This window comes from Oncorhynchus gorbuscha, linkage group LG09, assembly GCF_021184085.1.
Source record: "Oncorhynchus gorbuscha isolate QuinsamMale2020 ecotype Even-year linkage group LG09, OgorEven_v1.0, whole genome shotgun sequence".
In the NCBI taxonomy this organism is placed as follows: Eukaryota; Metazoa; Chordata; class Actinopteri; order Salmoniformes; family Salmonidae; genus Oncorhynchus; species Oncorhynchus gorbuscha.
Window position 1 is genome coordinate 64,248,644 of NC_060181.1, and position 72,089 is coordinate 64,320,732.

Here is a 72,089-nt window from a genome sequence, read left to right on the forward strand (position 1 = left end):
AATCTCCCACATTCCTCAGGTACCATGTCTCTTCTCCTTCATACAAATCCCCTCCTTCTACACCTTCCATTCATCTTCTCTCTCTCTCTCTCTCTCAATTCAATTCAATGTGCTTTATGGGCATGGGAAACATATGTTAACATTTCCAAAGCAAGTGAGGTAGATAATATACAAAAGTGAAATAAACAATATCTCTCTCTCTTTTTTCTCTCTCTCTCTCTCTCTCTCTCTCTCTCTCTCTCTCTCTCTCTCTCTCTCTCTCTCTTTTTCTCTTTCTCTCTCTCTCTCTCTCTCTCTTTTTCTCTTTCTCTCTTTCTCTCTTTCTCTTTTTCTCTTTTTCTCTTTCTCTTTCTCTTTCTCTTTCTCTTTCTCTTTCTCTTTCTCTTTCTCTCTCTTTCTCTTCTTTTATCCTGAAGTTAAATAATCCTTATCTTGAGGCTGGGCCCTCTGCAGTCCTCACCATTACAAGACACCTGATCCTTGGTGAGGAGGTTGTAATTTTGGCAAATTACAGTTTTTTAGATCTTAACTCCAAGTGGAATCCAGTCATGCTTGAAATGCTGTACATGGAACCAATTATCTTTTTACGACAATTGAATTCCATGAATAGGAGGCAATGTCAGGAGGGGAAAAGGAGTGATTAGGAACTATAACTTTACTTGATTTATGCAGTAAAAATGTGTTCACAAGACATAACTTATTTCAATCAACTCAATTCTGGGTGTTTGTTATTGAGCGTCTCGTTCATGTTAAGCTATTTCCTGTACTAAGACCCAAAAATGATAATGACAAAATTGACAGCTTAATTTGATCAGTGATAGGCTTACATTATGAAAGAAGTGTCTCAATGACATTTGATGTAGGCTACAGCCCCTCCTATACATGTCTATTTTCTACATTATTCAAACTGTACACTAAACTGTGAAGAGGAATGTGAGGTCTCTTGGTTATGAATTTACTTTCAACATGATCTCATGAATTCACTGCTATCATGCAAACGCACTAGCGTAACATGTTTAGCATGTGACACATTGTGGTTCCTTAACAGAGCCTAATTCAGTTTACGTGCTGGAAATAGTTTTATTCTCAACTCCAATAAATATCTCTCAAAGGTCATGTATGTCACATTCAGAATAGTTTGTTTTTAACTGCAATGAGAAACAAAAACATACATTCATTAATATTAATTAATTAACTACTTATGTAATATTTGTCCCTTATAAAAGGTGAATAAGCAGTTGGGGTTAAAAGACCATTTCAATAGCTTTAAGATCTGAACCCCAACCATATCTTATTAACAACTCTCTCTCTCTCTCTCTCTCTCCTCTCTCTCTCTCTCTCTCTCTCTCTCTCTCTCTCTCTCTCTCTCTCTCTCTCTCTCTCTCTCTCTCTCTCTCTCTCTCTCTCTCTCTCTCTCTACACTTCAAATAACATAACTTTCATACACGAGCAGTTTCGTTCTTCTGACTCTTACATCCACACAACACAAATCAAACTCAACATCCAGACTTAAAATACAACTGCGGCATAATTCTTCTAATGTGTATCTTTAGGCAGATAATTTTTATGTGTCATTGATTGATTGATGTGTTTATTTATTTACCAAGAGCAAGCACACTCCCCCTTAGTTTCTGCAAAATATAGTGTTATAGTATCAGTGAGGTGTGCAAGATTTGTACAAGAGATACAGAGAGATAATACACATGCAGGACTACATTTTGGTACTGTAGTTTACTTATATAATGTCATTCAACAGTTAACATACATACAACACACACGAAATACGTATACATACTGTGTAATAAGTAATGCATGAATGTTTTGTTTGTTTGCACCCCTAGTAATTAAAGTGTGACCAGTGGAGGGCGTTGATCTGCAAAATAATGAGTCATCAAACGTTTTAAGCTATTCATTATTAAAATAAAGAATATGAACTCAAATTAACGCTATGTAGCCTTATCATTGGAACCATTTCAGAACAGACTCCAGCTCTGACGGTGCCTAGAAAAATATGGAATATTGATTACCTGTCTCTAGTTTTAAGGATGAATATTTTTTGCATTCAAAGGACAACTGCATTATTATTTCTAATCAAATAGAGGAATAAGGGAAAGGCTAAGTGAAAGTGTGGTGTCTGTCTGTGTTTCTAATTTGAATGTGAACCTACTATCGAGATGCGCAGCCTATTGGGACTGTCCCAGTCGGTATTGAACACGCCTCCCGCCACCCGTCGTCAACTAATGTATTCCATTTCTAAGACGTCAAAGAGTCACAGAGCCAATACACCGACCCACCGACGTGCAATAATCCGCAAAGGCAACACACGGAGGAGTGTACATTTGTTTTAGAGCCGTGGACTATTCAAAAGCTGGGACCTTGGGTGAAGTTTGACTGCTACAGGAGGAATTCCTAGTAAGTGGTGTTTTGTTTATTTAGTAACTACAAATACTCAATGGGATCAATAAGCGAGAATAGTGTGGCTGTGCGGTGACATGAGTAAACAGAGCCCCCCAAGAAAGAAATGGATACATTATTTATTATTTGAGAAAGAAAATGAATATAACAATAATGGAAAATAATAGAAAAGCCAAGTGCAATAGACTATGAAACTGTATCCAGTACACACTGTTTTTGTGTTGTATTTAAGCTCTTCTTGCAGACCCACTTTGACCCCCATTCTCCTGTGTCAAGACCATAACATGATGACCAGAATAGAGAAAAATATTATCCATGCATGAATAATACTTAATTTATGGATGGAGGAAATGTATCCTGTCATTTGAGTAAAATATAAATGTGACAAATTCTATTTGACTAACATGAAATATATTTGAAAGGCTGTTTTTGTTTGTTTGACATTAATAAATGATACTCCCAGAACAACAAAGGACTGTCTGATTGTCCACAATATAGTTGCTAGGCTACAGATTAGTTACGTTATTATTACACAATTATTACCTAGTTTCTATTGAAACCAATAACATTTTGCACATTTTATGTTACTAAATCAAGAGGTTGGTCTATGCAAGGAATGGAAACTATGAGCTCCATTTGGACCACACCTCTGCCAGATTGTGCTAAATGCCATGCAGGTTTAATTTTAACACATTTGGACTGTATTACAGACCAGGGTCCAGATCCACTGTGGAAAAGGAACTCAGTATTGCAATGGATGTGAATGTAGACTAGCAGGTGCATTGAGGCTCCCATACCCTTGTCTTGTCCATGTACAGTGTTTTCCCTACCCCCGGACAGACGCATCTATGGAAGCCAGAGGTTTGAGGTTGGCTGTAACTGCCTCAGTAGTGGAGAGGTGGGGGCATTGTTCACGGGGGGCTTGCTGCTGTTGCTATGTGGATTTTAGTGCATCTGTTTGGGAGTGGTCTCTCTCATTGCTCCATATCCTGTAGAGCAGAGGTTGCTGGGGGGCAAAGACTTGCCCTAGTCTCCTGCACCTCTCCCTCCTGCTAGGCTGCTCCTCTCTGTGATAGCTCTGTCAGTTTGGCTTAGATCACCTTGCTGTGCTCTACCCCTTCATATTCCATGTATGGGCGCCACTAAAATCTGGTGGTCAGAGAAAATAACTGGTGATGACCAGAGGTTCCACCCTACTGTTACATAGACATAGTTATCACTCTGTTTTGATCCTTATGCAACAAGGCATTCACCGTGTTTTCTGCCACCTCTGTGTGTCAACTATACTGAACACAAATATAAACGCAACGTGCAACAATTTAAGAGATTTTACTGTGTTACAGTTCATAGAAGGAAATCAGTCAACTGAAATAAATTAGGTCCTAATCTATGGATTTCACATGACTGGGCATAGGCCCACCCACTTGGAGCCAGGTCCACCCACTGGGGAACCAGGGCCAGCCAATCAGAATGGGTTTTTCCTTTTATTACAGACACAAATGTTTGTGTCCAGTATATTAGCTAACGACACAGATAGAAGGACAAACTGTAAAAGCTATCCTTACCAATCTGTGCCATAGCACATCATCACTGACGACCTTTATTATGAACTGATGCACATGCTGTATGTGATCAAAATAAAGGAGGAAACTGATATTTGATCTGAAATAAGGGAAGAGTTGGTTAAATTTAAGCATTTTGCTATAAGCATTTCGCTACACTAACAATAACATCTGCTAACCATGTGTATGTGACCAGTAACTTTGTGTTTTATTTTTTATTTGATTTGGTGTGAAGCTCCATCTGTAGTCTGGCTCATTGATAATCGTGCGGCGTGTGAGTTGGGGCAATGCATGCTTTTGTAAGGAGGACATCAGCATAACAATAGAGCATGAGAAATTAGTTTTTGAGGTGAAAGAATTTAGTCTTCCCATAAACTGTGTGTTTCTGTGGGCTGCTCTGCTCTGCAGCACGAGGCTGATGCCTGATGCCCACGCGTGGCAAGAACAGGCATGGGGTCCCCTGGGCCCCATTTCAGGGAGATTGTATGTATGGGCCTTGCTCTCAACAGAAATCACTTGCTGGAGCTGAGGAACACTCGCCGGATTGAGATTAATATTCATTTTTAAATCGTGACTGAGAAACACAAATGTATTGAAAGAGCATAATAACTTGATAGATTTTTGGTGTGTGTACTTTTCAGGAATGCAGTGCAGGATTCAGTGCACTACTTACTGTGATGTGAGATGTTGGGATCAATACATTTAGCAAGACTTATAGGATCAAAATGTTCCAGATTGATTTGTTTAACAGTCCATCTATCACACAGGACATCTACATTTTGGGTCAGTTTAATGCACTCTCTCCTACAGCTTATATATGCACCATCATTCAAATGTATATTAACATTGCACTACCTCTGTGTCATTGATGGATAGATCTACAACCCGATCGACCCTGTTGTGTGATGGATTAGTGAGGTATCCCCTGACTAGGTTGATGTGGCTCTACCTGCAGGGGACATAGTGGTGTGGGGATGGAGATGGGGGTATGGGGAGATACACGGGTATAATTTGAGATGTGGGTAATAACAAGGATGTGGAGACAGAGGATGCAGGTATATGGGTCATTATCCTCGGTAGGTGCAGACAGAGTTTGGGGGTTGTTCCCTGGATGATACAGGTATGGTGGAGGTGAATGGTAATGGGCTGCTATGGGAACCCTCACTCAGTCATGTACTGCTCCAGCCAGCCCTACTGCTGAGCCTCCCCGCTAGGTTGATGTATGGCTTGTGTAACGTGCCTTTGGTCCTTGGTCCGTCCCGTTTTGCATGCGAACACATGACAAATAAGGCCTGTCAAGGTGCGCTCAACTGTGTTGGTCTTGCCAGAATGCGCTGTTGGCTGTTTTCTCAGTGGTAAATTATCTCTCCCTACCATTTACAGTATCTGAGTTGCCTGTAGTAATTTACCCTCAGTGGCAAAATGCTGTTGGGAAAAAAAAACAGGTGAAGAATGGTAATAACACACACACACACACACACACACACACACACACACACACACACACACACACACACACACACACACACACACACACACACACACACACACACACACACACACACACACACACACACACACACACACACACACACACACACACACACACACACACACACACACACACAGGGAGTCATTGTGGAACATGCCACCCCTGTTTCCCGGTGTAGACCTGGATGCCAGTCCAGAGCATGTAGATAAAGAAAGAGCTTTTTGTGAGAAAATGTTTCCTGTGATTTTTACTGACAGACATGTGGCCTTTGATATTTGTATTTCACTTCATGAAGAGAACTCCTTGGTCACACATCCTTTTTGGGGTTAATGTCCACATTTTATATAAGGGTCAATCTCTATCTCTTCCTGTTTTAGACTACTTTGTTTTTCTCTCTCCTCTCTCTCTCTCTCCCTCTCTGTCCCACTGTTAAAGACATTAAACGGAAATACTCCACATTTTCATAAGGAGACGTAGGAACTTCTCAGCTGCCCTCGCAAATCACTATTGCACGCTTGTCATCGCCGTGATGTTCAAGTGGGTCACAGCATAGCAGAGGTCAGTGGTGGACTAGTTCTGAGCTATGATAGGGATGTTTAAACCAGTATTAACCCTTCAGCCAGCCTTTGCACAGCAGAGAGTGACTTTCTGTCTCCAGTATCTCAGAGACTGGGCCTGTAGCGGGGTACTCTCTCCACTCTCTAGTCAGGGTGTCACTGAGGAGTAGCTGTCAATAGGATCAGGGACAGGGATGGATCAGTGACAGGGTCAGAGATGAGAAGGCTTGCTCCATAGCTAGGCCAGGCCCGGGTTAGTTTTCCTCCAGGGCACCCGTCGTAGCCAGATCATTCACAAATGAGTTTAATAGTGTTCAAAGGGGCTTTTTTCTTATTGTGCCAATTCCAAATGATGTATTTTTGAAATTTAACTAGGCATTCTTATTTAGAATGACGGCCTACACCGGCCAAACCCAGACAACGCTCGGCCAATCGTGCGCCGACCTATGGGACTCCCAATCGCATGTCTGTAGTGACAACTCTAGCACTGAGATGCAGTGCCTTAGACCTTTGCACCACTCGGGAGCCCCTTATGTATACTGTAATGTTAATTTCAAGTACATAACATTTGAGTATTGTCTTTTCAAGGACAATACTTGTAGCCTGGAAATGTGTTAAACAAAGGTTACTGTAGGTTATGTGGTTCCCCCTTGCTACCGTATATCCCCGTCTCTGACATACTGCTAATGCTGCTCTCTGTGAATTATTCAGCAAAGTTTGTGGAAGCTTAAACGCATGGATGACTTTTACTACCAGACCTTTATGTTCGGTGACTGCACCACTGAGTTGTCTAAGTCAGAAACCCTTATAACCTAGAGTAGTGGTTCCCAAACTTTTATAGTCTCTGGGGCGGCAGTGATTAGAGCTTTGGGCCTGTAACCGAAAGGTTGCTGGATCGAATCCCCGAGCTGACTAGGTAAAAATCTGTCGTTCTGCCCCTGAACAAGGCAGTTAACCCAATGTTCCCCCGGTAGGCTGTAGGAAACTACTGGAATGATTTTCCATGGCTGCAAAGGGGTGTGGCCTTGCAGAATTCAGTTCAGTTTCAGATTGATTTGGATTCTAATCACCCCTTGGTACCTTTCCCAATGGTTTAGTGATCAGATGTATTCGACTTGTCCACGCTGCCTCCTTCTAGCCTCCCTCATACCCATGTGTGCCTGGAAGAAGCTTGCATCCTGGGGTGAACCTGCTGTCTCTTTTTTGTCCTGTTATATTGGGGTTAAGTGCTTGATTACCATAATCTGCTGCAACTGTGAGTGACACATCCTACATTTTCAATTGATGTACATTTTCTGTGTTTGGATTTCATGCTGTTCATTTTCTAATCAAAGACTGTAGATAGAAAAAGTACAATTAAATTGCAGTGAAATATGAAGAAGAAGCACTCATGGCTGAGATTTCAAGGACTAAAAATAAGGATGAAAGCAAAGAGGGAGAATAGCATTTCTACAGGCGGAGAAGAGAACAGGGCGAAATGTTTCATTTGGGGAACACTTTGAACTAAATGTTTTCCCCAAGGAAATCTGAGACTCTAATGTAGCCTACAAAATAAATCAGAGCTTCTTGAGGAAAGCAGAAAAATCCACTGTCACATTCACCTTCTTTGATTCACACATTGTGACATATATACTGTAGTCCCTCCCATGTTATGGGGCTATGGTAGTCTGGTTACCAGTCTTTTGAGCGAATATTTCACTTCCTGTCATTTGCCAAAGAATTAGGATGAAATCCTCTGATCTCCTCGAGCTCATTAATGATAGGCCAGTCTCTAGTAAATGAGGAGTGGTATGTAATAGCTGAACAGAGACAGCATCTAGGCTAGGGCTATGGTTGGTTAACCTCTATTTTAGTATGCAGGCAACGTCGTCACCCTGCTCAACACTTTGAATGGATCGAGAGCGTAAAGGGGCACGGTTTTACTATCTACAACCAGAGATACACTTACCACGTCCCTTGAGATCATGTCTTTTGATGATCTTTCTTTGAAGTTCAGCACTTTTAGTCCAGGAATGTGATTGGATAGTGTCTTATGCATAATTCATGCTTTGTAGTAGTAACATCCATTTTTATTTCTTCTGCAGCGTAACTGTAAAAATGTTTCTGCCACACAAAGGGCAGTAAAATCAAATAATTACGATTATCATTCATTTCCTTTCTATAAACAATTGACTGTATTATATTCTGTTTAATACATTCCTAAGCCTACATATACTTCAATAATCACAGTTATGTATCTCTGGAGTAAAATACTAATTCCCTTCCATGACCTCAGTATTGCCAATAACCAAAGGTCCGATTTTAGGGGATTTCAATCTCTTAAACTTAAGCCCATCTTCAATTGACTGCTTGAAGCTGTTTTTCCTGACTGTGAATCGATCAGTCCAATTTTCCTCAGGTGACATGGTCGTTGTCTTCAAAACGAAGCGGCCAGTCATTCTGACTTTGAAGTCAGGTCTTTACAGAGCAGAGCATTTAAAGCTTTATGCACCGTGTCTAATTGTGTGGTTTCTTTTGACAGACTTTGGTGTTTGGAAGAAAGGACAAAAATGTGGTCCTAAACCACTCATATTTCCTCAGGGAAATGACTTCTCTGTAAGATAAGACTGGTCAGATCAGCGATGTAAGGTCTCCTGTAACTATGTACACGGTCACTTTCAACAGCTTGCTGGGGAGTAAATCAGAGAACCGGAGACTTGTTGAGTTCTGGTTGGGAAGGTTCAGCCATCCTGTCTTTTATTGACCGTTGACTGGTGGTTTATGCTGGTCCTGTCTTCTATCCAGTCTTCCTATCAGACCCAGTCTTACCATTGTTGGTCTCTAAAGTTCAATCAAGCTCAAACGTAGACAATCAAAACCAACTTCTCATAGTTGAACTCATTCTTAAATGGAGTGCTGTACATTTCTTCATTCTCCTGGGGTACCTAATTCAACCTTTAAAGTCAGCAGTCCATGCCCTCCCTGTGTATGTGGTGTGAAAAATCTTGAGCCAGGGTGGTTTGTGCCATCCCTAGTGCCTCTATTAAGACAAAATGAAGAAAAAAGAAAACAGTCACCTCCAAAATCCCAATTAGCTTCCATGTTGCCTTTCAACTGGACCCACGGCTTCATGTCACCCTCAAGTACAAGGGGATCAGATCCACCCCTGCAGCCCCTCTCTCTGAGTCTGACCCCTCTGCAGCTGTCACAGGGTACATTATCCCCCCGTCACCCCCTCTGATCCCAGTCATACCTCAGTCACAGTCACCCCTCCTCTCCTCGTGGGCCCGGTCCCATATCAAAAACTTCACACATCTTAGCCACCCTTCAAAGAGATTTGGTGTACTGCGCCCTCTGTTTCTCATGCAGGGGCTTTAGCCCCTTCACAGGCCAGCCAAACAATGTGGGAGAGCTGGTATGTCCCAGAGGAGGGGGGCGACGGGCTGACTGCGCCTCTCCTAAGCCCCCTGCTAAAGCATTATGTGTAGAATAGGAGCATTTGTACATCACATCACACTGGGACGCAAACATGGATGCCTGTCTCACTGGCTGATCGATAGGCAAGGCCCATGTACATGTAAACTGTGGTAAGAGAGGGGGAGTTGAGAGAGAGAGAGAAAAAAGGTCTCATTGTGATCCTTAAAGTGGTACAGTGAAAGTCAAGTGGTCCAGTTTGTACAGTAGATGGAGAACTCCATTGTGAGTTGTATTGACCTCCCAGGGAGCTTTTCCTGTTTGCTTGGTAGCCACCCTACATTGTGTGGTTTACGGTACACAAACAACATGTACAACGTGAGGTGTTATGACGGCGTCTGTTTCAATGTTGGCATTCCTATAAACTTTTGTTTAATTCTGCTCATATTTGCTTTGAAATGAAAGGCTATTTTGGTGATCACTATATGATCTTTTATTTATTGTATTCATATTAATAGGCTATGTGTATGTCGTAGACATAATTCAATACTAAAGCACACCCACATGTATTTTTATTTGGACTCAACACAAGCCATGTTTTGCTGTGAATAAATGCAGGCAACAATATTAATTAAAAGCTTTGTTTGAAAAAAAAAAAACTACAGCTACAGGCCTGAAACCACAGAATGTTGGGAGAAAGGTAATTATTCTGAAATGTGGACAATTACACTGTAATTATGACAATTGCTCGCTTGGTATTTGTTACATGATGTCATGACAGGGTTTGAGTTAATGTGATTTATGTAGGCCTAAATATTTAAATGCATTCGTTTTAATGGGATAAAGTTTAAAGGAAATGAAGCTATAATCACATTGCACTTGGACCAATCCCTTGCAGTAAGACTATAACTTTGGGACACATTTGAATGTTCCCTGCTCCTTTAAATAGAGTGGTGTCCTATATCTAAAGTAAATGACTAGCCTACTCACTAGAAATTGAATGGCACATAGTGGCAAATACAGCCACACAAATAAACACGGACGATAATGACTGTAACTGTTGAGGCATACAGTCCATTGAGTCTTCATTTGATCCAGCTTCTCCTTCCTGCTGTTATATTGTTACAGTCCCAGACTATTTCAAACTACTCTGCAAATCTGCGCTATCCCGTCGTTTATGTCTATCATAAGTGTACCTGCAGTCTGAGGTAGTGTAAAACAAATATATATAAAAAAACGAATTGACTGACATCGGTTTAATTATTTGAATTCCATTTCGTATGTTTTTCTTCTGTCAACTCAATGCACACATTGCACAGTTTCTCTAAAGACAAATCAGATCCAGCCTGAGCTGTGTGATGTAGTAGGGAGTTTTAGTTTCTAACAGGCCAATATTCCACATAGTTTAGTGCATAAAGCGTGGTAATTAACTACAATGACCATAATCCATTGCGCATCTACTTGTCCAGTCTTGTGTTTCTTTTACGCCTGCTACTGAAAAGACAGAAGAATGTGTGATCGTGAAGGGATATAGAGAGGAGCTGTTGCTTCGCAATGTATCTCGACCTGAAAATACATGATCTAAGTGATTGATAGTTGGTGTTCAGCAGTCATAAAAGTATGCCTTAATAATAATAATAATAATAATATATATGCCATTTAGCAGACGCTTTTATCCAAAGCGACATACAGTCATGTGTGCATACATTCTACGTATGGGTGGTCCCGGGAATCGAACCCACTACCCTGGCGTTACAAGCGCCATGCTCTACCAACTGAGCTACAGTGATTTTGTCAGACGGCATAAGCAGCACCTCTATAGAGACGAGATGATGACATGGAATGAAGTAATACAATCCTCAAATGAAGCAAATGTAATAGACATAACGTCTGAAATATTTTATTAAAATAAAATAATGTGAATAAATTATGGTTAATAAGTGATAAGCAGTAATGGGCAGTCACTACCATCATGTGACTTTTATTAATTGTTTTATTCTGTTTTGCTACAACATTCAACCCAAATAATCAAAACTGAAATCGAAAACTGATTATTGTTTAGTAATCGAACCAAACCAACCTCAAAATGGACTAATAGCCAGATCCCGTGTCATGTTAAGGCCAAGGCAAAGTACAATACATGTTTTATCTACACAGGCAACATTCCACTGCTTTATTATTGTACAGTGGGCGCCCTTTTATTCCTGACCATGGCATTTTCTGTCAGTAGCCAGCAGCCTGTTCCCCCCGTGAGTACCAGCTACATGGTTAATCCTCTGGATCTTTGTATGCGCCAAACCTTCGAGATTGGGGATTAAAAAATTATACAGCTGACTTGGAGCACTTCAAAAGAAAACTGCTGGATTAGGGTTGTGCTGGTCGCATGTAGGATTTCAATTAGCCAGCCAGTGATTCTGATCCGATTTGACTCCGACTCCCAAGTCCCAGTCAAAGTCCCAAATGATACCCTATTCTCTACATAGTGCACTACTTTTGACCCGTGCACTGTGGGCCCTGGTCAAAAGTAGTTCACTATATAGGGAATAGGGTGCCATTTAAGATGTAACCCCAGGTTTTGTGGGATAGACTACCAGAGGCCAGGGGCATCGTTGGCTGCTGCCATATGGCAAATAACAAGAGCGGACAGTGCATGTTGATGAAGCATTGTCTCGTTTTGTTTTGGCACTTTTGAATCAATGGGAGGCTTGGGCTTTGTCTCGACTGCGGTTGTCAGCCCTGCATTTAATCAGCTTGACTTTGTTTCTCTGAATCGTCCTGAAAGAATGGCATAATTGGATTTGTTAAGGGACAAAAGGTATGCATACTGTATAGATTTGTCAAGCTTTTTTTCAGTTGTGCAGGCAAGTTCCGACAAACCTCTCCTATTGTAGCATACTGTAGCTTTCTATTTTATATTTAAGCAATAAGGCCAGAGGGGGTGTGGTATATGTCCAATAAACTACGGCTAAGGGCTGTTCATAATCAGGCAAATGCGGAGTGCCTGGACACAGCCCTTAGCAGTGTTATATTGGTCCTTTATCACAAATCCCTGAGGTGCTTTATTGCTATTATAAACTGTTTACCAATGTAATTAGATCAGTAAAAAAAACTGTTTTGTCATACACGTGATATACCACGGCTGTCAGCCAATCAGCATTCAGGGCTCGAACCACCCAGTTTATAATAGCTAGTATAATATTTTATACCACTCTGCTACCCAGGTACAACGCTGTTGAAATGTGCACAACTGTTAAAGGCCTGCAGCACAGAAAGCAAAGCTTGCACCAAGAACCTCAATATGATTATATATATATTTATATATATATATATATATATATATATATATATATATATATATAACTGTTTTTACATTAGTTACATTACCAGCTAAAAATATTGTAGTCATATTACTGGTACTTTTGAAAAACGAAATGATTACTTATTGGATTACTTTTAAATTCAGAAAGGATGTTTTTTTTAAATTAATACATTATGACATCTTTAGTTTTTTTCAATGACATTCAATTCAGTGTTGAAAAAAAGGTGCAAGTGTACATTAGTTCCACCTGAGTCTGACCACAAGTCAGTGACCACTATGATGACACACCAAATGTGTTTAATGAATCAGTTTTGTCTTCTTCTAATGCCTCTTAAGGGAATGTAATCCAAAAGTAATATAATAATAATAATATATGCCATTTAGCAGACGCTTTTATCCAAAGCGACTTACAGTCATGTGTGCATACATTCTACGTATGGGTGGTCCCGGGGATCGAACCCACTACCCTGGCGTTACAAGCGCCATGCTCTACCAACTGAGCTACAGAAGGACCAAAAGTAACTGGAAGTTATTAACGTTATTGAGTTTGGGTAATCCAAAAATTACATTACTGACTACAATTTTGGACAGTAACTAGTAACTGTAACGGGTAACATTTAGATAATAACCTATCCAACCCTGCACACCACTCTCCCCTCCCTACCTCTCTTCCCCCCTGTCCAACCAATTCTCCCTCCCTCTTTTTCTGAATCTGGTCAGACCAGTTCTCAGAGTCACTAGACTGCTGGTGATTTGCATTTCTCTCCCTCTCAGAAGGGAGGAACCATTATTCACAGGTCATTGCTCAGCCCAGGAGATTGTGTTGCGGGCCACAGATTGCCTTACCCTGCTGGCATCCTCTCCAAGAGACACTCCTGCTGCTCTCACCCACAAGGAGGCTCAGGCCCAAGCATTTTGGGTTGGGCATTAGAGTACTATGAACATTAGGTCTGACTTTGGCACTGACCTGAAAGAAGATTGGGATGGGATGACTTTGCGTCATCCTCTCTCTCGAGACAACAAGGTATACTATGCAGCCAGTTGTAGAGAGGCAAGGCAGATTGAATTCTGTTCTTAATTTATGTGCATCTGCAATGAAATGAAACATTGGTAAGACTGGATAATATTGTTGTTTCTAGTCTTCTTTATTAGCCCAGCACCTATGTTTTTAAGGATGTGCGTATGACCACAAACTTTTCTGTAGACTGGATAATATGTCACCAACTTTATAGAATTTGGTAAAGGATGATAAACATGCTAGTAGTAAGAACCAGTAGGTATTTGATTCGTTGAGAGTCACACGTGGAGAGGTTTGAAGCAGTGTTGTTGTGTGATGAATGGGGTTCGTTTTCCCCCGTCTGATATCCAGTTGAAGCAGTGTTGTTGTGTGATGAACGGGGTTTGTTTTCCCCCCTCCGATATCCAGTTGAAGCAGTGCTGTTGTGTGATGAATGGGGTTCGTTTTCCCCCGTCCGATATCCAGTTGAAGCAGTGTTGTTGTGTGATGAATGGGATTTGTTTTCCCCCGTCCGATATCCAGTTGAAGCAGTGCTGTTGTACAGTATAATGGATAGGGTTTATGAATGGTAATCATTTTCCCCTCCTCCAATATCCACAACCATGTGGAGCTATTCATTACTCACCTGGGGCCATGTGGGGCACTGAAAGGGATCTTAGGAGTAATAAATGCTGCTTTTCTTCATTACTACCCCATTGACCTCTCTCACAGCAGGCACACACACACAGGCACTTCCTGGCTAATTAAACTTAAGCACACCCAGACACACACCCTTTGCGTTTGCATTTAAAGCCACAATCCTGAATCAGTGGTCGGTTGCCATGACCTGCTATTTTGTCAAACTGAAAGGGAGGGGTTTGGAAAATGGGACCACTTTCAAATTCATTAAAGGCTGGAGTGATGCTTTTCCATTTAACCTGTCACCTCAGAGTGAAATCTTCTTGTGGAATTGATAGCAAGAGAGAGTGAAAAAATATTACACAGGCAAATAAGTAAGGAGAGACAAACAAAAGAATGAAACAGTCACGTGGTGTTAGAAAAAGAGAAACGATGGATTCTGTCTAGGTTCCTCCTCTTCTCCTTCAACAGTGATTACCTCTATGGCTGTGCCAACTGCCAAACAACAGTCTATCAGCCCTCCCTTCAGACCTGTTAAACAAAAGAGAATATTCTAAATGCAAACAAAAGACCACAGCTTCCATTTGCACAGCGCGCCAAAAGGCATGAAGGCTTTGACGACAGGTGTAGCTTATGGCAGGCATCCTGGCAGAGGTTTAGAGAGGCTGGTACGATTGAAGTTGTTCCACTCCAAGCATTTCCTGACTGAAAGGTTGACATGCACTGGAAGGTTGCCTTTCTGAACCACCCATTAATTATTGTCTTATGACAAAAAAAATAGGAGAAACATTTGAACGTTTTTTTCTATGAACTCTGTCTGACCAAGGATTGATGCTTATCTCACAGTATTAATGCATGAATCATAGAGGAAACTGCCACTGGAAAGAAATTCCAAGCGCTTATTCCAACACAGATGAAGACATGGGGAGAAATGTCATGTGAAATCTATTTTCTTGAATCATGGCACAGGTTGTGAGAAGTTTTTGGCTAGTGTTAAATTTGGCCCTGATTTTGTAGGCGATTCCTTTGTAATTTGTCATTCGATTATCCGTTTGACGTCTGTAGACAAACTATTTTGGAGCAGTCGCACTCTTTCTCGATCATCCTCCATTTCTGTCAGCCTTGTCATTTAGTTTCCTCCAAAGTCAAGTGAGGCACCTGCTGACACATGGCTTAGCGTGTAACATGTAATACTAGACTCCTCACAGAGAGATAGAACTACCGTAGCATGTTAAATACGAATTCTCACAGAGATATTAAGGCCAATAAGATGTCCTTTAGCTTCTGTGTTGACACCTGCAGAGTTTAAATAAGCCCGTTGTCCCCACTCCCAATGTCAATGGGATACCTGTCTGTTTGTGTCCTTTAGCTTTCTCCCCATTCATACACAAGGTATTATTTTTGCAATCCCCAGAGTAAAGGTTGAGGCAGAGGTTAATCTGGTGAATACCAGAAACACTCATCTGATCTGCCTCATCAGCCCTGTGATCAGTCAATAGTTTTTGCGGATGGTTTTAGCAGTTCAACAGTCCTCCAAAGGACTTTTTTTGCTACTGAGAAAGTGGTTCCATCTGTGAAAATAATGGAATTAATAAATTACTGAACACTCCAAAACTGGTGAATCCTGGAATTGCGGTATTTTTCTAAATAAATGGTCTAAAAGTATTTGTGTAAAGGATGCCCGTTTGACCTGTTTATACATTTTGCATTAGTGCAGTGTTTTATACAACAGGCCTGTCAAAGTTATCCTAGCATTGCAGATTATCATTCTTGGTCCATCCAAGAATAGTATTTGTCTGTTTCATGTATTTGTCTCTCTACCTGTTACAGTAGCAGGAAAAGGAAACAGGAAATGGGTCAGTGTTCCTGCTGGTTGATATGTACACCTCTCTCTTTTGGTCTCTCCCTGAATACACTGTGGACCTTTTGCCATGATAACAATCTCTGGGAGGAAACTCAATGCAGTCCACCGTGGCTACAGAGTGCCACAGCGCCTGGTCCAGGGGGTCAGAAGGTAGAGCATTACAAGGGGCCATGACTCTGCACAACTTCTGGGCATGTTTTGTGTTGGTGGTTGTGGTTTTCCTGGCATCACATTGAAGGTAGAAATGGCAAGTATTATGTGTGTACATGACAGCCGTAATGAACAAGTGTACTTGAAAGAAGTTGAGAGACACTGATTCAGGTGTTGAATATAAGAAATGATAATAAAACAATCCCCCTAACCGTGACCAATCCCTCGTGATTTCCCTTTGCACTTTGCAGTGGAGCGTTGTCAATGTTCATGGTATCCTATTTACAGTTACTGTAACACAGCCATCAACGTGTTTTAGATGCATTATTATGGCCAAACCGGATGGGATGTTATGGCCTGGACCTTGAAGGGTTCACTCCAGTCATCCACAGGTTAGTGTGCTGCTTAAGGGGAGAGTGTGGTTGTAGAGATTAGGATTAAGTTCAGGCTTCGATTTTCACAGTTCAGCAAATTCAGCACATTTTTTTGAATTCTCTTTTTTTCCTGACAGCTTTGACAACCTATGAGTTTTGTCGTGTAGTATTAAATATCCACTCCAGCTCCCTAGCACCTCATTTATCACCTGATTTACTTAACAAAAGGCACATCTCAATTCGGCGGTTCAGGTATCCTCATGACATGGCACAAGAGTGTGGGGGGGGGTCTTTTCTCTTTTGTCCTCTATTGCTCCTATATTGTTCCAGCAAGCAAGGGGGAGGCAGATGACATCAGAGTGAACCATCAGACAACTCTTTGATTTGCCAAACCCTTGATTTTTGCAATTGTGTCTTAGAAAACCCCGTTCTGCTCTATTAGTGTACTTTACTGTATCTATACTATACTCTCGTCATGATGGCTCTGTTGCAACGTGTTGTACTCTTCCTTATTGCTTATTCTATTCAAATCAAATCTTAAAGTTGCAGACTTCCATTGAGTACTAAGATTGTTTCATCATGCCCTGATGGTTTACTTCATTTCATATGCAAAGCTAGAGCACAATCCACAACATTGTCCTAGCGATTCTGTCACAGAACAATCCCCACACCAAACAATTATATTGTTTTCATAAATCTGGTACCCTGCTAATACCTCAGTCACTAAGACTATAGTGACTGAAAATATTTGCTCAGGGTCATTAGTTAACAAAAGAAGCTGACTTAACATGGTAAGATAAGATAATTGTGCTTATCTCTTCAACAGCAGTGTGAAGCAAAGAAGAGAAAGCATACACACAGTACTGACTGTATGAGCCAGAGCCCAGAAAATGAAAGCTGTTTTGTTTTGGTGCACTGAAAATCCAACAGTGTGTCAGTGTAGCCAGCCACACCCTGAGATAAAGATTATTTGCTCAGTCTTTTAGATTTCTTTGGCCCATGTTACAATACCTTTAGCTACCTGCCTCAAGGTTCATAAACAACACAAATCTCAATCACCACTAAACATGGAAGAGCAGCTTTGATTGATAATGAAGGAGTGGAAATTCAGAGTAAAAGGTTGTGGTGTGGCTGTGGTCTGAAATATTGCTGGTTGGTTAAATACATTAAAGTGCTTTATCACTCCCCAACCACCCTGGTAGCCCAGGGTGACAGAACTCTAATGGCCTTGTACACCGGTCCTTAAAGGCACAGTGCAGTCAAAAATGTATATATTTCCACACTATGAGATTGGAATAATACCGTGAAATTGTGAAAATTATGATAACCCCCTTTTAGTGTAAGAGCTGTTTGAAAAGACCAGCCTGTTATGGTGGGATGGAGTTTTGACCTGTCTGGTGACATCACCAGGCGATAAATTAGTTAATAGACCAATAAGAAAGAAAGTTCCAAACCTCTCTGCCAATAACAGCTAGTTTTCAGTTCTCTCTCCCCACTCAGACCCCTCAGACAGTGCTAGCAAAATTCTTGCTTGAGAAATTTCTCTTTGCTAAGAAGCTTTTAAAAATTTTTTTTTTTTTACAATTTTAATTGAAAACAATCATTTTACATTACATTTAAGTCATTTAGCAGACGCTCTTATCCAGAGCGACTTACAAATTGGTGCATTCACCTTATGACATCCAGTGGAACAGCCACTTTACAATAGTGCATCTAAATATTTTAAGGGGTGGGGGGGTGAGAAGGATTACTTTATCCTATCCTAGGTATTCCTTAAAGAGGTGGGGTTTCAGGTGTCTCCGGAAGGTGGTGATTGACTCCGCTGTCCTGGCGTCGTGAGGGAGTTTGTTCCACCATTGTGGGGCCAGAGCAGCCAACAGTTTTGACTGGGCTGAGCGGGAACTGTACTTCCTCAGTGGTAGGGAGGCGAGCAGGCCAGAGGTGGATGAACGCAGTGCCCTTATTTGGGTGTAGGGCCTGATCAGAGCCTGGAGGTACTGAGGTGCCGTTCCCCTCACAGCTCCGTAGGTAAGCACCATGGTCTTGTAGCGGATGCGAGCTTCAACTGGAAGCCAGTGGAGAGAGCGGAGGAGCGGGGTGACGTGAGAGAACTATCACATTAAGGTACTTAATTGTTACCCAGAAATGATTTGATATTGAGATAAAAATGGCTGCATTGGACCTTTAAAGACATCACCGGGCGGATTTAAGAGGCAACAGTCCGTACAAAAAATGGCTTACAGGAGACTTCAAAGTTTAAAGTCTCAAGGCGATGCTGCTATTTGTGAGCAATATTTGATTTGGTTTGATAGAGCACTGTGATTACATTCAAACTAATCAGTTTGAGTCAGCTGACTTTGAGAGCTAATCCTAAAATTACTTAGTGAGGCTCAGAGGTAAATCCTCTAATGCCAATAAGTATCAGTTTGACTGCGGGTGTCAGATATTACCAGATGAAAATGAACTAAGTGTGAACTTTGGAGGAATTTGTTGTTGTTTCTTGCTTGCATTGATCTGAGGAGTGAGACATCTTACTCAAATGCAATTCCTTAATCAGTTTGCTTTGCACCCTTCTTTGTGTCTTGTTGTGCCACACAAATTGCTTGAGTCAAGTGTATGTGACAAATGTGTAAACGGCTCAAATTTTTCTTTAAAGAATACAACAACCAACCACAGGGCTATCCCTTGTCCCGTGGCCAGGCACTCTTCTGTATCCCTGTCAGCTCGCTCTGACAGAATGGGCCAAGGTCTTTCTCAGGGTGAGGAGAACACAATTACACGATAGCCAACCCCTACATTTCTCCCAGGGTTGATGGACGAGCCTTGTCTCCCAGCTCTCAGGCTGTGTCCCGTGCTCTAGGCTCTGGAATGGGATTTCCCAAGGGACAGAGGCCCCATCTACCCTGGCTACCTCGGACCTGTTTGGGAGACTAGGAAAAGGACACTGAATGGAAGTCAGGCCATTCTACCATTCTCTGGAAGGTCAGGGCCATTTCACCATTCTGAGGTGAAAACAAGAGTATTGGAACTCTCCTCCAATGTGACTGTGGTTATTCAGACTTTCAGAGAAGTCAACATCTACCCAGAATCACTAAGTGGGTCAACAACATGGGCCTTGGTGGTGAGACTAGACTAGACCACTGCCTCCTTCTGCTGAGGAATTCCTGAACCTAATGAATGTCACAATATTGTGTCTGGGTAAGGCTGGTTTGTCTGTATTGGACATGTTGTGGGTTACTGGGTATTTCTTCAGAGAGAATTGGTCAGACCGTTAAGCAATCTTGTCTGGGAAAGTCAAGGGAGATCGTCACGTAATGGTAAAACAACCTTGCTCATACGTAAATGCCTTAACCTTGCTCACACAGACACACAAGGACACAGGCATCCCATTAAAGGCATACGAGTACAATATTAATGTAATCATTTCACCCTTCCCCCTCTAATGTTGCCAGGGAATCCTATGTTTTGTCACTGTTAAGTCTGAAACTGTCGGCTAAGCGTAATTGCCTTTGTTGTGATGGTGACACATCAATCCAATGGCAGTCACCCAACACCACTGTCCCTCAGGCTTTGAAGACAGACAGACACAGTGATTCTATAACTGATCCTGAATAACTTCTGATTAAATCAGAAATAACATTTCAGTGAAGACTGTTTCTTTATTTGTGGTAAAAGCAGAGTTAACAGAAAATACCTATTATAATTTACTGCATATGTTTTTCACTTATAGAGCCCTGGAGAAATTGATACATTGGTAAAAAATGATATATTCTTATAAATAATAAATTCAACTAATAGAAATAGTAATCTATGCCAAAGCGGTCTTTCTCCTCATGAATTACAAAGGTCCGAGGGCCTAATTGGTACACACAGCCTTTTATTAACCCCTTCAGCTATGACTAAACAATACAGTAGTACTCTCCGCTCTCTTCCACTGACAGATAGATGTATGGTTGAAGAGCATTTATTTGGGCGTTCAATCCTCAAGTATTGGTCGATCTTCAAACATAGTAGATTTGTCCAATATGACATTGTACCCGTGAACAGTCTTTTTTTGATCTACGCAACCAGGATAGAGTATGATTAGAGTTAGAGCTGAGAACTGTTGGAGAATCATTTTGTGAGCAGGTAAGACCACCAGCATATACATTTGGATGTAATTATTCTATTGATTTGGATGCTTCACACAGAAGTAACTGTTTATTACTATCCCAACTGTTTTTTTTATGCCTGTTACTGGTTTCTCACTGCATAAAGACTGAGCTGGACCAGAATCAAGACAGCATGAGGGCTGATGATGCATGAGAGTCTGGTCCCTGGCAGACTGATTGGTGTCATCGATCTAATGAGGATATGTTTGACTGGGGGATAATAGATGCAGGCTGTGTCCCAAATGGGAACATTGCCTGACCAGGGTCAAAAGTAGTGCACCATTTAGGATGCAACCCTAATGATGAACACTGCTCTTTTGTTTCTGGTCTGGTGGCTGATTGGAGGATGTCCAGGGCTTCAGGGTTTTCCTCTGTCTTTTCCAAAAGGGCTGGTGACTCCCACCCATGGTCACTGTGGTCACTGTACCATATAGTTAGGATAGGCAGTCAGGATGCTTTGATCAGAAATCCAATGAAACAAAGTAAATTGTGCAAAGTGGAACATGCTATCGCATTGGCTAAAAAAAGGAATATAACTAAGAGTTGGGTTAAATGTGTGCTTTCTTTCCGCTGCAGGTGTCCTCGTGTGATTGTCCAATCAGAGACCTGCATGTGTGAAGCCACGGCCAGCAATGGAACCCTGGCCTGCAGTGGCCTGGGTCCTACTGCTGACGGTCATCGCTGATTGGCTGAAAACAGCCCAATCAAAGGACTTTACTGAACAGGACATCATCTACCTCCATCCCTCAAGTAAGAATCAGACTTTACTATTTCATGACCAAAAGTATTTAATAGAGTGATGGTGTCCTAATTTCCCAGATGAGAGGGATATGCTCCTAGACATCCAATACTAATAGCGTGAAAGGTTACAAGTCATTTACAGACCTAATTCACTATGTCCAAAATGCAGCTGACTTGCATGGAATTGGCGTTTGTGTTGGACGAAATGTATTAAATTATTCCGACAAGCTAAGAAAATGCCCAGGGTTTGGTCTGATGCGATTTGGATGCCTTGTAGATCAGTCAGCAGCTGTTATTGCACTCAGAGATCCCACTTCTGCTAACATCGTCAATGATGTGACCGGACTGCTATTATCCCAGTGACTGGGTGATATAAAATTGAGACGGTCAGTCAGTCACCACTGTCGGCTTGAACTGTTAATCAACTGGCCAAGCCACGTCCATGTATTCATGTAGCACAGCCCTTTCTCTCTGAGAACGTGTAAGCCTTATAAACTAGGCTAGGGGGAGACCTTCAGCCCCTCAGTCCCCTGTAAAGCTGTCAATAGACTGAGTCTGTTATTACAGGCCATCTCTAATGGAGGAGAGGCCCCTCTGTCTCTCTGTCTTTCTCTCGCTCTCTTTCTCTATGTCTCCCTTTCTCTTTCTCTTTCTCACACACACACACTCACACACACACTTTTACCGTCTTGTGATGAGACAACTTCGTTAGACGAGCCCCCTTTGCTTATTACATCCCTCATAACTGTGGCTCATCCCAAACCTTAATAGACTGCTCTATTCCAATTTTGACTGACCCTTAAGAGTTATGAAAAAGTCAGTCAAAGGCTATGCTACTCAGGAATAGCTGTTAGGGGTGTATATCCAGTGAGGTTGTGATCCCAAGCCAAACCAGACAGATCTACAGCTGGCACAGCAACTGCCTGCTCCCTCCCCTCTCCACCACCAGGCTAGGCTCTTTGATCTGAGGTATGGGGTCATGTGACTCTACGCATAGCTACCCGGCACAGTCAGCCGCCCCCACAGTCACCCATGTTGTCACTGCCTTCTGCCGTCTGCCTTCTTTTGTCTCATCCACACATTAGCCCAGCAATTTTTACACTCAGCCCCCCCCCCCCACCCAATAGAGACACTATACTACACCTTAACTTAACTGTAAGACCAACTGCAAATGGCATAGACATCTTATTAACGTTTATTCAATATTTCCTGAATCAGTTCAGATTGAAACAATGAAACACATTATCAATAAATCAAAGGAATGCTTATAGAGACTGTTATCTTAATTAGAATGATAGTGGTCTGAGCCAAGTCGTGACAGTGACGACCAACAAGACAAGGCAGAATGTGGACACTCACTAATTGGTCCTCAGTGTCAATTAGATCATGTTCCCGAGCCACAGGAATGGTTGCTTTCCATAACATAGTACTCTCAACTTGTTCTCTCTCTCCTCCCCCCTTCTCTCTCTCCCACCTTTCCTCCCTGTCTTAACTCAATGTGCACCCGTGCCAGTATAGGGCAAATTGTAAATAGATACAAGTCATGTAAGTCACATTACAGCTGGTAAATTGCTGCTCCACATCTCAAGTCCTCTTACAGGCCTTTTTCCTAGTTTGTTAGGTCAGTAGATAAGCTAAGTTGCCTCGACATGGCCTCTGTACAACAGTCTTTCCCCTTTTTCTGACCCCCTGCAGGACCACTTACTCTAGTCAGTGTGCAACAAACAGACTGGGTCACTATAGGCTTCTGTAGAGGGGCATATGCTAGGTATAAACTCCCAGATTAGGGTCTGAAACAACCCCAACTCTCCCCAGGAAGCGGGCATGTTAGAGGTCAGCCCTCCCACGTCTCAGAAACAGGTCCCCATGTAGCCAGAGAGAAAATCTCTTAAGATCTGTGACTCTTTCATCACAGAGAGGCAGAACTCCCGGGATCAGGTTAACACCGTGCCGGCTTACCGGGATACTGCGGGAGATATCCGTGTCAGCTCGAGGCCACCCCTCTAGTCCCCATGGGGATTTGGTAGATTGTGTGTGTGTTTATATGTGTGTGTGTTCACATGTTCGCGTGTACGCGCATGTGTCCGTGTCTATGTACATATGTGAGCATGTGACAGGGTGTTTGCGTAGTTGTGTGTCTGTCTTTGTGTGTGGGTGTGGGGGGTTCCTAGGGAGTGGTAACTAACCAGACATCCTGGGAGATGGAGGGAGGGGTCATGGTCTAGCTAGCAGTGATGAGGCAAGGCGGGATCATGGTCTGCGTCCTAAATCGCACCCTATTCCCGATATACTGCACAACTTTTGACCAGTGTCCTATGGCCTACATAGTGCACTGTATAGGGAATAGGGTGGGTGCCATTTGAGACGTAGCCATGGTGATTGGCAACAAGCTTTGTGTTCTGAATTAAATTTGCCTGACCTGCAGACCTGCAGCTATCATTGGGGAACGCTGTGGAGGAGTGGCCAATCAGATTAATGTAATGGTGTGAAACTGGAAAGACTAACAGCTTCTTCGTCCGTTTGATCACAACAGATGGCCCACCATGGACATTTTCCATCCTCTGGGGACAATGCATTGAGAAGGGAGGCAGCAACTGAGCTGCATGGTATTAGTCTTAGTGTTTTGCTGAATTAACAGAGTGCATGGGGTAAACTGTATTTGGCAATTTAAGTCTTTATCAGAACAAGTGTGTGTGAGCGAGATATAGATTACTACTAGTCATAAACTATGTACAGTATGTTGGTGCAAGTTCCCCTCCCTAAAGTCCATGTTATAAGAGTGATTTTTGTTTTCCTAATCCAAAATAACACGTTACATGCATTCCAAACTTATTTATCAAAAAGTTCAATCTTTTTCTGGACATATTTCATAAACTAATACTATTATTAACCCAGCTTTTAGTATAAGCCTGCTAATCTTATCCAATGTTTCAGGACTTCTGTTCACTTAGGCTAAGTGTTTGTTGGCTATGGCTGTGTGACTTGCTATGCATGTTCCAGTGCCCTGGGCATGACTCTTAATCAGTGTGTGGAATAAGTGTGTGTGTATGTTTCTACAGCCACTCCATTCCCAGGCGGGTTCAAGTGCTTCACATGTGAGGAGGCACCTGACAACTACGAGTGTAATCGCTGGGCGCCAGACCTGTACTGCCCACAAGGTGAGTCAAACCACTAGGGCAAACCAATTTTATTTTCAGCACCGTTGATAACAACAGCATGATTTCAAGCCCTACTCATTAAGTAATAATAATATGTTAATTCTTTACTCCTTCTGCTTTCATATAGGACCTACTCTTACTTTGTATTTAAATTAGGCATTCTTTCCTTCTCTGAGTACTGCCACAAAGTTGTAAATTACCGCTCTGTTCCTTCAATGGAGGCCTCGGTGTATTATTGAGTATATGTCACCCTGCTGTTGACATGTTTAGCTCATAAATAGCTAGTGAGTTATTTATAAATAGCTAGTGAGTTAGCTTGGCTCGACCTCTATCCGACTGATTTACAGCTCGCTCTTAAAGACTAATAAGTTACTCTTGGCCTAGCCCAAAAAAATACACGTTCTTTGTATAAATAATAGCCTCATAGATCGTTGGATAGAGACATGCACTACTTGAACAAAACTCCCTAGAATGCTCTCTGTGACGTGGTATGATTGGCTTTCCTCCAGGTTTTATGGGTTTGATAGTAAAAGTGACATACTGTCATGTATAGCTTTGGAGTATATCAGATACTGTATGGCAGTGGATTCAATGCAGGAAAGGGTCAGATGTAGATAGCCTATAGTGTATTTCCCCACGACCTATGAGCAGAAAAGCACAGCTTTTCTCTCAATTCTAACTTAACTCCATGCTAACCAAAATGTGGTAGCCACAGCAAGAGGTCAATATGTCTTATTTACTATCTTTATTCTTAACAGAGACCAGATATTGTTATACGCTTCACAAGATGGACGTGGAGGGGGACAGTGTTTCCGTGACAAAGCGTTGTGTGGCTCTGGAGGACTGCCTCTCTACTGGATGCTCTGAAGAAGACCACGGAGGAAACAAGGTGAGGAGTGGGAACAAGGGGAAGAGTGTTGAGCCTAGTGTTAGGAGGTTAGAATGGCATGACGTGGGGCAAGGGTTTCTCTGGTCGTAATTATTCTAGTTGACTTTGGGCATGCCATTTTTCTGACTTGGAATTTTTCAGTCATGACATAGACCGAGGTAGATGGTGTTGTAGCCAAACTGCCGCCAACAGGGTAAAGTTTATGTTTGGATCTCAGGCTATGGTGGTGGTCAAATCTTGACTGGGGTCAGAGCCAGGGTCAGGCAACGTGAACATGGTGCTATGTATTATGGCCCTGTCCCAGTCACCACCACTTAACTGTGCTTTTGAGTTAATCCGGAGATCCTCCAAAGTGCTCGCTCCAGATAAGATAAAGAGAAGGGTTGAAACTGCTCTCTCTCAGTAGGCTGTCATTCTAATCCCCGGTGAAAGGTGTGTGTCTTCACTACCTCGGAAGTCTGCATTATTCCCCATTGAGAGACACACAGAGATAGAGAGAGAGAGAGAGAGAGAGACATAGAGAGAGGGAGGGAGAGAGATAGAGAGGGAGAGACCAGAGAAGACGCAAGCGAGTGTTGTATCTAACGTTTCAACTTTTCTCCTTTAGGTCTGTACGGCGTGCTGTGAGGGCAATATCTGTAACCTTCCTCTCCCCTGGAATGAGACGGAGGCCGTGTTCGCCACCACCTCACCTCTCAGCGGCACCACAGGAATCCCACAGAGCTACAGACTAATATCCTGCCTCCTTTTCCTCACCCTCCTCATCTCCAGCTATGTTTGAGAAGTGGAGAGAGATACTGACATATACAATTGTCTTTACCAGTTGAAGGCCTGACCCAACTGTTAATGTATTCCGATCCAACTGTTAATGTATTCCGATCCAACTGTTAATGTATTCCGATCCAACTGTTAATGTATTCCGATCCAACTGTTAATGTATTCCGATCCAACTGTTAATCGATTCAATCTACACCCTATGGAAATAGTACTCACTGCAGTTTTTGACAGTTTATTTTCCTTTTAATTAAAAAGGAACCCATTTTTGATTCCCTTTCATCATTATGCTTGGTTTCAATAAAATGTGCACTTAGAACTGGACACTGATACTGCTTCTAAAACACAGGCCATATGGCTATCAATCTTGAAGGATTAATCATAATAAACATCCGAGTATGAAATGACATAATTCTCCCCCTTACCAGTCTTCTGCACCGGGACAGAAGGAGGGGAAACTGTAAACCTTGAAATGTGTTGTGGCATGTTTTGGATTCGTCAGTAGGCTATATACTGTAAGAGTTTCAACATGTTCCAGCGATGAGGAAGAATTGAAGAACAGCTTCAGCTTCTATGAGGATTTGTCTGGTTTAACGATTTTACGTTTTTACATTTTCACATTTGTGAGTCCGTGCCCCATGTTGTATGTTTGACACATATGTACATATACATAGTATTTATTTTTTTATGGAACATTGTTGTTAGAAGGTGAATATGTCTGTGTGAAACGTTACGCCGGTAGGTTTATATAATAGCATGTAAGTGTAGACTACATCTTTTATTTTCCAGCAGGAACAGGTGACATAGGCGCTGCGCATCCTTTTTACGTCTAGTATGCAGAAAGTATTTTTACCGACATGGAAAGAGAGCCGGGCGCTTATCAAACAAACACTTAACCCTTTGGTGTTTCTGTTGTGGGAAGACTATTTCCTCAAAACCTAAAAAAAAGAAGGATCAAAGTTAATTACAGGTCTATTTTAGCTTCAAAATTGACCGATGATGAAAAATGAATCTGACTTTCCACATGATACAGCTACCCACATACCTCAGTGCAGCACTTTGTTTGGCCCAGGCTTTGGAAGCTGTGCTGTAACTGTAGGACAAATAGCATGTTTTTATGTCTCGTCATTTCAGTTTTAGCGAGAGGCAACAATAAATGACTTGCTTTGTGCGCACACAATGAATTACTGACACTACGTGTTCTTCAGGAGACTTTTTCCTCACAAGTGTTTTAATGTTTTTGTACGTTCTTGTGACATGTCCCTCTGATGTTTGTACTGTGCTCTGTTCTGTGATATGTTTCTCATCCATCACTCTCTGTTGGCGGTGTGGTCTCCTGTCCAGGCGGGAAAAATGCAGAGTTAGCAAATACAGTGTTATTGTTCTCCAGGATTTCGGATTTATTTAGGCTGACGGCCCGAGACATAAAGGAGACTGGTCACTTCCCCTCTCCAGACCTGGGTTCATTTCCTATTTTAAATCATCGTTTGGCTCAATGGACCAATAGAATAGTCCCAAAATGGCAAACCATGCTCATATAGTACTTCAGGCAGACTAAAGCAAACGATCAAAGTATTTGAAAGATTTCAAATAGTATCTGAACCCAGGTCTGCCCTCCTCCCTCCCTACCACACTGTCTGTTCAGTAGGACTCCAGCCAAGCAGCAAAAGGAAAACAGTGAAGCATGATTTACAGAAAGCAATTTTTTTTACCTACTGTAGTTTGCTCTGTTAACATTTTATAAATTACATTTCGTTTTTTATGGGGTAACATAAGGGCTAAAACATGTTGTGTCCCTTTAAACCAATCAGGCAATACTAGATTTTCCCTTTTAAATATTTTGCCAGGACTTTTGTACTGTGACCTGAATGCCAACATATCATGCCAGATGTTGCCTTAAATAAATGCTGTACAATTCATGGAAGAAGTGCTTGTGCATGATCTTATCTCGTCATGTTGTGCCAATTGACGTTATGTAAATATCATCTCTGTTTGTAGATGCAATGTCTTTGTACATAATTGTATATATAGATGTGAAGGACTTTGTAACTTCATATTAAAGATGAAGACATGACCACTTAGCCAATGGTGTATGAGATAAGTGTTATTTGAGTGACTCAAAAATACTACTGTGATGCTGGATACCATATTCAACCAATGGTCTGACCAAACTAGGCCTGAATACCCATTTTTGTTTATACTATCAGACAAGAGAATCAGCACGCTATTTCACTGAAGTTAAACAGTTGAATGCTTCTCTCTCACCATAGTAGGAATCAGTGGGTGATTCCTTTGTCAGGATCATTTGATAGGTGTTACATTTGATATAATGCTGCTGCATGCCATTACTATTTAGGTCCCACAAAAACAGTTCATCGTTATTCCCCTGTTTTCCAGTCGTCCTTTTTCCACAGATTGCAGAGTTTCCAGCCACTGCAGCCCAAGCCCTGGCGTGACGCCTATAAATCTGCTGTGTTTTTCTACCCCTCGACCTTTCAGAGGCGGTGACGTCTGAGGATGACTTATCTGAACTGAGCAGACCTGTGTCACCTGTAGAATCAGCCGCGGTTCCTGATAAGCCATCCTTGGAGAGTTGTTGTAGGGGCCCCTCATGCCCTGTTCTAATACTTCAGGGTGGGAAAGCAAACAAAGGACCCTTCAGTCTGGACAGCGTTTATGCCCACTTCTTGAGGAATGACCATTATGTTGATCCTCAGGCCAAGGTACTGGTGGGTTACAGCCACTGGCAGCACGTGTCTGATGTATTGCACTGAGAAGTAATAGGATTGGACCGTTGGCTTTGTAAAAACGCATCATTCGAGAGAAGACATTCTTTGAAGCATTGTAACACTAAAACAAATGACAAATCACAATGACAAATCACAGTCGAGCTATAAACAATAAAGTGTCTGGTGCTCTGTTCAAATTCAGATCACTTGAGCAAACAGTCTAAACAAGAGCCCAAATACAATACAACAGTAAAGTCTGTTTGGACTGGGTGATGTCCTTCGTGGTAATTTATGGTTTGGTTCCAGTGGCCTCAGACCGCTCCCATAGCGGGACGTAAATTGGGAACATGACCCCAGTTGGATAGAACTCTAGGAAGGTCAGAGGTTAATATCCTGGGCCGTTTGTCCGCTCTGTGTCACAGATGGACTCTGCAGTGAAAATGAAGTTGACTTTGTTGGAGTTGTAAAGGTTTTCAGTTTCACTCAGAAGTGGCGTCTGTGGTAGCTGGATTCTTAGGAAAAAATCTTGAAACAACCTAATGCATGGCAATCAGTGGGAGAAAAATGTCTTGTTCTTTTTTGCCTTTTTGGCTTCTCCTCTCAGGGCAGCCAAAACAGCAATAGCATTCTCAGGCTTTAGACCCTACAGTGTAATTTCCAATCCTTTTCATCCAAAGGGATTAGCCTCTCTCTTTTACCTCAGGAACTGCGGGGTGGTAATTTAAAGGTGACCTGTGAGAGAGAGTGTGGGAAAGGCGTTTCTCTATTTTTCAGTACTCAGATATACGTGTCCTTCACAGAGAGGTTGAACTCTTAGATTGAAGATGCTTGTTGTGCAACAACAGGAAAAAACCTAGAATATGTTAATCCTCAAAACATAGCTCAAACCACAGCTCAAACGTATCAAAACAATGACCAGAAAAAGTAACCTGTCATCACCAGCAAAGCTAACTTTGCAGATGAGCCGTAACATGTTTTTAGTGATTGCGATTGAGTGCAGTTTCAGGCCTGGTTGTTGAATGCCTGGTTGGCGAAGGCAGGGTTTGAAGAATGACCCTCATTGTATGAGGGCATGGCTGCATATCCTGTTCAGCTTCGACCGGCTGAGATTGTAATGACCCTTACAGAGGATTCTCAGGGAAGAGGTACAGTATCTGCAAACACATCAAGTCCTCTCACTGCAGGGAACACAACCCAGCATAGGCTCTCTGTGGATTCCTGTACATTGAAACAAGTGGTTGCCATTGGTAATGGTCACTGATAAAGTAGCCTACACATGGCATAACCTGGTAAGAGGGTGATAGTGGAGCTAGGCACAGTGCTTGTGACTCTGAAAATGGACAGAGTTTTAGGATACTACCTTGTATGAATGTTCATTTGATCCAATTGCTATGCATGTGTGAGCGTGCGTTTGTGAGTGTGTGTTGGCTTTTCTGCAGACATTGTTTTATATAGAAAAAAAAGTGTAATCTGTGTGTGTTCTGTGGTCTACTCATGAAGCATCAGAGGACCGCATTGCATTATAGGAAACATTGATCAAAGCAAACACCACCAGCAGTGATTGACATGCTCCTAGGTCACCACAGGTTTTCCTCCAACTCCTTCTCATATTTATATAGTTGATGTCATGACCAGCACAATCTTACATCTTATTTATTCTCTCCCCAATTTCGATCTTGTGTCATCGCTGCAACTCCTCGGCCTCGGGAGAGGCGAAGGTGGAGTCATCCGTACTCCGAAACATGACCGCCTAACCGTGCTCCTTAACACCCACCAGCTTAACCCGGATGCCAGCCGCACCAATGTGTCAGAGGAAACACTGTTCAACTGACGATGGGGTCAGCCTGCAGGCACCCGGCCTGCCACAAGGTGTCGCTAGGGCGTGATTAGCCAAGGAAATCCCCCCCCCCCCCCGGCCAAAGCCTCCTCTAACCCTGACGACGCTGGGCCAATTGTGCGCCGTCCTATAGGACTCCTGGCCACGGGCGGGTTTGGCACAGCCCTGGAATGAACCCTGGTCTGTAGTAACGCCAGATCAGACCACTGATAAAAGGAACATAAAAAGGTCAATGAAAACCATGAATTGTTTCACAAGAGTCTGGCTCATCGAATGTTTAAATCAAAGAATGAATGTGGTGCATGTTAGAATTATCAGTGAACAGCCCAGGCCCTAAAGATATACCACCCTGATTTGTCCCTGTAAATACTACTTACCATATAGGAAGCATTAGTGTGGTGTAGGCCACCAGTGTAAGGTATAAGATGTCAAAAGATTGACCGTTTTGAAGATAAGAACTTCTATAAACAGAGACATAACCGTGGGAACAGGGTAAAAGAGGACAGCAATAGATGTTGCTGGGCGTAACCGCGGAAACAATCAGTGGATATTGATGTAAGTGTGAGCTCTTCTCCAGAGGAAGACACTGACAATAAGGAAGCATGTTGTGCAAAACCCCAACATATTTATGGAAGTTGTTTCTGGTTTGGAGGTGACCCAGGAGGTGTGACTGTTTTAGACGCCTTATGGGGATTCTGAGTCATGACAAGTTGTCGAAGAGCTAGCCTGAAAGATGGATGGGGTCCCCCGGCCCCTTTACAGTAAAGGGAAAGGACAGAGCTAACTTTCAACACCTGATTCTCAGAAAAGAAAAAGAGAAGACTGGTTGGCATGGAAGGGAATCACAAAAATAGATGTACTTTTAATGCCTATCCTCCCATTTGGCAACACACACCTTTGCTCTACTGATCCAACTATGTTCCATGAAGCAAAGCACTCTAGTCTAGACCCACGACTCCCGCACCGCAGCTTTCCCAGAAGCACCCTTTCTGTATGTTGTGTAAGTTGTTTGCTTTTGTCTGCCCAAGACAAAGTCATGTTCATTACAAATCCCTGTGCTAATCTGTGTCTTCATGAAAATCCAGGCGTGTAGGACTAACATGATTAAGTGGTTGTGGTGATGTGAATGAAAAGACAGAGCACCAGTCCTGGCCTTGGTCAGCTCTGGGATTGCTCTGGCTACAATGTGGCTGATTGAGGGTAGTAGCAGGTTTCTCTCACTGGCTACACTTTGTCTGACTGGGACCACTAGTAGGTCTCTATCTGGAATTTGGTCTGGGGTTAGGGTTGAGGCTAGGGTTAGGATAGAGTTGGGATGTGGACATGAAGCTAGGGTTAGGATAGAGTTGGGATGTGGACATGAAGCTAGGGTTAGGATAGAGTTGGGATGTGGACATGAAGCTAGGGTTAGGATAGAGTTGCGATGTGGACATGAAGCTAGGGTTAGGATAGAGTTGGGATGTGGACATGAAGCTAGGGTTAGGATAGAGTTGGGATGTGGACATGAAGCTAGGGTTAGGATAGAGTTGGGATGTGGACATGAAGCTAGGGTTAGGATAGAGTTGGGATGTGGACATGAAGCTAGGGTTAGGATAGAGTTGGGATGTGGACATGAAGCTAGGGTTAGGATAGAGTTGGGATGTGGACATGAAGCTAGGGTTAGGATAGAGTTGGGATGTGGACATGAAGCTAGGGTTAGGATAGAGTTGGGATGTGGACATGATGCTAGGGTTAGGATAGAGTTGGGATGTGGACATGAAGCTAGGGTAGGATAGAGTTGGGATGTGGACATGAAGCTAGGGTTAGGATAGAGTTGGGATGTGGACATGAAGCTAGGGTTAGGATAGAGTTGCGATGTGGACATGAAGCTAGGGTTAGGATAGAGTTGGGATGTGGACATGAAGCTAGGGTTAGGATAGAGTTGGGATGTGGACATGAAGCTAGGGTTAGGATAGAGTTGGGATGTGGACATGAAGCTAGGGTTAGGTAGCCTGATGACTCACACTAAATTCTTCCACTGCTCTATCGTTCGCTACATACTTTAGTCTGAGACTGCCATCATTGAAGTCGTTTGTGGTGACGACGGACACGGGGGTGTTGCACAAAACAATAGTCGATTGGATCGTCTCTAACCAATCAGAGTATCATAGCCAATGACACATTTTCAAACTGTAGCTTTACCCACGTGTGTTCTGGCTCTGGCCCAACCCATCGGTTTCTGGACCAATCAGACGGCGCCGAATGTGTTTGCATTCGGTGAAGGGTTGAGGAGGTACTCAGATCCAGACTCATTGCAGAGAAGAAATGAACGCCTGTGGGCGTGGCGTAGCATGGACATGTCGTGGGGTTAGGGTTTGAAACCTGGAACAGGATTACTGGTTCTGGGGATGTGAATGAAAATCTGCTATTGTACATTAGTATAATGCAGATGAGGTACCGACATAGCTTTTCAAATGGATTCAGGACAATTTGAATGAATGCAGTCGAGTAAAGACAGTTAATAAAATAGGAAATGATGAGTTATGGATAGTTTTGTTCTCCATTGTTGTTTTAAGTGGACAGACTTTGTGACACAGCTTTCCCACTCCCTGCAATCAGGTACATCCTCCTGACCTGGCTGAGCACTCACCCTGACTCAGTAAACAATACATTTAGCAAGCTCTGATGTCTTACGACTGACTGCATGCTGTATGTTTTTGCAGCTGTTCTTTGGCGCCTGTTTGTCACAATTTTGCGGGTGGGGAGAGAGGTAGAGAGGGTGTAGGAGGAGTATTGGCTTGCAGCACTGGGCATATTGTTGTTATGACATGCATTATCTGAATTAGGCCCACACATAATTATACCTACAGAGGAGCAACTTCTACGAAGGAATTTTAGGCGCGTTCACACCGCACTTTAGCCCAGGGTTAACAAATGCTTGTGTGAACACAGGATAAACTAGACCAAGGCCAGTCTTAGCCTAGGGATGAGATAGCCTGGGGCTAAGAACAATGCCGTGTGAAAAGTCCTTTTGAATGTCTTTGAACTTCAGAGTTGGCTTAACGTTAGACCAGAGTTAGCTATCTAGCTCGCTAACAAGCTTGTGTGTGCACAGCGGCACCAGAATTTAAATAAAACATGTCTCATTGTAGTTAACAAATCCAATATGAAACATGATAACTATAGTATCCTTAAATAGCATAAAAAATGTAATCCATTCATTTCTAATCAAACATCTTTGTCCCATATTTTATTTCGGAATCATAATGTCAGTAGGCTACAGTAAACTATACTTCAGAGGGGAAGGGGCAGGTAGCATACATACACACTGGAAGACTTTCAGCAGGCAGGCTGGCAGGCACTGGGATACGCTTCTGAGTGAGGACTTTGCATAGGCGATTTGTTGCATTTTTTTGTGGGACAAAAAAAATGCCTGGAATGTAAAAATAATGTTATTAACTGGTTCCCATGCTCGTTCCTGGTTCTGTTTCTGCTTCTCTAAAAATTGCGTTACTTTTTGGTTTTCGGTTCTGTTCCTTGAACCAGCGTCAATCTCTGGATACAACTGATATGTTTTTCATACAACCGAGAGTTTGTCCACACAAAAATGGTTACACAGCCTATGTTATTTCCACAATGTTTGTGTAATTATTTTGAAGAAAAAATATTTTGTATCACAACCGTTGTGCCAATACGTTGTAGATCAGTTGTACAATCTGTGTGTACAGAGCCCATGTGTTGAATTTCAGTTTGTGTGATAGAGTTGATTAATGGTGTCTCCTAAATAAGCTAAAGATTTCTGTGATCATTTCAATTGAATGTCGGAATTGAATGAATGAAATTCCTTGAAGAAAGGACCATTGCTTTTGGAGTCAGGTTTGATGTTAATTATTCATTCTTTATGCAAACTAACAAGTAACCAGTCTGACCTAGATATCAACCTTAATTAAATATTAATGCTGCTAATTTCCCCCTTACAATATTAATTATTGTGATACATTCTGCCTGCATGTGCTTAAACCCCCACATGTAAACAGTTTCAGATCAGTCTTGTTGTCAACAGGAGCAATTCAGATCAGCTCATATCACCGACAGACAGCTTTTCCCTGTCTGTCGGTGATATGAGCTGATCTGAATTGCTCCTGTCGACAACAAGACTGGTAGGTAGGTAGGTAGGTCGGTCGGTCGTTTGGTCCTGTCTGCCATTCATATTTACTTAATAATGTCATTCTAAGGAGGGAGTCAAACTTTAGGAAATGATAATAACACCCCCCCATCACTCACAACTCAACCTCCATTCTTCAGACAGGAAACTGAGACCAAAACTTTCCAAACGTTCTCATCCACATGTAGAATATTTACACCGACCCCATGGTTACTGTGAGTGAGTCTCAGTGGTGGGGAAAGGTAATGTAAAAACATAATGACCTGACTCACTATACCTCAAAGACTTTATCAGCAATATTCCTTCAAGACAATAGCAGCAGTCCTCAAAATGACAAAAAGGGAGAGAAAAGAAAGGTTGACACATGCAAAACCTTGGCTAGCATTGGAGCTGAAAGCAGAAGGTGGAAAAGACATGTATTTGAACCTAGACTTATCTGTTAGACTGACAGACACAAACCTCAGTGGGTAGGCCTACATAGGGATGAGAATGCGAGAGAAAAACCTCTGAGGCGTTGGTTTGCGACCTTCCAAAAGCAACAGACTTTTTATGAGTTGAGTGATGTGAATTGTACAACTAGATTAACTTGTTTGCTGTCTGACGCTGGCCCGCCATCTCCACATCTTTGTCTTGCAGCCTGCCTGGGATGTTACCTAATTGTTGTGTACAGCCTTATCTGTCAGCAGCATAGGGCCCTGCTTCAACAGTTAACCCCTCACTGGCTGATTTGAGATAAACTAACCCAAGAACTCGGCCCATGAGGTGATGGTTACTTCCATAATTCTGGAATTAGTACTGGAAGCAGAACATTCCAGAACATTTCTGCAGTTTTTAGGATGTTCTTCTGTAATCCTTTTCACAATTGTGTGGAGTCTGGGGTCCACACCCAGGCGTGGCTTTGAAAACCCAGAATGTAACACCTGTTACAAAGACAATAAGTTGACTGTGTGTTTCTAAGCCAATTGGTTTACACATTTTAAGCATTAGCCGGAGTGCAGGGGTCCCAAGAAATATCAATAATATCATTCCAATATTTTTCTATTTCATATACAAACAAATCATCTGTATCCACTGAAGAAGATGCAATAATTTGGGATAGACATCCCTTTTCTCCAAGGAGAAAAATCTAACAAAAGGGTTCTTTGTTGCAGAAGTTTCAACAATTGTCTGTAGCGACCATGTAAATGTAACACAGAAAAACATCTTGTTCATTCAGATCCAATTAGAGCCAATAGAGAGCCATGTCAATCAGCGGTCACTGAGGCATGACCCAAGATCCCAAACATGTAAAGAGGCTCAAATGATACCTCCAACATGGAACCAGATTCCAGACAGACTCAATGCTTCCAGGCTGTTGTCTGGTCTCTCTCCACTCGTGACGGTCACACGCACAGTTGTTTGATGCTGAGGCAGCCCCCCTGCCACGATGTCTAGCCTGGATAGCCTGATTAGTAAAGCCCCTTGTTCTGGAACCATATCTCAAACACACAATCACATCTACCCTGGTTAGGTCACACAACACACTATACAGGGGTTTCTAAGTATCTGAGTTCAGTAGACATTGTGACTATTCCCTGACCTTTGTGGTAATGCAATGCATATGGTGCTTGTCTTTGGAGTGAATGGTTTGATTTGGTTAGATTAACCTGGCTGGGAAATATGGGACTTTAAAGTGATTTATAAACCTACATTGCACACATTTTCTCAGCCTTTTCTAAATGTTTAGTCTTGAGTCTTTCTTCTGCTTACATTATTAGTTAGACACTAATATTCCCCTTGCTGTTTCATGGCGGTACATTGTGTTCACAGAGCCTGTTTACATTAACATCTGTTTGAACTCATTTTACAACACACGCAAACTCTATGAACATTCACCCCTGAGCTTTCCAGACAACAAACACTCTGTGAAATCACTAAGTACTGTATCTGGGAGACAATAAGAGTTAGATAAAACATAGTGATTTTGTTATAAACGCCCAGTTCCTTAAAAAAAGCTAATCTTTAACTTACTATAGAACATCAGGAAATCTAGTCTATGGTGTTAACCCACGTGACAAGTACATTATGTCCAGGTCACAGCACCGCAACCCTTGACCTTGTCGGTCTTATAAGAACACTGGGTGTTGGCCAACAGAGTTTGCAGCCTGCTGTGATAAACACCACAGAGACCACTGGTTGGAGCAGTGCACTCTTATTCAATCTCAACCACTCTTGCATGCCTTGGCACTATTAGTACACTGGTCCTATTTAAGTCCTCTCTAAGGACATTGTAAACTGCACTAAATATGTGCTTCCCAGTTACTGAGTTGATGTTGAGATAATCTTATCATATGATCTTGCTTACCAGCTCATCATAGAGAATATCTTACTGTGTAACAGATTTACAACTTATTTTTTTTACCACCATTTATCTAAAAGTGCTGCTGAGGAAAGTGAGTGGGAAATATTTAAATGATTAGACATGTTAGAGCTTCTGTTATGAGTCTTTATCTGATAGGTACCATACTTTTCACCAAGACACGGTCTCTACAGGACAAACTGAATAAATAGGCACTATATCACTGCATGGAAAGGTACAGCAGTAGGGCTAAGTGGAGCAGGAATGAATGGTCTCCTCCATGTATCTACATGCTCAGTGTAAAGAGAAGCTAGTGAACTCTAAACCCTGTGTGACCTCATCATTGTCGAGGAAGTGTGAGAATTCAGTTGTACTAGGTCATGTTCACTCATCTTAGGCCTACTTACTTGGTCACGCCCATGTTGAGTGTTTGTAAATATCCCTAAAAAGATGATCAAGTGCATTTTGTGGAACAGCCTGTTTGGTAGGGTTTGGTTTTCTGGCACAACATTTGTACTCCAAGAATGAGGATAGAGAATCTATCAGCATCATTTCCAGAAGGTACAACTACAATTCATTTGAGTTACTGTGACAGCGGACCCATCTGCAGTGCTTTACCTGGCACAGTAGAGGATAATACAATACATGTTAAACAGTACCCCAGAGACATTCACTTCTACCACTGGTGACTCCCTATACAATAGCCCAAACTGAGACATGCTCATTTTAGCTTATCAAGTTCAAACATGTGCCTGCTACAGTCAAGGAGGGATGTGGGTCATTAGGTCAAATAATTTCAAATGTAAACTTTTTTTGTACATGTTTATTTCATATCTCCCCTCAACACCGATTTATCCATTTAAATGAAGGTCACTTCAACAATCCCTGCTTCTCTTCTCCCAGAAAGAACTGACCACTGAAAAGGTGATGTGTTTTATTGCATTTAATGTGTGGACCTCAGGACAAAAGCTGCCACAAGAATCACAGACCCTTTTAAAAACAGTTAATATTGTAATGTGACAGAGACAAGTGCTGCCCCTCTCTTCTAGACAAGTGCATTTATTACAGTCACAAGTACAATATTCAAGGATTCAAGGGTTAACTGGATCTCAGGACCTGTGAACAAGACATGAGGTCTCTATTCTGAAGGCAACGCGGATCAAATAAGAGCTTTTGAGATTAACCTCATGACATCAGAAAAGCTAAATTCTTACCTTTTGATAAAAATGGGGGTTTCTCAACCCAAGTCAAGGGCAGCAGCAGGTCCCCATGTTTTTCTTATCTAGCTGCAGGATTGATTCTACTATGAAAATCTCATCTGGGCAGAGTCAATCCACCCTTAATGGGGAAATCCACTCAAACTATATATATTTTTTGTCCATTGTTAATACAGTCACAATATATTTTATATGTCAGCAGTCAAGTCCAAGATATTGGACTTTGAAGAAGCAGTGTCACTTACCACATCATGAAAAGAAAAAAAATACCCAAAGACAATGTGAGTGGATTTTTCATCCACCTTCTATTTTACATTCAATTTAACTTTTATTTATACAGCTAAATCTCATTGAGATAAAATCTATTTTGCAAGAGAGACCCTTTTAAATCAGGCCAACCACAATACACTAAAGGAACAGATAGAGATGTTGAAAATAAATATATTATCATGGTACAACTGTCGGGAATCATGGTTGTGGGTATTTCACAATATCGGTGTAGCATACTATTTTGAAGGTTTCTATACAAATGTGAAGTACAAAGAAAAAGCAAATAGTAGTTAAGGGCTGTGTCAAGAGCCTTGACACGTCAAAGTTTAATAGCAACCACATACCAGACACTCTCCCATCATTCAGGTTTAGTTCCCTTGCAGCTTCTTCATGATAAGACTATGGGGAGGTGCGCTGGTGAAAACTGTCCCCACGAAAACATGCGTCCCCCACAATGCATGGCGGATGACTTTGCAGCAGCCCAAGTCCTCGATGCTGAAGCCCAGGTTACGGTACCTCTCGTCGGTCTCAAACAGTGTGTTGTTGGTGTACGACCCAAAGAACTGGAGGAAACAAACACATGGGAAAAGATCCGAATACTGCTTGTTTTGATAAGATTTAAGTTGAATAAATATAAATCCATTTAAAATCGTCAAAAAGACCACACAGCTGCCATCCCTGTCTCACAACTGTATGTACTGTTCATAAAATATTACAGAAATAACTATTCCTGTCGCATAGTACTAATCCTTAAGCAACCATTTTAGTCACTTCTTACTGCCAGGCCTGAGGATGGGTCTATGAAGTCAGCCCAGAAGCCTTCTGTCCTCAGGGCATAACAGATTTCCTTGGCACCGGCAACAAACTGCAACAGAACAACGCAACAATAAATTTACCTTCGACAATTGATTTGATTTTTATTTTCCATTCAAGCATTCCAATTGTGTACTGATACAAACATGTGTGATAGTGACCAACATTCTGATTGTGTTGTTAACTGCAAACGTGTGGAGATTCCTGCTTGCTATATGTATATATTTTTTTTCAGATACAAAAGAGACCATCTGTTCAAACACATTGTTATTGGTAATAATGTCACCATCAAAGATGGCAACACGCAACACATGCTGTTGCAGAGATCTAGCCTATTGCTGGGATGGGAGAGGAGGGTGCGTGTCAGGGTGTAGTAAATGAGTGCAGTCAAGGGGGTCAGCGGTACAATTAGAGCGATTCTCAACCAAGGGCATGTTAACCAGACGGTGAATAACACACAATGTCACAAACAAGCCCTGCTCTAACACGCAATGCCCTCACCCACACACTCAAGACTACTAACAGAAGTCTTCTATTGTAATGCTGGGATTGGGAATATGTAATGCACAACCCCATTATCATAAACAAAATAGGTACTTGCTAATACTTAGAGGCATTGAGTCTGAAAGATTATGTACAGTTGAATCCTTTCAATTCCTTAAATGTAGTTCTCAGAGGAAAGCAGACTAGGTTAAAATATACATGTGCCATACACCAGCAACTCATAACTCCTTACAACTTCAGACAGTTAACAAAAAAGAAGAAAAAAGGGGGAAAAAAGGGTCAGAATTGTCTTCAATGGTTCTGACAGACAGTTCATGTTGTTCATATGCTATGGGTAAAAGTACCCACGGTGTTGTGACACCAACTCACTTTGTCTAGCATCAACTCCCTCTCTTTGTCCACCTCCTCACACCACGCTGTCATGTCGTTCTGAGTTTTCTGGGTCACCGTGACAACCGTCATGCCGTTGTTAGGGGCCTCAGGGAACATTGACTCAAAATCTGCAAACACATGGGGAGAACATGCATGGTCAAAAACGATACATGACCATCACACCAAGAGTTATTATGCTCATACATGATGTACATTCCTTTAGTGTTTGAGCCCCCTCTACTGGATACATGTAGAATCTCAACATCAATCTCACAAACACATGAAGAGGTAAGTAAACGCTTTCACCTCTTTTTCCCCTATCCATTCCCCATTTAAGATGTGGACATAGTAAACACATAGACAAAGTATATCAACAAGTTTGAAAGTATAACAATGTGCCAGATATTGTGTGTAGCAGGATCAGTGTCTGCTTTTACAGTGCATTTGGAAAGTATTCAGACTCCTTGACTTTTTCCACATCTTGCACAGCTGTATTTTCGGAGTTTCTCAAATTCTTCACTGCAGATCCTCTCAAGCTCTGTCAGGTTGGATGGATAACGTCTCCGCACAAGTATTTTCAGGTCTCTCCAGAGATGTTTGATCGGGTTCAAGTTCGGGCTCTGGCTGGGCCACTCAAGGACATTCGGAGACTTGTCCCGAAGCCACCCCTGCATTGTCTTGGCTGTGTGCTTAGGATTGTTGTCCTGTTGGAAGGTGAACCTTTGCCCCAGTCTGAATTTCTGAGCGCTCTGGAGCAGGTTTTCATCAAGGATCTATCTGTACTTTGCTCCGTTCATCTTTCCCTCGACCCTGACTAGTCTCCCAGTCCCTGCCGCTGAAAAACATCCCCACAGTATGATGCTGCCACCACCACCATTGCCAGGTTTCTTCCAGACATGGTGTTTGGCATTCAGGCCAAATAGTTCAATCTTGGCTTCATTAGATCAGACAATCTTGTTTTCATGGTCAGAGTCCTTTAGGAGCCTTTTGGCAAACTCCAAGCGGGCTGGAATGTGCCTTTAATTGAGGTCTGGCCACTCTACCATAAAGGCCTGATTGGTGGAGTGCTGCAGAGATGGTTGTCCTTCTGGAAACTGTCAAAATGATCATCGGGTTCTTGGTCACCTCCCTGACTAAGGCCCTTCTCTCCCGATTGCTCAGTTTGGGCGGGATGACAGCTCTAGGAAGAGTCTTTGTGGTTCCAAATTTCTTTAATTTAAGGATGACGGAGACCACTGTTCTTGGGGACCTTCAACGCTGCTGACATTTTTTGGTAACATTCCACAGATCTGTGCCTTAATAAAATACTATCTCGGAGCTCAACGGACAATTCCTTTGACCTCATGGCTCGTTTTTGCTCTGACATGCTCTGTCAACTGTGGGATCTTATATAGTCAGGTGTGTGCCTTTCCAAAACATTTTCAATCAATTGAATTTACCACAGGTGGACTCCAATCAAGTTGAAGAAACATCTCAAGAATGATCAATGGAAACAGGATGCACCTGAGCACAATTTCGAGTCTCATAGCAAAGGGTCTGAATACTTATGTAAATAAGGTATCTGTTTTTATTCATTTTAATCAATTTTCAATCATTTCTAAAAACTGTTTTTGCTTTGTCATTATGGGGTATTGTGTGTAGATTGAGGAGGAAAAAGATGCATTTAATCAATTTTAGAATGAGGATAACATGTGGGGAATGGGTCTGAATACTTTCTGAATGCACTGTATGTTGTGCATTTTTACAGAAAGTAAGACTGCTCACATAGGGCTATATCTGTTTGGTGAAAGGAAAACAATCATATATATACCTTTCTTCAGCAGCTCAGGGCAAGACTGTATCGCACACTCTACATTGGAGTTATCAAAGTACTGTTCTGCTCTGTTGACCATTTGTTCCAGGGGATCAGCCTCTTTCCCCTAAGACAAACAATCATGGAACGTTGCTCAGAAAACCAAAAACATTTTCACCAGAAGAAATGTATGTCAATTGTGAAACCAATCACACTTACTTGGAACTCGCCGACAAATTGGGCAAGAATGAACTCATGCCTCTCGCCGCTGGAGGGAGCAGTCAGCAAGTCGGGGACTGTCCGGTGAACTGGGCCATTAATCTTCTGTTCTGCTGTGCCTTCCAGGTGGCAGTCAAAGCCTGAGTTACCTGGCAGTTGGAAGCGCTGGTCCTGAGGCCCGAACGGACCCATACTATCATCTGGCCAAACTGTCCTGGGTCCTGACAATGAGACATAATTTAACAAGAAGTTGATCCAATTGATTCACACACCTTCTGAATAACAGACAGTTGGTATACGACGTTCACATTCAGGCAACTTCAGTTTCATCATTGTGATTAGAGGTCTGCACTTACCAAGGTCAGGGGGTGTGATGGCTACACGAGGCTCATCAGAGCCAGATGATCCAGCACCAGAGAATGTTCTCTGGTTGGTTCCAGCAATCCGTCGGACCAGTACATGAAGCCCTGGCAGGTAAGTCACCAGCCTGGCTCTGCTACAGAGCACCTGAGGAACAGAGAAGGAACATCCCCATCAGGACACACACACGACACAAGCATTCTGATCAAATCTCGAAGTCTATGTCAAATAGACTTACACTGGCCATCCTGTTGGGCCTCTCCCTCTTCTGTTATTCACTTGCAAAACTGCAAAAGACAAAGTAATAAATTAACCAACTGCATAAATCTCATTAGACACAAAACACTGAAAGTGGGTGCATAAACTGATCATCAAGCTAAATATCTCAAAACTAACAGCAGTTGACTGTCAACAGGCTAACTAGCTGGCTACAAATCATTTGAATCACAATTCAGAATATCCTGTATCTACCTTAGCCCGTAGTACCGTCACGTAGTGCTCATTGACAACTATTTCAGACGACATAGCTGCCACAACATTACATAACAGGGTACAGCAGGACTGTAGGGAATGTTAGCTAGCTAGACAGCTAATGTTAGCTAACTAAAAAGTGAGAACTGTGGTGTATTCATTGGTCAGATTCTGTTGCAAAATGTTTTGCAACAGAAACAGTTTACTCCAAATGCTCTTGCAACATGACATACAATAAGTTGGGTTCTTAAATGGAATTTGTGGTTCATTTTAATGTTATGGCAAAGACAGTAAGTACTGTATGGTTTCCTGACCATTCCAATCTGAATAGTCTGTAAAGTGTTTGGCACAAGCTTCACAACTATAAATGATCAATTCTTCCATGCTCTAAAGTGGAGTGAAGTCCACATGGTTCCTTCCACCTTCTCCCAGCTATGTTTCCCAACAGACCAAATGTTTTGCAACAGAATCCAACTAATGAATACACCCCTGCTCGACAAACTGCAGTTAATTTATTTTCAGTTTACATAGAGACGGCAGGTAGCCTAGTGGTTAGAGCTGACAAGGTAAAAATCTGTCCTTCTGCCCCTGAACAAAGCAGTTAACCCAGTGTTCCCCGATAGGCCGTCATTGCAAATAAGAATTTGTTCTTAACTGACTTACCTAGTTAAATAAAGCTTAAATACATTTAAAAAATGGTTCAAATATAGCACTCTTAGTAGTTAGAGCTAAGTAATTCAAATGAGGCCATATGTAGTGTGTAATCTGCATATAGGGCTAACCCTCCTGAAAGGGAATGTAAAAACGTATATTTTGTTTACATTCAATCCCCAATATTGCACTTTTACGACTGGCCCTAAAACACCTGAGCGCCAGAAATCAGCATAATGCCTCCTTCTCTGTTAAGGAAAGTGCTCTCTAACATCATCTGATTGTCAATATATCCTATCATCATCCCATTACTCCGTCTGAGAGCTATTGACGAGCAAACTCTGAATATCGAAAGTAAAAACAAATTTACTGAGGGGCAAGACCACACAGCTAACGTACTAGCTAGCTCTACGTTGGCCGATTTATAGTAGTTTAGTCTCTGACAATAAATGTAATATATTTACCTTAATTAAATTCGTTGAAGAATATCCCCTTCTTGCAAACACGAATCAATAAAATACGTTGAAAAGATCAATAGGTCTTATCGGTGTTTATCCTTGACCTAACTTTAGCTCGAATGCCGTCTATCTGCTTCACCTTTCGTTGTGCACATGCGCGCTTACGTGAGTAAACGACGGAACCCTACGAGCAACATAAATGGCTTGACGTAACAAGGTTGCAAAAAAGAAATAACATCAAAATGCAGAATCATATTTGCACACTAGATGTCGTTATATCCCTATCCATGAGTGGCAGTATGTACCTACATATTGATGCCAGCAAAGGCAATACTAAGGAGTTTCAGACAAAAAATGAATGTGAAAGTTTTCGTCAGTGTTTCTTGTGGCACTGTAATTAGTGGCTAACCTGTATAATGTATAAAATAATCCTCAAACTCCCGTTCAGATGAGAGCTTTGTACCTGAAGAGCAGTGTACCTCTTGAGTGGTGCAGCAGTATAAGGCACTGCATCTCAGTGCTAGGAGTGTGCCTACTGACCCTGGTTTGATTCCAGTTGTATCACAACTGTCTGTGATTGGGAGTACCATAGGGTGGCGCCGAATTGGCCCAGTGTCGTGCAGGTTAGGTTTTGGCTGGGGTAGGCTGTCGTAAATAAGAATTTGTTCTTAACTGACCGGCCTAGTTAAATAGAGGTTGCTGTGCTAATGAGGGCATTTGATTAATGAACAGGGTTAACTTTGGAACGTTCTGATTTGAGAAGGGTGGTCTCTCACCGCTTTTACCCGTTCACGCCCGTTAATCAAACTCCCTCAATGTATTTATTTGAGTGTAACCGTTCTGTGGACGAGTCTGTTGAGAACAAATGTTTGTTCTTCAAGTGCAGTCGCATAAACCTTCAAGCGCTATTATGAAACTGGCTCGCATGAGGACCGCCACAGGATAGGAAGAACCAGAGTTACCTGTGCTGCAGAGGATACATTCATTAGAATAACTGCACCTCAGATTGCAGCCCAAATAAATGCTTCACGGAGATCAAGTAAAGACACATTTCAACATCAACTGTTCAGAGAAGACTGCATGAATAAGACATTCATGGTCGAATTGCTGCAATGAAACCACTACTAAAGGACACAAATAAGAAGAAGAGACATCCTTGGGCCAAGAAACATGAGCAATGGACATTAGAACAGTGGACATCTGTCCTATGGTCCAAATTTGAGATTTTTGGTTCCAACCGCTGTGTCTTTGTGAGACGCAGAGTAGGTGAACGGATGATCTCCACATGTGTGGTTCCCACCGTGAAGCATGGAGGAGGAGGTGTGATGGTGTGGGGGTGCTTTGCTGGTGACACTGTCAGTGATTTATTTAGAATTCAAGGCACACTTAACCAGCATGGCTACCACAGCATTCTGCAACGATATGCCATCCTATCTGGTTTTCGCTTAGTGGGACTATCATTTGATTTTCAACAGGACAATGACCCGAACTCCTGGGTGGTGCAGTGGTCTAAGTGCTACCTGTGCCACTAGAGGTTCTGGGTTCGAGCCCAGGCTATGTCGCTGCCGGCTGTGACTGGGAGGTCCATGGGGCGACACACAATTGGCCTAGCGTTGTCCGGGTTAGGGAGGGTTTGGCCAGCAAGGATATCCTTGTCTCATCGCGCACTAGCGACTCCTGTGTCGGGCTGGGCGCAGTGCACACTGGTTGGATGTGCGTTGTGTTAAGAAGCAGTGCAGTTGGGTTGTGTTTCGGAGGATGCACGGCTCTCGACCTTTGCCTCTCCCGAGTCCGTACGGGAATTGCAGCGATGAGACAAGACTGTAACTACTACAAATTGGATACCACGAAACTGGGGAAACAAAAGGGGTTAAAAAAATAAAAAAACAGGACATGTTTTTCCTTTCTATTCTAACTCAGTGTAACCGATGTGAAATGGCTAGCTAGTTAGTGGTGGTGCGTGCTAATAGCGTTTCAATCGGTGACGTCACTCGCTCTGAGACTTTGAAGTAGTGGTTCAGTAGTAGTAGTGCATGATGCCAAAGCTGACCTCTAACCCCTCACCCTGTCCCCCAGGTCCTCTGAAACCATAACCAGCTGCACTGTGAAATTAACTTGCTTGTCATTCTGCCGCTGAAGAGTTGGAAGTTAATTGAAAGGCTGGTCTCCTCCCTCTGTGTCAGACGGGGTCACGATGTTATGGAGTAATGGTCATTATTAGGTGAAAGAGGTTCCACTGAGGACAGAGACAGGAGAGATAGAGAGAGGGGAGTGAGAGAGAGAGAGAGAGAGAGAGAGAGAGAGAGAGAGAGAGAGAGAGAGAGAGAGAGAGAGAGAGAGAGAGAGAGAGAGAGAGAGAGGGGTAACCAATCTGTGACTGGCCTGTCCAGATTAACCCCATAACCTTGACGCTGGCCCCCTCCACAGCGGGAGCATTGTCATTAAAGCCAGGAGTCACGCTGGGGGTCAGTGCTCTCTCTTATCTCAGAGCGTCCCCATGGACAATTAACCTGACAGGTTGTCACTCTGAGGAGCATAAGTCTTCACTGTGGAACTATAGGTCTCTATAGGTCCCTATAGGAGCTCAGCCAACTTTAACATTCAGTCTGCTGCAGCTTTCTGTTTGAGGAAACCCAGCTTGCACATTTGGTTCCTTGGAAGTTGTGGGAATGTACATTTTTGGCTCCCCATTGGTTCTGGAAACAAAGCATTAAAGGGCCATTTTTTAAATGTTCATCAACTCCAGCACTACCCACGTCAACATATGTGAAAATGTGTGTGTTTCTATGTTTTACAGTTAAATTGCCTACTAATTGTGTGCTGTTTGGTTAATGATGTCATTGGAAACACTTATCTTCCTCTATCTTTTTTTACAAAAAAACATAGAAATGTGCCATTTTCACATATGTCGAAGTTGGGTTGGTTCTGGGGATGATGAATATGTAGTAGAAACATTTGTAAGATTCCTGACCGGTAAAACAGAAAGTTTGTTAAACATTCAGAGAATGGAAATGAAAATTCTGGGAATCCCTGTTCTGGGAATGTAAATGTTTAGGTTGCTGGACAGTTCTGAGAATGTTTTACTATGGTCCCCTTAATGTTTCCTGTGAGGTTTTTATCAACTTTGTGAGAATGAAAATTATAGGTAATTTGAAGGTAATTAAATCATGTTTCAGTAAGAATTACCCTCCCCCTAAATTAAACATCTATATGTTTAGGTTAAACCAGCCACAACCTAGCCTATGAATTAAAGTTTACAACGTAGATGCACAGATCCAGAGAAAATTAGGAATAATCAAGGTGACAGACAGTGACACATTCAATACTGCCATGCACACTCTTGCCTCCATCTAGGTGATCTAGGGTGTAATCATTAGTTCAACAGTTGCAAATGAGAGTTTCTATTGGAAAAAAACAAACATGTTTATCCCAGTTTTGATCCATTTGCTTTCTTTTAAGAAATGCTTTCAACAGAATCGGCAGAATGAATACACCCCTGATCACATGCAAACCCAGTTCACTTTCATAGCAGCCACATACAAAGAGCAGGATCACTTTGCTCGTTAATTCCTTCTTACATCTACTCACTCTCCTCCTCACCTTTTCCCTTCGCTTGTGTACTTCAGTGCACAACACATCAGCTGTCTGTGACCAGGCTAAAAAACCTTTTGAAGCCAAACCTTCATATCATAACCGCTAACCTCTATACACAGCCTACATAATTGTCACCATATTTGCGAACGTAATTGTCACCATAGCTACAATAACTAACGCGGTAGTATAAACCCGCTACAATCATGCAGTGCAGTGTACAGACAGCAAGCAGTTTAGTAGTTACACTGGCGGGCCCTGGTAGCAATAATTTAACACAACCAAAAGCTTACCTTGACTTGGAAAAGTTCCAGTGTTGGATAGCCATAGCCAGCTAGCTAAAATGGCATCCCTCACTGTGTGAGCCTGGTTTTTGAGTAGGCTAAACCAGCTAGCTGCATTTGCTAGCTAAGTAGCTAGCTACGTGAAAGCGAGAAAGTGAAAAAAATACAATGAATTATAGCTAGCTAGCTAGCTCTCTCTCTCTTGCTTCTCCTTAATTGTTTAAAGAAATGAATTTGTTCAAAACTGTTAAACTATTGTCTTTCTCTGTCTTTGAGTCAACTACTTACCACATTTTGTGCACTGCAGTGATACTGTAGCTAGCTGTAGTTTATGCTTTCAGTACTAGATTCATGAGCCTCCAAAGTTTTGTATTGAAGTTAATGGAGGACGGAAACTAGCTGCCCTCCGGCTACACCATGGTGCTAACCTACAGAGTGCTGTTGAGGCTACTGTAGACCTTAATTGCAAAGCAGTGTGTTTTAATTAAATTATTTGGTGAATATATTTAGTATAATTTTATCCAAAAAGGACAACTTTTTGAATGTTTCACTATTTTTATGAAATTCACTGAGGAGGAGCAGTGGCTAATTCCTTGCTGAGCGGCCTTTCAGGTTATGTCAATATAGGACTCGTTTTACTGTGGATATAGATACTTTTGTACCTGTTTCCTCCAGCATCTTCACAAGGTCCTTTGCTGTTGTTCTGGGATTGACTTACACTTTTCGCACCAAAGTACGTTCATCTCTTGGAGACAGAACGCGTCTCCTTCCTGAGCGGTATGACGGCTGCGTGGTCCCATGGTGTTTATACTTGTGCACTATTGTTTGTATAGATGAACGTGGTACCTTCAGGCGTTTGGAAATTGCTCCTATGGATGAACCAGACTTGTGGAGGTCTACAATGTTTTTCTGAGGTCTTGGCTGATTTCTTTTGATTTTCCCATGATGTCAAGCAAAGAGGCAGTGAATTTGAAGGTATGCCTTGAAATACATCCACAGGTACACCTCCAATTGACTCAAATTATGTCAATTAGCCCATCAAAAGCTTCTAAAGCCATGACATCATTTTCTGGAATTTTCCAAGCTGTTTAAAGGCACAGTCAACTTAGTGTATGTACATTTCTGACCCACTGGAATTGTGATACAGTGAATTATAAGTGAAATATTCTGCCTGTAAACAATTGTTGGAAAAATTAGTAGATGTCCTAACCGACTTTCCAAAACTATAGTTTGTTAGCAAGAAATTTGTGGAGTGGTTGAAAATCAAGTTTTAATGACTCCAACCTAAGTGTATGCAAACTTCCTACTTCAACTGTATATAAGCTCAGTATAATTTCCATTTGAGACTTATCAGCTGAACACCAGGCAAACTGCATGCAAGAGAGTATGTGGTGAAAATGCTCTGCTTATTACGTCTCTCTGTTCACACAATTACACTTTATTGGCCTTTGCTGAATGTCACCGTTAAAGCCTGAATCGCAGCAGCAAGATGCTTTTGTACCTTTATTCAGCTCAATGGAGTGATAAAAAGATGGTGTTTGTAAATTGGCTGTCATTAAACTAGGTGTTTTGCAGGAGGTGTGAAACTCACTGCATCCCAAAAGATGCTTTACAATCTGTTACTATTAAAGAATCTTAATAAAACATTTTTTTTAATTGCTTGAAATTAAACATGTTCCTGACTGCTCATATAAACTCATTAAAAAAAGTAATCTCACTGTCAACTGCATTTATTTTCAGCAAACTTAACATGTGTAAATATTTGTATGAATATAACAAGATTCAACAACTGAGACATAAACTGAACAAGTTCCACAGACATGTGACTAATAATGTGTCCCCGAACAAGAGGGGGTCAAAATCAAAAGTAACAGTCAGTATCTTGTGTGGCCACCAGCTGCATTAAGTACTGCAGTGAATCTCGTCCTCTTGGACTGCACCAGATTTGCCAGTTCTTGCTGTGAGATGTTACCCTACTCTTCCACCAAGGCACCTGCAAGTTCCCGGACATTTCTGGGCGGAATGGCCCTAGCCCTCACCCTCCGATCCAACAGGTCCCAGACGTGCTCAATGGGATTGAGATCCGGGCTCTTCGCTGGCCATGGCAGAAAACAGACATTCCTGTCTTGCAGGAAATCATGCACAGAATGAGCAGTATGGCTGGTCGCATTGTCATGCTGGAGGGTCATGTCAGGATAAGCCTGCAGGAAGGGTACCACATGAGGGAGGAGGATGTCTTCTCTGTAACGCACAGCGTTGAGATTGTCTGCAATGACAACAAGTTCAGTCCGATGATGCTGTGACACACCACCCCAGACCATGACGGACCCTCCACCTCCAAATTGATCCCGCTCCAGAGTACAGGCCTCGGTGTAACGCTCATTCCTTTGACGATAAACGCGAATCTGACCATAACCCCTGGTGAGACAAAACCGTGCTTCGTCAGTGAAGAGCACTTTTTGCCAGTCCTGTCTGGTCCAGCGACGCTGGGTTTGTGCCCATAGGCGTCATTGTTGCCAGTGATTTCTGGTGAGGACCTGCCTTACAACAGACCTACAAGCCCTCAATCCAGCCTCTCTCAGCCTATTTCCGGACAGTCTGAGCACTAATGGTGGGATTGTGCTTTCCTGGTGTAACTCGGGCAGTTGTTGTTGCCATCCTGTACCTGTCCCGCAGGTGGGATGTTCGGATGTACCGATCCTGTGCAGGTGTTGTTACATGTGGTCTGCCACTGCGAGGACGATCATCTGTCTGTCCTGTCTCCCTGTAGCGCTGTCTTAGGAGTCTCACAGTACGGAAATTGCAATTTATTGCCCTGGCCACATCTGCAGTCCTCATGCCTCTTTGCGGCATGCCTAAGGCATGTTCATGCAGATGAGTAGGAGCCCTGGGCATCTTTATTTTGGTGTTTTTCAGAGTCAGTAGAACGGCCTCTTTCGTGTCCTAAATTTTCTTAACTGTGACCTTAATTGCCTACCGTCTGTAATCTGTTAGTGTTCATTAATTCATTAATTGTTTATGGTTCATTAAACAAGCATGGGAAACAGTGTCTAAACCCTTTACAATGAAGATCTGTGAAGTTATTTGGATTTTTACGAATGATCTTTGAAAGACAGGGTCTTGAAAAATGGACATTTCTTTTTTTGCTGAGTTTATGTTGTAGTAGGGCCTACAGCAGCATGCCTTGAAGTATTTCTAAACATTCCAGCGCATTCCCTTTTTAGCCAGTTGATCGCTTTTTATTTCAAAAGTTCTCTCGTCTCACACTGACCGACGTTTAACACTCTGGAACACACAGATGAGCGAGGCAGTCAGAGAAGGCTGTTGAAGCTCAAGACTAACATCTCAACACATTTACAACAACGATGGATGGAGTTGCCTAGCAGGTGCTGTTGCTATGATTTATTCTTTTAGGGATTCAGCTAAGAAAGAGCTTGTAAAAAGATTCCAAAACGCTGTGAGCATTCTGATGTCTCTTTGAGGACTTGGTGGGTTCTTTTATAGTAAGTCCCATTGCTCCTACATGCAAGCTTAATCTTTATGCTAAATAATCATGTACTGGTTTCATATTATTAATGATAGCTGCATTTGCACACCTTTGAATTGATGCTCAGTAGTGCAAAATGATGATGCTTCAGTGACTCTGATAATATACAACAGAACTGTAGGCCCCTGGCTCTAAGCATCTAGAGAGATTACATGAATTGGAAAAACCATGTCTAGATCTAACAGAAAGTTGGAAAATTCTTTCCTTCTGGACCTTTCTTTTGAAAGGCAACCAGTTATCAGTTCAGTGTTTTTCCATGCTGTGGGAGAAAAATCCCCTCAGAACAGCAGATGTGCTTTTGACTGAGTGATGTCTTATCTAACCTCTCACTCAACAGCTCTCTTTAGGCCCATACCTGTTGTAATTATTTTGATAGGCTCATTTGGGATCCGTGAGGCATGACGGGGAAATGACTGGTCTGGCTTGTTGCTGGGGAATGAAAAACCCCACATGGATGTATTCATGAAGGAGGAACATGTGTCATCCATTACACTGGATAAGAGTGTGACATTAATGGCTGTCACCAGTTCGTCAGAACACACACAGGGTAAAACTGCGTTGACATGAAATGTATGAGAATACAAAAGGTATTTGGAGAGATGTTAAAAATCTATGTCTTTCAGTCATGGGTCATTTTTCAAAGGGCAATAATATTCAGATGGAAAGATGGTTTGAAAGCCAGTTAGTCATATAACCGATAGTCACTGGAATGGATTTGCTATTCCAGGCAATTAGAAAATAGATGGCTGTAAAAGCCACAGGAAATTAAGCAGATAACACAGTATATCTCTCCATGGCTGATAGGATTGCAGTATTAACACACATCAATCAGCTAAGAATAAAACCCAGAATATTAGCTCTGGAGATTCTGTTGGGATTAACTGAATCAATAGTCTGTGTCTGGGTTTAATTCCTGATTTGATGGGCCTGCATTTAGATTTCATTGATGCCCTCCAAAGTATTGGTAAAAGTAATTAAGATAGGAAATAGGCCTGATATATCAGAAGACAAAAACAGAGAGGGTACACATTAAACAAAACACTCAACCCATGTGACAATGGACCTCATTATTTTAAAATTAATGAATAAAGATCATACAAGCAAAATAGGAATCAATTCAAAGCAATTTTCAATTGGCATGCATCCAATTGTTTGGTTTGCTTTGACACAATGTGGAAACTGCTGAGGTTAATTGGTTCATTATCATTGTATAGCAATGGCTGCAATTGCAATTTGAAACACAATTCATCTATGAGTCATTTCCATACATTGAAGTCCATAGGATTACAACGTGACCTTCAATTACAGGAAACCTCTTTGTATAGGCAGAGGCTATTTTTTCTCTGGCCTGTTGAGGGTGCTCTAATATGTAACATTTACTGTAAGCAATAAGCATTGATTGCTCCACTGCCAGTGCCCAACATCTAATATTTTATCTTTTGCTTCTCAGGTGGAAACTTCTCCATAACTCATCACCCCCTCTGCAAAATTGTAACTGGCACTCCCTGCAGAGCACGGGACATCTTACAGGTAAGTCCAGCAAACAAAATGTGTAAAAGAAAACATGTTCATTGAAGCAGTTATTTATCCCAAACATGTTCCTATTTATTTGAGTTTTACCACAGCAGCACGTTCTGAGACATTTTCTTTGTTTCACAATTATGTCAATAGATGCGTGTTGACATACTAAATCCCTCCAGGGGAATATGTTGTTGTTTTTGCCCATGAGAGAATTCCTACTGGGCATAAACTGGTTGAATCAACATTGTTTCCATGTAATTTCAACAAAAAAATATCAACGTGATGACTTTGAATCAGCATAGAAAACTGTCATCAACATAAGGAAATGTCTCTTTTTCACCAAACTTTTAACATAAATCCAATGACATGGTAACATTTTCTGTTGATTTCACGTGAAATTCACTCAAACTCAAACAAACGCATATAAAAAATAGACATTGAACTGACGTCTGTGCTCGTGTTTGGATTTTTACGAATGATCTTTGAAAGACAGGGTCTTGAAAAATGAACATTTCTTTTTTTGCTGAGTTTATGTTGTAGTAGGGCCTACAGCAGCATGCCTTGAAGTATTTTTAAACATTCCAGCGCATTCCCTTTTTAGCCAGTTGATCGCTTTTTATTTCAAATGAGTAAGTTCTCTCGTCTCACACTGACCGACGTTTAACACTCTGGAACACACAGATGAGCGAGGCAGTCAGAGAAGGCTGTTGAAGCTCAAGACTAACATCTCAGCATATTTACAACAACGATGGATGGAGTTGCCTAGCAGGTGCTGTTGCTATGATTTATTTTTTTAGGGATTCAGCTAAGAAAGAGCTTGTAAAAAGATTCCAAAACGCTGTGAGCATTCTGATGTCTCTTTGAGGACTTGGTGGGTTCTTTTATAGTAAGTCCCATTGCTCCTACATGCAAGCTTAATCTTTATGCTAAATAACCATGTACTGGTTTCATATTATTAATGATAGCTGCATTTGCACACCTTTGAATTGATGCTCAGTAGTGCAAAATGATGATGCTTCAGTGACTCTGATAATATACAACAGAACTGTAGGCCCCTGTCTCTAAGCATCTAGAGAGATTACATGAATTGGAAAAACCATGTCTAGATCTAACAGAAAGTTGGAAAATATTTTCCCATCAACGTGTAGCTGTTCCTTTGAGGTATGATTCATCAAATCATTATTATGGCTTCTAGAACAATAACCTTCCCTGAAGGCATTTTCAATTGAGTTCTCCCCATGGTAACAAGCACCTCCAAGAATATACCTTGAAGACAGGCATAGGCAGATGCTTAAACTGACAGATTTTGATGGGGATGTTTTAATGATGTCAATTAGATATAGACTCTTATGGACTTTTAATCACAATGGATTAGCTAGTTTCCATAAAACAGCTGCCTGGTTTAGCTGCTGAGTTAGTGCAGTGTTCTTAGCTAGCTAGCTATGTTGTGCTAGCTAACGAATATGCTAACATTAGGTAGCTAGCTAAACATTTGGCTAGGGGGGGCACTGGCACTATGGGATTATGAAGAGTGAATTAAATGGTTTCTACGTCATCTTGCTAGGTAGTTATCTAGCTGTGTATTAACAAGAGCTTTTAACAAAATAGTAACATTAGCGGAGATAGCTTGGAATCAAGACCATAAGCAATAACCACGGAGATGCATTGACAAACAACGCTACTGCCACCTTCTGGTTTGGAGTACTTCCAAGATCTTTGCTGTGTGAACACAAAAGAGATTGACTGCCGACACTGTTCAGAAGACTGGCCTCCTCCAACACATTATCGTGTGTCTGAACTTTTAAGATAGTTAGACACGCTACCCTGAAATGACGTCTTGGTAGCTAGGCTGGCAGACTGGGAACCTAACTGGAATAGCGAAAGACAACTTCATGAAATTGCTAGATGACTAGTAATATTACAGAGAAACAACAAAAACAAACACTTTTTTGTGTGAACCTTGGCGTGATCCTGGACAACAAACTGTCGTTCTCAACTAACATCAAGGCGGTGGCCCGTTCCTGTAGGTTCATGCTCTACAACATCCGCAGAGTACGACCCTGCCTCACACAGGAAGCGGCGCAGGTCCTAATCCAGGCACTTGTCATCTCCCGTCTGGATTACTGCAACTCGCTGTTGGCTGGGCTCCCTGCCTGTGCCATTAAACCCCTACAACTCATCCAGAACGCCGCAGCCCGTCTAGTGTTCAACCTTCCCAAGTTCTCTCACGTCACCCCGCTCCTCCGCTCTCTCCACTGGCTTCCAGTTGAAGCTCGCATCCGCTACAAGACCATGGTGCTTGCCTACGGAGCTGTGAGGGGAACGGCACCTCAGTACCTCCAGGCTCTGATCAGGCCCTACACCCAAATAAGGGCACTGCGTTCATCCACCTCTGGCCTGCTCGCCTCCCTACCACTGAGGAAGTACAGTTCCCGCTCAGCTCAGTCAAAACTGTTCGCTGCTCTGGCTCCCCAATGGTGGAACAAACTCCCTCACGACGCCAGGACAGCGGAGTCAATCACCACCTTCCGGAGACACCTGAAACCCCACCTCTTTAAGGAATACCTAGGATAGGATAAAGTAATCCTTCTCACCCCCTCCCCCCTTAAAATATTTAGATGCACTATTGTAAAGTGGTTGTTCCACTGGATGTCATAAGGTGAATGCACCAATTTGTAAGTCGCTCTGGATAAGAGCGTCTGCTAAATGACTTAAATGTAAATGTAAATGTGTCATTTTTCTTTTAACAGGACAAATCTGAGGGGGCACGTACCCTTGTGCCCCCTATGGGCATGACACCTCTGCTATCCCCAACCTTCTCAACTGTCTGTTTGAAGAATATTTAATACAATAATAGATTACAAAACAATTGTTGACTTTAAAGATACCAGTTGATCAGTGTTAAGAGCTTTAACTTCTTCGAGATAGGGGGCACTCTTTTAATTTTTGGATAAAAAACGTTTCCGTTTTAAACAAGATATTTTGTCATGAAAAGATGCTCGACTATGCATGTAATTGACAGCTTTGGAAAGAAAAAACTCTGACGTTTCCAAAACTGCAAAGATATTATCTGTGAGTGCCCCAGAACTAATGCTACAGGCGAAACCAAGATGACATTTCATACAGGAAATGGTCCAGATTTTGAATGCCCTGTGTTCCAATGTCTCCTTATATGGCTGTGAATGCGCCAGGAATGAGCCTGCACTTTCTGTCGTTTCCCCAAGGTGTCTGCAGCATTGTGACGTATTTGTAGGCATATCATTGGAAGATTGACCATAAGAGACTACATTTACCAGGTGTCCGCCCGGTGTCCTCCGTCAAAATTATTGCGTAATCTCCAGGTCCATGCGCGTTCTATTTTCACCCAAATGTATATTTCTCTCATGTACTTTCTTTTTTCTCTCTCTCTTTAAAATCCCCATTTTGGGTAACACGCGACATAGTTTGTTGGCCCATTATACTAAGTTCTAATCAATAACCTATAATGTGTTTTGTCTATGTGTATCTTCTATCATCATTTTAGCTTTCTAGTAAATAAATATAAGATTGGTGTGGTACGAACTCATTGGTGAGACCCGGGTCCGTGCAGATTCATGGACTATACGACGTTCAGAACGAGATTGTAGAGGTAACTGGTTAATGATATTCTTTGAGTTAATTTGGGAAATAGAAACTCAATAAAAACTACCTTTTCCATGGTGCCCCAGGTTAATGAGTTAATAATTGCTTGATTCAGTTAATCACGCAATTAGAAACGTTTAATAATTCGATGAACATCAGTCGTCACATTAACTAATACAACGTCACGACAATGATGATGATGATGATGATTATTATTAAACTCACCTTTTGCACCTGTTTCCTGACTCCCTTTGTATACATTACAAAAAATAAAGTCATGTTAATCAGAAATATAATGGAAATATTTTCAACTGTCTCCGTCCTCTGAATTGTCATTTCAACCCAGCACAAGTGACATGTTTGTGACATGTTACACAATTCCCTGTACAGAGAAAATCCTAGTCAAGTAAACACTTTGTTTTGGAATGTGAATACTGACTAAAACCTCAGGCATGTTGTTCTTTCCATTGTTTAATTCAGTCATAATTCAATCAGACATTTGGTCTGAGCTCGAGAGCAGGAAGTATGTTTTGTATATTGTTCTGACTGTACTGAGAGCATATTTCCCTTTTAAACATTAGAGTACAGCTTGACTGTAATTGCATGAGACACTCTAGAACGGCATGAATATAAGCATGTCTAGTGAGGTGAAACATTGTTCTGTTGAGCTCTTTAAGTAGCAATCACTTTACACTAGAGGACCAAGTATGATCGGTCTTTAATGTGATTTTCTTCTTGTGATTACCAGCACTTCCTGTTGCCTAAACTGGAGGTGCTAATTTGAAGTTGATTGCACATTTATCACTCTATAAACAGAACATGTGATGGAGACACTTCACGAAGCTTCTACGATGTGGTGGGTCACCAAAGTCCAGAACCTTTGCTAGTGAAATTTTCCAATGAAAACCTGCCTACCGAGTCACAAACAGTGAGCCCCATGTATTTCTTTTCAGTTGTCTGTTCACCTCTGTCGAGCAGTTTCCTCATATCATCCATGCTCTATGTGTGTAGCTTGGCTCTGTCACTCTGTCCCTCTGCTCTGTTCTCTCATCTCCTCTCTCCATATGCTGGGTCCTCAGGCTGCACTGTGCTCATACCTAAAGGCTCTGTCTTCTTTCTCTAGACCCATCTGGTCCCCTGTTTCCCCTCTCTCCCTAGTGGTCCTTCAGTTGGGGACCATGCCAACACCTCCCCTGGTTGGCACCCAGTGTCTGGCAGTCCATCTTCCTGTCTCTTAACTCTTGTCTGGAAGCTGTGAATGCCAATCGATGGTATCATTGTCTATATTTTTAATGGCCTTTGTTTGTTGCCAATAGTGTTGGCACCACTGACCTACATGGTTGGCACTGCCTCAAGAAGCAGGGAATGTAAAACCACAACCATGACCAGCCAACCCCCAAAGAGTGTGTATATTTCTCTCTCCTCAACCATATAGGGCAGGGATACCCAGCGGCTTAGCATGACCTATCGTAATGTGTCTGTGAGTGAGTGCACTTCAGTGGCGGTCGGTGCCATTTAAGATGAGGGAGTACGATTATTTTTATTTCTATTAAAACATATTAGATGACTGTCATTCATATTCCATTCCCAGCTCAATGTTACATTGATAAGTTTAGGCTACTACATGATACTCAAATTTTCACTATACCCATCACGAGGTTGCTACAACCTAGACTATGAATGGAAGTTTACAACGTAGAGATATTTTTTTGTAATCAAGGTGACAGACAGTGACACATTCAATACTGCCTTGCAAACTCCAGCTGATCTAGGGTGTATTGAACAAATTCAGTTTCTATTGGACAAATTCAGGTAAGTTTATCCTCATTTCGTTATGTTAAAAAAAAGTTTTTCAACAGAATGAATACACCTCTGATCACACGCAAACACAGTTCACTTTCATAGCAGCCACATACAAACAGCATAATCACTTTGCTCGTTGTATTCTTTTTCGCATCTACAAGCTCTCCTCCTCTCACCTTTTCCCTTCACATGTGGACCTCATTGCACAACACATCAGCTGTCTGTGACCAGGTGAAAAAACATTTCCAAGCCAAACCATCTTAACCGCTAACTGCTACACACAGCTTACATCGTTGTCACCATATTTGCTAACGTCATAGTCAACATAGCTACTATAACTAATGCGGTAGTATAAACCCGCTACAATCATGCAGTGCAGTGTACAGTCAGCAAGCAGTTTAGCAGTTACACCAGTGGGCCCTGGTGGCAATAAATTAATAAAACCAAAAGCTTACCTTGACTTGGAAGAGTTTCAGTGTTGGATAGCCATTGCCAGATAGCTAACATAGCATCCCTCACTGTTTGAGCCGGGTGTTTGAGCATGCTAAACTAGCTATGTGCATTCACTAGCTAAGTAAGTGAAAGTGAAAGTGAAGTGGAAAAAAATCAACAAAATATACCTCTATAATCCATATATAGTCTCTCTCTCTCTCTCTCTCTCTCTCTCTCTCTCTCTCTCTCTCTCTCTCTCTCTCTCTCTCCTCTCTCCCCTCTATCTCTCTCTATCTCGCCTGTCTCTGTCCTCAGTGGAACCTCTTTCACCTCTCTCTCTCTTGCTTCTCCTTTATTTCTGAAAAAATGTATTTATTTAAAACTGTTCAACTATTGTCTTTCTCTCTCATTTAGTCAACTACTCAACACATTTTATGCACTTCAGTACTATCTAGCTATAGTTGGTTTCAGTACTAGATTTATTCTTTGTTCCTTTGATTGGGTGGACAACATGTCAGTTCATGAAACAAGAGCTCTGATAGGATCTGTCATAATTACTGTGTAAGTTTATGGAAGGGGCTGACAAACATGAGCATCCTAGGTTCTGTATTGAATCCAATGTACCCAGAGTAGAATTCCAAGTCTGTTTTATTCAGGTATTTGGTGACGTGAATATATTTTGTATAGTTTTATCTAAAAATGATAATTATTTAATGTTTCATTATTTTTTATTAAATTCACTGTGGAGGATGGTCCTCCCCTTCCTCCTCAGAGGAGCCTCCACTGGTGCCCTTATTGCTAACTCACTGTACTATTTTACATACTTTTGCCTTAGTTTTTGGTCCATTTATTCTTTGTGATCTCTCTGGTTGTCTAACACTGACAATAATCCTATCTTTCCTGAGAACATACTAAATCTGTATTTTATCTGAGGATGAAACTATACAGTATCTATAATGAAGGGGTATGAGTATGACGACTGGTTGGTGGGACACAGAAGGGACATTGGTGTAACAACTCAAAGGAAACAACACCAACTGAGTGTAATCAGAAAAGCATATTTACCATTTCACAACTGATCTTTACTGACATTCAAAAAAACTTGAGGTCAGCGGAGACTATTTACACTTCCATTATGTTCTCCTCCTTGCGTGAGTCAAGAAGCGAACTCCTGCGTGAATAGGTTGTATGTCATTCAGTGGTGGAGCATCTGGTTGTGTTTTCAATGTAGACATGTTTACCCATGAGCCCTACCCACAAAGTCAACAGTAGAAACCACTGAATGGTGTGAGAGCCACCAAACAAGCAGATAGTCAGTCCACCACACCCCTTAAACAACGACATCAGTCATGTCTGGAAAAGACTGTACGGAAATGGAATACAGAAGTGGCAACCAGATTGTTACAGTATGGGAATAAAACACGTATTACATGCCATCTGAGTGGCTTTAGTCTTCACAATTAAATGTTCTTCTGTTGTAAGACCTTTGTCTCAGATTCTCTAATAATAGTAGAAGACATGAGACAAAGGCCTTACACCTTTAAGCACACATTATGTGCTTAAGGTAATGTACCATTTGACCAATAAATGCTCTTATATCCACTTAAAGCTTGACGTGACTGGTAAAAACACTCAGAACAGAACATTGAAGCCTGCCCAGAGGCTCTGAATCCCATTACCAAGACAGTGTTCATCAAGTCAATCAATGGCCTCAAGACTTCATGTCAACAGGACTCATATGTACCATAGCTACAGGGGCTCTCATCTGTGACAACAGCCCGACAACAAAATCCAGGGACAGAGACAATGCAACTACTAATGGAGCATGCTAGCTGGCTGTTGTACACAAAGACTCTGGCAATGGCAATACCCCGGGGATGAGTTCCCAGTGCTCTTTTTTTCAGCACTCTGACATATTGTTGGCAGCCATCTTGTGATGTATTAGTGATGTTGGAGATGTGCTTGCTTGTGGTTGAAGATGCTCTTCAAAGAATAGTAGTACTCTATGATGCCAACAGGTCCATTTCAGGCAGGGAAAATCATGATGAATTACACTCAAGAAGCCAGTCAAGAGAATGTTTTCCACCCCAGTTGACAATGCAACTTGTGGGGTGAAAAAAACCCTGCTCTTTCTGATTCAGAATTGAGAGAATTGTATTGCAAACAATACAAATGGAGATGTTTTTTGTCTTTTTCACCTTTGATCTGTTAAGCCTACATTTGAATAACCTTTAACATCATGTCACCTCATCGTGTCCTTCTTTGTTCTTTCTGAGGTAAATGTAGCACTGTACTGTATTGTTCCAGGCCAGGATACTGTACACCAACCTTTCATACAGTGAAGAGGCGATTGGAGGAGAATCTCAATTTCATACTCCTAACATCCTCTCTCCTCGCCTCCTTCTCAATACCCTGTGGGTTTTGATGAGGCGAGGAGAAAGGACACGAGGAGTATGCAGTTGAGATTCTCCCTCGGGTGTGTTTAGTGATATTTTAGCATTTGCTGCCTATTCTTGCATTTTTTTATTAAGTTGCTGAACTTGACATTTTCAGGAATTTGCACTAAGATGGATTAAAGAGTGTGACTAAAATGTGTTTTTGGAAGATATGATGGATGTACCATTAAAATGAACTCGCAAGCCAGCAATCCAGCGAGGTTTGGTTTCTTATTTATTCCAAATAACCTATTCATTATAATAGCAACATGAATGAATAATAAGAGGATTTCATAACTTTGCGTATGGCTCCAAATGAGAGTCAGCTTGTTTAAACAGTCTACATGGGCCTAATAAAAAAACTATTAACATATACAGTCAACTTTTTCTTTATGCCACAAAAACATAATTGACTTGGAATTCAAATCCAACTTTTTAGAGGAAAACAATGTTTAAGTGGATCACTTTGGATAATATTCCAAGTTATAACCATATCATTTTTGGGAGTGTGGGGGGGGGGTGTCCCCTATACAGATACATTGGGTCTGACACTGAGACTTACAGTACTTATTCTGTGATGTAACTATGGAAATGTCCAAACACAGATGAAAGAGATCCAAAAAGCTATCGTCTAAAGTGGTTGACAAGGTTATCAGAGTTGCAAACCCAATGTTCCCCTTATTAAAATGAAGCCATCATAGCATCACACACAGCACCAAGATGCCAGGGGGATGATATAATGAGAGTAGTCTGTAACTGACCTCAAACTAACACTGACAGCACCTCTAACAATAATAGAGAACACTACACAGCATACTATTTTAGTCACAGCAACAGAAGTGCTACATCCATTTAGGCCTGTGACTTCAACCAATTCCAAATAAAACACAATGACCCCCAAATCTCACGTTAAAGAATGGTTCATAAAGAACTATTCTACTTCTACTCCACGCCTTCAGAGCAGAGTTTCTCGCAGCGGCCTAGCCCGGGTATCCTCAGTTATTCAGATGTGTTGGAAATAATGACCTCCCAGGGTCAAAGTCACAGCAGTCGCTGTGGAGCACGCTCACTCTGCTCACTCTGTTATTGTGAAGCATCACTCCCATGCTGAGCGGTTCCAAACAGAGGGTTCTAAGGTTAGGGAGAGAGCGAGGGTATGTCTGTGTGACATCACAGCAACCTGTAACACTCTCCATTAGTTCCCATGCTTTCTTATGTAAGTATCTTTATACTGTGTGTGGCTTATGGGTGGACAAAATTGGTTGTCATTTCCTTCCAGGCTATTTTGGTATTGCTGAGGGTTATTATGGAAACGTTGTTTAAATTAAGGTATGTTTTCTGGCTTCATGCTATACACAGAGGAATTGCTAGATTACAGTTTAATCAGAGAGTAGAGGTGGTCCCGGACAGGGAGGACATCCCTTCTAGCGAGCGACAACGGACAGACTGTGTCTCATCGCACGTATGACCAGGGTAATGACAGGAAGTGATGAAGCTCCACTTCCTTTCTTACTTCCTTTAATATTTGGTCCCCATGACCTCATAGGACGTGCCAGATCCTGACAAATCAGCAGCTCCAGAGAGAGGAAACCACTTCTTACTCTTAGACAGAGAGGATTCAACTCATCTGACTTTAAGGGGATATAAATAACCTTGCATGGTTGAGACTCACAGTCACTTACCCCCACATTGGTTTTAAATATGCCATTATGTGTCTTATGGGTTTCCTGGAATTATGCTTTCTGTTAATGAGCTCTTTGATATAAATATTACTTCAAGCCAATTCCTTCCCTCCTTCCCCCATCCACTCTGGAAATATAATAGAGGTTCTGAAGGACCTGTGGATCTCTGAAGCCAACGTAGCACTTAACATCTTTAAAGTTGACTGTGAATGACTGTTGGTTATGCAAGCTTCTTTTTAGACCTGCCAAAGAAGCATTCCTCTCACAAAACGTCAAAACCTAAGAGAGGGAAAACTTACTGTAGGTACAGTGCATTCAGAAAGTATTCAGACCCCTTGAATTTTTCCACATTTAAATAGATTAAAAAAATATAATTATCATCAATCTACACACAATACTCAATAATGACAAAGCAAAACATGTTTTTCTACATTTTTGCACATGTATTAAAAATGTAAAAAAATGAAAAATTATATTCACATAAGTATTCAGACACTTTGCTAGTTCTTTGTTGAAGCACCTTTGGCAGTGATTACAGCCTTGGGTCTTCTTGGGCATGATGCTACAAGCTTGGCACAACTGTATTTGGGGAGTTTCTCCCATTCATCTCTGCAGATCCTCTCAAGTTCTGTAAGGTTTGATGGGGAGCGTCGCTGCACAGATGTTTTCAGGTATCTCCAGAGATGTTAGATCGGTTTCAAGCCCGGGCTCTGGCTGGGCCACTCAAGGACATTCAGAGACTTGTCCCGTGCTTGCTGTGTGCTTAGGGTCGTTGTCCTGTTGGAAGGTGAACCTTCGCCCCAGTCTGAGGTCCTGAGCGCTATGGAGCAGGTTTTCATTAAGGATCTCTCTGTACTTTGCTCCATTCATCTTTCCCTCGATCCTGACTATTCTCCCAGTCCCTAGCTCTGAAAGCATCCCCACAGCATGATGCTGACACCCCCATGGATCAGCGTAGGGATGGTGTCAGGTTTCAGACGTTTGGCATTCAGGCCAAAGTGTTCAATCTTGGTTTCATCAGACCAGAGAATCTGTTTCTCATGGTCTGAGAGTCCTCCAAATGGGCTGTCATGTGCCTTTTACTGAGGAGTGGCCTTTTTGATTGGTGGAGTGCTGCAGAGATGGTTGTCCTTCTGGAAGGTTCTCTCATCTCTAAAGAGGACCTCTGGAGCTCTGTCAGATTGATCATTGCGAACTTGGTCACCTCCCTGACCAAGGTTAACCACAGATGGACTCCAATCAAGTTGTAGAAACATCTCAAGGATGGTCAATGGAAACAGGATGCACCTGAGCTCAATATCGAGTCTCATAACTTACGTAAATAAGGTATTTATGTTTTAAAATTGTATTATACTTGCAAAAGAAATGTCAACCTGTTTTTACTTTGTCATTATTGGGTATAGTGTGTAGATTAACGAGCAAAACATTTGATTTAATCCATTGTAGAATACGGCTGTAACGTAACAAAATTTGGAAAAAGTGAAAGGGTATTTGGTACTTTATTAGGATCCCCATTAGCTGTTGCAAAAGCAGCAGCTACTCTTCCTGTGGTCCACACAAAACATGAAACATGACATAATACAGAACATTAATAGACAAGAACAGCTCAAGGACAGAACTACATACGTAGTGTTATGCAGGTGAATGAGGACCCAAAAGCGACTTAACGAAAACAGAGTCTTTGTTCCAGTTCTAGACAAAAGTGATAATCCAGGATATTATCAAGGTGAAAACAAAACAGGAAAACTGAATTCCACTCGTCAGTAGAGAGGACTGACTGGAGACTCGACCACAGACTGCAGGTTGCTTCGGGAAGGCACCGGCCGTAGCAGACCTTGACACCTGCTCACACGCAGCATCTGAAGAAGGTAAAACACGACAGGGCGAGACAAGGACACAGAATAGCGAACATCATACAAGGATCCGACAAGGACAGAAGCGGAAAACAGAGGGAGAAATAGGGGCTCTAATCAGAGGGCAAAATAGGGGACAGGTGTGAAAAGAGTAAATGAGGTAGTTAGGAGAAATGAGGAACAGCTGGGAGCAGGAACGGAACGATAGAGAGAGAGAGCGAGAGAGGGAGAGAGGGAGGGGGAGAGAGGGATAGAAAGAGGGAAAGAACCTAATAAGACCAGCAGAGGGAAACGAAGGACTAAAGAGACGGGATAAGGCATCAGGCTTGGTGTTCTTATTACCCGGGCGATAAGAAATCACAAACTCGAAACGAGCGAAAAACAACGCCCAACGAGCTTGACGTGCATTAAGTCGTTTGGCAGAACGGATGTACTCAAGGTTCTTATGGTCAGTCCAAACGACAAAAGGAACGGTCGCCCCCTCCAACCACTGTCGCCATTCGCCTAGGGCTAAGCGGATGGCGAGCAGTTCGCGGTTACCCACATCATAGTTGCGTTCCGATGGCGACAGGCGATGAGAAAAATAAGCGCAAGGATGGACCTTATCGTCAGACTGGAAGCGCTGGGATAGAATGGCTCCCACGCCCACCTCTGAAGCGTCAACCTCGACAATGAATTGTTTAGTGACGTCAGGAGTAACAAGGATAGGAGCGGATGTAAAACGCTTCTTGAGGAGATCAAAAGCTCCCTGGGCGGAACCGGACCACTTAAAACACGTCTTGACAGAAGTAAGAGCTGTGAGAGGGGCAGCAACTTGACCGAAATTACGAATGAAACGCCGATAGGAATTAGCGAAACCTAGAAAGCGCTGCAACTCGACACGTGACCTTGGAACGGGCCAATCACTGACAGCCTGGACCTTAGCGGGATCCATCTGAATGCCTTCAGCGGAAATAACAGAACCGAGAAATGTGACAGAGGAGACATGAAAGGCGCACTTCTCAGCCTTCACGTAGAGACAATTCTCTAAAAGGCGCTGGAGTACACGTCGAACGTGCTGAACATGAATCTCGAGTGACGGTGAAAAAATCAGGATATCGTCAAGGTAGACAAAAACAAAGATGTTCAGCATGTCTCTCAGTACATCATTAACTAATGCCTGAAAAACAGCTGGAGCATTAGCGAGACCGAACGGCAGAACCCGGTACTCAAAATGCCCTAACGGAGTGTTAAACGCTGTTTTCCACTCGTCCCCCCTCTCTGATGCGCACGAGATGGTAAGCGTTACGAAGGTCCAACTTAGTAAAGAACCTGGCTCCCTGCAGAATTTCGAAGGCTGACGACATAAGGGGAAGCGGATAACGATTCTTAACCGTTATGTCATTCAGCCCTCGATAATCCACGCAGGGGCGCAGAGTACCGTCCTTCTTCTTAACAAAAAAAACCCCCGCTCCGGCGGGAGAGGAAGAAGGCACCACGGTACCGGCATCGAGAGAAACAGACAAATAATCCTCGAGAGCCTTACGTTCGGGAGCCGACAGAGAGTATAGTCTACCCCGAGGGGGAGTGGTCCCCGGAAGGAGATCAATACTACAATCATACGACCGGTGAGGAGGAAGGGAGTTGGCTCTGGACCGACTGAAGACCGTGCGCAGATCATGATATTCCTCCGGCACTCCTGTCAAATCACCAGGTTCCTCCTGAGAAGAGGGGACAGAAGAAACAGGAGGGATAGCAGACATTAAACACTTCACATGACAAGAAACGTTCCAGGATAGGATAGAATTACTAGACCAATTAATAGAATGATTATGACATACTAGCCAGGGATGACCCAAAACAACAGGTGTAAAAGGTGAACGAAAAATCAAAAAAGAAATGGTCTCACTGTGGTTACCAGATACTGTGAGGGTTAAAGGTAGTGTCTCACATCTGATACTGGGGAGAAGACTACCATCTAAGGCGAACATGGGCGTGGGCTTCCCTAACTGTCTGAGAGGAATGTCATGTTTCCGAGCCCATGCTTCGTCCATAAAACAACCCTCAGCCCCAGAGTCTATCAAGGCACTGCAGGAAGCAGCCGAACCGGCCCAGCATAGATGGACCGACAAGGTAGTACAGGATCTAGATGGAGAGACCTGAGTAGTAGCGCTCACCAGTAGCCCTCCGCTTACTGATGAGCTCTGGCCTTTTACTGGACATGAACTGACAAAATGTCCAGCAGAACCGCAATAGAGGCAAAGGCGGTTGGTGATCCTCCGTTCCCTCTCCTTAGTCGAGATGCGAATACCTCCCAGCTGCATGGGCTCAGTCTCTGAGCCAGAGGGAGGCGATGGTTGAGATGCAGAGAGGGGGAACACCGTTAACGCGAGCTCTCTTCCACGAGCTCGGTGACGAAGATCTACCCGTCGTTCTATGCGGATGGCGAGTGCAATCAAAGAGTCCACGCTGGAAGGAACCTTCCGGGAGAGAATCTCATCTTTAACCTCAGCGTGGAGTCCCTCCAGAAAACGAGCGAGCAACGCCGGCTCGTTCCAGTCACTGGAGGCAGCAAGAGTGCGAAACTCTATAGAGTAATCCGTTATGGATCGATCACCTTGACATAGAGAAGCCAGGGCCCTGGAAGCCTCCTTACCAAAAACTGAACGATCAAAAACCCGTATCATCTCCTCTTTAAAGTTCAGATAATTGTTAGAACACTCAGCGCTTGCCTCCCAGATAGCTGTGCCCCACTCCCGAGCCCGACCAGTAAGGAGTGAAATGACGTAAGCAATCCGAGCTCTCTCTCCAGAGTATGTGTTGGGTTGGAGAGAGAACACAATATCACACTGGGTGAGAAAGGAGCGGCACTCAGTGGGCTGCCCAGAGTAACATGGCGGGTTATTAACCCTAGGTTCTGGAGACTCGGAAGACCAGGAAGTAGCTGGTGGCACGAGACGAAGACTCCGAAACTGTCCTGAGGTCGGAAACCTGGCCGGCCAGGGTCTCAACGGCATGACGAGCAGCAGACAATTCCTGCTCGTGTCTGCCGAGCATAGCTCCCTGGATCTCGACGGCAGTGTTGCGAGAATCCGTAGTCGCTGGGTCCATTCTTGGTCGGATCCTTCTGTTATGCAGGTGAATGAGGACCCAAAAGCGACTTAACAAAAACAGAGTCTTTATTCCAGTTCTAGACAAAAGTGATAATCCAGGATATTATCAAGGTGAAAACAAAACAGGAAAACTGAATTCCACTCGTCAGTAGAGAGGACTGACTGGAGACTCGACCACAGACTGCAGGTTGCTTCGGGAAGGCACCGGCCGTAGCAGACCTTGACACCTGCTCACACGCAGCATCTGAAGAAGGTAAAACACGACAGGGCGAGACAAGGACACAGAATAGCGAACATCATACAAGGATCCGACAAGGACAGAAGCGGAAAACAGAGGGAGAAATAGGGGCTCTAATCAGAGGGCAAAATAGGGGACAGGTGTGAAAAGAGTAAATGAGGTAGTTAGGAGAAATGAGGAACAGCTGGGAGCAGGAACGGAACGATAGAGAGAGAGAGCGAGAGAGGGAGAGAGGGAGGGGGAGAGAGGGATAGAAAGAGGGAAAGAACCTAATAAGACCAGCAGAGGGAAACGAATAGAAGGGAAGCACAGAGACAAGACATGATAACCAATGACAAAACATGACACGTAGCCTACATATCAATGCATACACACAACCTATATTGGTCAAATAGGGGGAGCGGCGTTGTGCCGTGAGGTGTTGCTTTATCTATTTTTTAAAAACCAGGTTTGCCATTTATTTGAGCAATATGAGATGAAATGGAGTTCCATGCAATAATGGCTCTGTATAATACTGTACGCTTTCTTGAATTGTGAAAAGACCCCTGGTGGCATGTCTGGTGGGGTACGTGTATGTGTCTGAGCTGTGTGTACGTTGACTATGCAAACCATTTGGGATTTTCAACACATGAATGTTTCTTCTAAAAAAAGAAGTGATGCAATCAGTCTCTCGACAACTCTTAGCCAAGAAAGAACAGCATGCATAGTATTTATATCAGCCTTCTGATTTCAGTGAAGAACACGACGTGCCGCTCTGTTCTCGGCCAGCTGCAGCTTAACAATTGTTTTCCTTGCAACATTGGACCACACGACTGGACAATAATCAAGATTAGACAAAACTAGAGCCTGCAGAACTTGCTTTGGAGTGTGGTGTCAAAAAAGCAGACCATCTCTTTATTACAGACAGACCTCTCAATGTTTACAACCATTGAATCTATATGTTTTGACCATGACCGTTTACAATCTAAGGTAACACCAAGTCATTTAGCCTCCTCAACTTGTTCAACAGCCCCACCATTCATTACCAGATTCTGCTGAGGTCTAGAATTTAAGGGATGAATTGTTCTTAGTTTTAGAGATGTTCAGGATCAGTTTATTACTGGCCACCCATTCCAAAACAGACTGCAACTTTAAGGGTTTGTGTCCTCATTAGCTGTGGTTGCTGATGCGTATATGGTTGAATCATCATGCTTTGTTTAATGCCAGTGGCAGGTCATTGGTGAAAATAGAAAAGAGTAGAGGGCCTAGAGAGCTGCCCTACGGTACATCACACTTTATATGTTTGACATTAAAGAAGCTTCCATTAAAGAAAACCCTTTTAGTTCTATTAGATAGTTAACTCTGAATCCACGATATGGCAGAGGTTGAAAAGCCATAACACATACATTTTTTCAACAACAGGTTATGGTCAATGATATCAAAGGATGCACTGAAATCTAACAGTACAGCTCCCACAATCCCATCTTATTATCAATTTCTTTCAACCAACCATCAGTCATTTGTATCAGTGCAGTACATGTTGATTGCCCTTCTCTATAAGCATGCTGAAAGTCTGTTATTAATTTATTTACAGAGAAACAGCATTGAATTTGGCCAAACACCATTTTTTTACAACAGTTTGCTAAGCGCTGACAGCAAGCTTATAGGTCTGCTGTTAGAACCAATAAAGGCCGCTTTACCACTCTTGGGTATCGAAATTAATTGGCTTCCCTCCAGGCCTGAGGACAAAGACTTTCCTCTAGGCTCAGATTAAAGATACGACAGATAGGAGTGGCTATATAGTCAGCTACCATCCTCAGTAGCTTTCCATCTAAGTTGTCAATGCTAGGAGGTTTGTCAATAATTTGAACAACAATTTTTCCACCTCTCCCACACTAACTGTACAGAATTCAAACGTGCAATGCTTTTCTTTCATTATTAGTTTTTTTATGCATGAATACGATGGCTCACTGTTCGTTGTTGTAATTTCCTGCCTAAGTTTACCCATTTTGCCAATGAAGTAATCATTAAAATAATTGGCAACACCAAATAATTTTGCGATGAATAAGCCACCTGATTTGATGAAAGATGGAGTTGAATTAGTCTTTCTGCCCATAATTCCATTTGAAGTACTGCAAAGTTTTTTTCCATCATTCTTTATATCATTGATCTTGGCTTCATAACAGTTTCTTCTTCTTTTTTTGAGTTTAGTCACATCATATCTCAATTTGCAGTAAGTCAGCCAGTCAGATGTGCAGCCAGACTTAGCCACTCCTTTTGTTATGCAGGTGAGTGAGGACCCAAAAGCGATATAACAGAAACAGAGTCTTTTAATGTCCAAACAGGGAAAACATAAATCCTCAATCATTACAGGGGAAGTCCAAACAGGGAAAACACAAATCCTCTAGTTTAACAGGAGAGTCCCCCTTCTAGTTGTTGAGGAGAGTTGCAGGGCTAGTGGCAACAGACTGCAGGTCCCTTCGGGTAGGCGCGGGCCGTAGCGGATAGAGACACCTGCTCACACGCAGTATCTGAAGACGAGGCAGAATACAACAGGACGGAACAAAGGCAACGCAAACAAGAATCCGACAAGGACAGAAGTAGAAACAGAGAGAGAAATAGAGACTTAATCAGAGGGCAAAATAGGGGACAGGTGTGAAAGAGTAAACGAGGTCGTTAGGAGAATGAGGAACAGCTTGAAGCAGGAACGGAACGATAGAGAGAGAGAGGGATAAAGAGAGAGAAAGAAACCTAATACGACCAGCAGGGGGAAATGAAGAGAAGAGAAAGCACAGGGACAAGACATGACAATACAATACATGACAGTACCCCCCCACTCACCGAGCACCTCCTGGCGCACTCGAGGAGGAAACCTGGCGGCAACGGAGGAAATCATCGATCAGCGAACGGTCCAGCACGTCCCGAGATGGAACCCAACTCCTCTCCTCAGGACCGTAACGGGAAACGATGAAGAGGGAATCTAGTGCAATTATTATTATAAAAATGAGACACGGGTAGAGAACTGTAAGAGTTTGAGCAATCAGGACCAAACAGGCCAGGAGAGTAACAACTTGGGACAGACTGAGACACAGCAAGGCTAAGACCAGGAACAGGAGAGAGGCGCTGGCTGAGGACAGACAGACACAGCAAGTGCAGGAGCAGGACCAGGAGAGATGCGGTGGCTGGGGACAGACTGAGACACAGCAAGGGCAGGAAAGATGCGGTGGCAGGGGACAGACTGAGACACAGCAAGGGCAGGAGAGATGCGGTGGCTGGGGACAGACTGAGACAAAGCAAGGCCAGGAGCAGGACCAGGAGAGATGCGGTGTCTGGGGACAGACTTAGACACAGCAAGGCCAGG

At 42.4% G+C, this 72,089-nt stretch overlaps 2 protein-coding genes across 3 annotated transcripts; one reads left to right on the forward strand and one right to left on the reverse strand.

Moving 5' to 3' along the window:
* The first annotated feature begins 2,281 nt into the window (after positions 1-2,281).
* On the forward strand, positions 2,282-28,556 carry lypd6 (LY6/PLAUR domain containing 6). 2 transcript variants are annotated; one of them, XM_046363108.1, is made up of 5 exons: positions 2,282-2,412; positions 21,490-21,663; positions 24,714-24,812; positions 25,571-25,701; positions 26,309-28,556. In XM_046363108.1, the coding sequence occupies exons 2-5, from the start codon at positions 21,546-21,548 to the stop codon at positions 26,480-26,482; spliced, it is 522 nt and encodes a 173-aa protein (XP_046219064.1). In that variant the 5' UTR covers positions 2,282-2,412; positions 21,490-21,545; the 3' UTR covers positions 26,483-28,556. The 2 variants fall into 2 exon arrangements, with proteins under 2 accessions (XP_046219064.1, XP_046219065.1); XM_046363109.1 differs by lacking the exon at positions 2,282-2,412 and adding an exon at positions 24,188-24,260 and having other exon boundaries at positions 21,595-21,663.
* A 9,895-nt stretch (positions 28,557-38,451) lies between these two features.
* On the reverse strand, positions 38,452-44,818 carry LOC124042909 (cobalamin trafficking protein CblD-like). Its single transcript, XM_046361046.1, has 8 exons — positions 44,657-44,818; positions 43,309-43,357; positions 43,067-43,217; positions 42,711-42,931; positions 42,510-42,618; positions 40,697-40,827; positions 39,789-39,875; positions 38,452-39,573 (listed from the first exon to the last, which is right to left on the reverse strand). The coding sequence occupies exons 2-8, from the start codon at positions 43,315-43,317 to the stop codon at positions 39,379-39,381; spliced, it is 903 nt and encodes a 300-aa protein (XP_046217002.1). The 5' UTR covers positions 43,318-43,357; positions 44,657-44,818; the 3' UTR covers positions 38,452-39,378.
* Positions 44,819-72,089: the final 27,271 nt, after the last annotated feature.

What these genes read in the sequence shown, in the direction of transcription:
- lypd6 (XM_046363108.1), top strand. Translation starts at nt 21,546, where the DNA reads ATGGAACCCTGGCCTGCAGTGGCCTGGGTCCTACTGCTGACGGTCATC. An exon ending in CATCTACCTCCATCCCTCAA is followed by an intron (nt 21,664 to 24,713) that starts GTAAGAATCAGA and finishes ATGTTTCTACAG; the next exon opens with CCACTCCATTCCCAGGCGGG. An exon ending in AGACCTGTACTGCCCACAAG is followed by an intron (nt 24,813 to 25,570) that starts GTGAGTCAAACC and finishes TATTCTTAACAG; the next exon opens with AGACCAGATATTGTTATACG.
- LOC124042909 (XM_046361046.1), bottom strand. An exon ending in AATTTGTCGGCGAGTTCCAA is followed by an intron (nt 42,619 to 42,710) that starts GTAAGTGTGATT and finishes TGTTTGTCTTAG; the next exon opens with GGGAAAGAGGCTGATCCCCT. An exon ending in CCCTGAGCTGCTGAAGAAAG is followed by an intron (nt 40,828 to 42,509) that starts GTATATATATGA and finishes ATGTGTTTGCAG; the next exon opens with ATTTTGAGTCAATGTTCCCT.